This window comes from Populus alba, chromosome 5 (genome assembly GCF_005239225.2).
Source record: "Populus alba chromosome 5, ASM523922v2, whole genome shotgun sequence".
Taxonomy (NCBI): Eukaryota; Viridiplantae; Streptophyta; class Magnoliopsida; order Malpighiales; family Salicaceae; genus Populus; species Populus alba.
The window spans coordinates 11,572,746-11,644,834 of NC_133288.1; the positions used below are offsets into that span (position 1 = coordinate 11,572,746).

The window sequence follows — 72,089 nt, forward strand, 5'->3', positions numbered from 1 at the left end:
CAAACTCCAAAACATAAATATTAGAAAGACTTGCAACATATTAAACATAATATTATCACTAATAATTTAATATAAATGAATATTTAGTGACAAGAAATATTAAATATATTATTATAGAATTTTGTAACAAAAGTAGAAAATATTTACATTAATTACTTGCCCATTAGAAAGCCCAAAACAACCTAAAAAAGCCCAAAAAAGCAATAATACAGGTTTTTCGGTTTTTCTGTTAAAAAAACCGAACCGAACCGAACCAAAACCGATCGGTTTGAACCGGTTCCAGTTTGAATTTTCAAGTTTTTCAAATTTTGATTTTGATTAGTTTTTTAGAGAAAAACCAAACCGAACCGAAAATGCTCACCCCTAGTTTTTGTCATGTTACTAAATCTATCTGTAGAAGCTGACCAGCGTGAATAGTCACATAATTTGTTTTAATTAAATTCAGATTTTGAGGAGTGGCTTCGTAGTTCGTTCACATGCCATGAGGTTGTTTGCTTAAATAATTAATTAGGTCCATTATTAATCATTAATTAAATTGCTGACTGCGTAATGAGGTGGGGCCTTCTTTCTTTCTTTCTTTCCACGGAAAATACATAATTGAGTATGTGGTTAGCTGCAAGTTGGTCAAATTTATTAAAATTAATTTCTTAACTTGCGCGCTTGGAGCACGCTTGCCGGGTCATCAATGAATAGTATAGAGAGATTTTCTCTCTCTTTTTTTCTATATATATATATATATATATATATATATATATATATATATATATATATATATATAACTTGGAATCGGGTTCAGGTGGATCATCGTCCATAGAAGGACTAATTCCTATATATTTTTTTTTTTTAAAAAAAAGAGAAACACCACGCAACCTGGAATTTAGTATGAAATTTATCCTCTGGGATATTTTTAAATTCAAGAGATTATTTGTTGAGCAAGGCTAAGAAACCAAGACTTTCAAAGGTAATGATTTTACTTTAAAAAAATACGATTTTTTTTTTCAAAAATAGAAATGATGTGATAGTGGCTGACCTAGGCCTATATTTCTGTGACAGCACCACATATATTTAGTTCTTAATCATGTACGGAAGACATCATCATTCCTGGACGAATCTAGTCTTCTTTGCCTTCTAAAATCGAAAGTCCAAACTATTATTTTTATATTTAAAAAATATTTTTGAAAAAATTAATTTTTAATTTTTTTAAATTATTTTAATATGATATTAAAAATAATTTTTTAAAAATAAAAAATATTATTTTAATATATTTTCATGTAAAAATTAAAAAAAATAACATTTACTACACTCTCAAATACTTCCTAAACATGAAAATTAAAACATTTAGATTATGTTTCAATATTGTGCTAGTAATAATTTTTTTAAAATATTTTTTATTTATAAATATATTAAAATAATATAATTTTTATTTTTTAAAATTTAATTTTGACATTATCATATTAGAACGATATAAAAATATTAAAAAATATATTAATTTAAAATAAAAAAATTCAAGTTTTTATACGATCATTTTCCAACAATAAAATCAACAGTATAATGCACATGAAATTCTCTAAACTCAAGCACTAATAATCGGAGTAGCTAGGCGGCAGACCCCATGAGTTGAAGAGGTAGATAGTAGGAATATACATTGCCACGAAAAGCCCCCTTTCATCATCTAGGTCATCGTGGAAGTTTAATATAATCAAGAAATTCATGTATATATATAAGCATAGTGATCATGCAGGGGCCTTATTTGCTAGTTCAAATAATTAAGGTAAACATAATTTTTGTGCTTCTCTCCAATTGGTCTATGCCAATTGGTGTCTTAGTGATTAATATGATATTGTGGCTTATGAAAATAAAGAAAAAAAAATAGAGATAAAGAATTATAATTGATAATTATTTGAAAGATATATGGCTTTTCTAAAGTCCAACAATAATATTTATATCTCATTTTGTAATGTTGAGTGTTAAGGATGTATCTAGAAATTTACTAAACTTAATTTGCATGTATCATGTTGATGTGTTAGGTGCACTCTTACAATTATTCAAAAAAAAAAAAATTAATTGACGTTTTGATTTGAGAATACCATTTACAATCAAATTACAAAAAATAAAAAAAAATAACTATCTAATAGGTGGTTCAGTAATACAAATTTGAAACCATGAGGTTTGTTTTCCCTGTAATCTTATATTCGAGCCTGTGATTGTTAATATGATAGCTATTAGAGACTTACATGGTCGTTAACTTTAGGACCCGTGGAATTAGTCAAGATGTGCATAAACTGACCTAGACACCCAAGTTAATAATAAAAAAAGATGTTTCATCTTACAAATTATCATAAAAAATGCAATTCTAAACTAGAAATACATGTAAAATAATAAGATATATTAAGAAGGTAGTATAACATATGATGAGATTGCAAATAATATTGTCGAGAGTCATTTTATTTGTTATTATCTCAAGCATGATGCTATTCTTTTGTTTTTTTTTTTTTGTAAATTACATATTCCCTTACCAAGTTACATTTTATTTTTTTGTTTTTGTTTTTCTAGTTGACAAACTATTTTGATATCTGTTGCTGCCGCATTGTGAGTTTGAAAGGGAATATTAAGAAATTTAGGGTTATTTTGTTTTATTTATTAAGGGTGTGTGTGTGTGTGTATATATATATATATATTTTAGTTTAACATAAATATAATCTCTTTGTATATACATTAAATCTATTTTTATAGATTATTGTAATCATATTATGCACTATCAATAAAATCCTATGTTTTTTTAATTGTTTAATAAATTCCATTGTTTTACTGTCATCAAATGGAAAAGTGATGCATGAAGTGCTCGTCCAGTATCCGGTGTTCATGTATCTCACATGTAATTCTTTAGAAAGTCAAGCACTAGTGATAGCCGGCAAAACGTTACTGGCTGGAGCGAGCAGTGGAATACATTATTTCTTGCAATTATTCATAATATGTTTCCCCTTTTTTAGCTCCCCAGCAAGACTTTACATCATCTTATCATCTTGATATCCATAATTCCTTGTTTCTCAACATGGAAAGATTCATAAGTTGCTTGCAGGCTTCTTCTGTAACCTATTCCACAATATGTCAGGCACTAGCGATCCTGCTTGCTGGATTAGAGCTTAATTTCCCTTGAAAGTTCAAGATCATAGCTGTTTTTGTATTTGGTAAAGAATGCTGCCAGCCACATCCAAATTCCTCTAACCATTAGCACCGACTAAATGGAAGTCATCCCCTCCAACGCCTTCTCAGTAGGCGAAAACCTGCAACAAACAATGCAATGGTAGAAGTTCCATATGTAATTATGAACAAATTTGAGAAGGGCCCTGGCCCTATACTTCGGATTCCGGTGGCGTCAGATGTTGAGGTTGAACATTTTGGAAATGATAACATTTGTTCCTCTTATTTTTGCAGTTCTCCACTTTGTTCTAAGCATATGATTGCCTTTGAAATGTTCAGTGCCAAAGGGGAACTTCTCGGAAACACCTGAAAGATACAGGAAAAACAACAACAGAGGATGGAAACGAAAATGGTTTTGTTGAACATACCAGTAAAGAAAAGAAAAGATGATAGATGATTACAAAGCCAAAACCACCAACGTTGTGCTGTGTGTTGGCCCTGTCATGGTGAAGCCTTTGCAATACTTTCCTTGGAAAAGTTTTTTGCATGAGGGATAAGCAACAAAGCTGCTCTGATACGTCCTACTTGATGGAGATTTTACGAAGTCATCAATTGCAGCAATGGTTTTGATGTTCTCTGCCTTGAAACTCAGAGACTTTTTCAAAACACCAGCGAGAGAAGGAATTTCTTGACGCCACCTCCAGCTAAAGAAGGAATAGATGAAGCAAAGATTTCGATGTTCTCTGCCTCGAAACTCTGAAGTTCTTCTAAACACGGGTAAGTGAAGGAATTTCCTAATGCAACATGTGCACAAACCCTAAAATTACAACTAAAAGAAAATTATGATTAAATAAACTAATGTCAATAATTGTTAAATATTGTGAAAATAACATGCACGACTTCTTAAATAATAGCTCAACTAGCCTAATTAATAAAACCCGAATAAAATAAAACTTTAAAACTTAAGTAAAAAAGGAATTAAATATAACTATTTACTCAAGAGAAGCACCCAACTTTAATATTCCAGTTCCAATCTAGCATAACAATTGTTAGGGAATCAGACCGGTGATGTTATGATTGTTGCCCATTGTAAGCTAAGTATACTAACACAATATTTAATATGGTTCGACAAATCACCTATATCCATGGGAGATGTTCATAATATTAGAGATAGAGAAAGGGTTATAATATACATGGAGAATGATGATCACTTCACTCAAACTCAACTCCCATTGCTCTCTCACACTACTGTACATGGCAACAAGGCTGCCCTTGGCACTCACTCCTCTTTCTCTTTTCTCTTCACTCCCTCTCTCTTTCTGTGCTGCTCTCTTGGTGATGTTATGATTGTTGCCCGTTGTAAGCTAAGTATACTGACATAATATTTAATGTGGTCCAACAAATCACCTATATCCACGAGAGAAATTCATAATATTAGAGATAGAGAATGAGTTACAACATACATAGAGAAATATGATCACTTCACTCAAACTCAACTCCCATTGCTCTCTCACACTGCTGCATATGGCAACAAGACTGTCCTTGGCACTCACTCCTCTTTCTCTTTTCTCTTCACTCTCTCTCACTTTTTGTGCTTTTTGTGCTGCTCTTTTGGTATCTATTTATAGGCAAGAATGGTGCCACCAACTCCAGCTCATCTTCAATAATGCCAGCAGCATATGGGTGCACCATTTTATTAATGGTTGGAGCAACTTGTTTGACAATAACTCACTTATTATTGTAGCCTTTTGACAATGACAACTCTCTTCTATAATAGGGTTGCATATGCTATATAATTGCTACACATTAATAGCAACAATCCTAATAATAAAAGGTATAGAGATCAATCAAGAAAGAGTCTGGAATCTTAAGAAGTTTTAGTGACTTATTTGGTGATGTTGTATGTTGAAATTTTAATAAAATATTATTAATTTCACATTCAAGTTATTCCATTTTGTTTTTTAGTTGAAGATTAAATTGTTAAATGATAAAATTTAAAAAAAAACACACAAAATATTATTTCATTAAAAAAAACATGAAAAATGTTTGTGTGTATTTTAAAGAATAAAATAAAATAAAAAATTAAATTATTGAAAGGTAAATTTTAAAAAAATATTAAATGAATAAAAAAAAACATAAAATATTACTTTTATGAATGGTGTTTTTGCGAGTGATGTTAATTTCAACCGGGCTTATAATTAACTCTTCATATTATCCCCTGCGGATTAACTTCATGAGACCTTTCATTAACATCCCAAAAACCCAACCAACGGTCCAGATCTAACATAAACCCAAGCCAAGCATTACAACAAACATCACAGTGAAAACGAAAAAAAAATCAAAATACACGATAACATCGAATTCATCCTCACCTGTACAACCTCTGAAGCTCTAAAATCAGTGAAATTAGGGTTAGGGTTCGTTTTGGAGTTAAGATTAAGGGATATCCAACTCTTTCAATCTCTGAAAGATGTGGCACGAAGCGAGAAGATCAGAGAGGAAAGTACACGACTTGATGGACGCCGCTCGAAAGAGAGCGCAACGACGAGCCGTTTATTTGGCGAAGAGAAGAGGCGATCCAATGCAATCCATTCAAGTTATCGGCAATCGATCTCGCTTGTATCGTGACGATGGTCTCTATCAGGCCACACAAGACCAGCAAGGCCTGTATGTTGTTGTTGTTCTTATTATTCTTATTATGCTATTATTTATTATTTTTGTTAAATATGTAGTCGTGGTTGTGCGATTATGCGATTGACATAATTTTTATTTGTTCGTAAGTTTGAATTCTATGGTAGCAATAATGAGTTGTTGTCTATTCATAATATTTTTGTGAATTTTTTTTGCATTATGTTGTGTTTGAATGATTAAAAATTGAGCTTCATGGAATGCTTCTAAATAGGTGAGAATTCAATAGTAGGATAGTTGCGTAGCTCGGTTAAAGCCTTAGTTTGACTTGGGACATGGAAAGTCATCCTAATTTACTGAAAAAGCAACTTGGACTATTGGATTTCGGTGATGGGTTGCTACTTAAATGCTCTTCATGACAATGGTTGCTTGAACTTTAACGTGTAAACTAGCATTTCTTACTTAGTTGTTGCTGTTTCTATCTCATTCTTGCATTCATTGACATTGTTTGTTTTGGACTAATCTTTTAAATTCTCAGGATACCTTGGAATGGAAAACAGGATGTTCTAATTGACAGGTGAGCCATCTATCTGTTTTTAGGTCTTACATTTTTTTTTTTGTTATCTGGCTTTAGATTCATGGTCTGTCATCACATTTGTGATTGAGGAATCTATGGCTTTTCATTATTGGACAGATTTGATGGTCGTGCTTTACTTGATTTTATTCGGGAGTTTGGGACCCGACGGGCCCCACAGAAATCAGAAGAAGAAGAAGAACTAGAAGAGTTTGTTAATTTTCAGCGTTATCGGGATTTAATTAAGCATCGACGTAGAGGATGTCGGTACTTTTTTTGTTTTTTTTTTAATGATTACATGTTCAATTATTGTTTCTCACTTTTTTCATTTGTTGCCACTTATGGAAACACAATAAAAGAATAAGGTTATCCACCTTTATGCTGTTGATTAGAGAGCTAGGTCCATGTTTCAATATCAGTTTTAGTACCTTAGATTTGCATGCTGACAATTACTAATGGAGAGAGTTTGCAATTGCATGTTAACAGTTACTGATGAAGAGGGTTTGCAACATGTACATCTAGAGCTTGAGGCAAAGCTTACTGCCTCATTTGCTTCAAACAGGTTCAACTTCTTCCTCTCCATCAGTTAGTACACTAATTGTTGCAGGTTTTTTGGTGAATTAAGTTCTCTTTCCCACCTCTTCTGGCTATAACTGAAGACTGATCTTAACAAACATGCTTGGCATATCTTGTTTAAACAAATGCTCACGAGAGCAAGCTTTAATCCCTGCATTGTTTTGATGTGTTGGACCGACTTCTTTTTCATGTGATTAATTTCAAATGAATGTGTATATTGACAATTTGACCTTCATTTATAGGACCTTCATTTCATGTGCATGTCCATTGAATCTTTTGGAAGCTAATTTCCTATAATGGCAAACTTTCATTTTTTTCATCAACCATTTTCATCCCCTTCAGCATTTTTCTTTTGCAAAACTGGTGAAATTACTATTTTTTCATGACTGGGGCCCTATGGGCCAAGGAAACAAAAGTTGGTTTTGATTTGTCAGTGATATACTGAGCATGTTAAGACCTCTTAGTTTTCTTTTTATATATATATGTTTGAAATTACTAAATTTTTGAGAAATATGTTTTTATGTCAATGGAGGCCATGAGCAGCTTCCAAAATGGTTTTGTTGATCATATTTCAGAGGTGGCTCTCGTCATTTTTATTTGTCAGGGTATATGTTATGAAAAACTCAAGTTGATATGATTTTCTACAAGAAATGTGAGTTTCTTTGTTAGCCCAGAAATTTTGTATCTTTACTGTTATGCCTCATTTGTTTTGCTTTGATATGTGGGTTGGATCTGATCTACCATGGTTTACTTTGTTCCACCCTGAGGCAATTTGTTAACATTTTATGTTAGTGATGATGTGGCTTTGTCCTACTTCTTTTTGTGTCTTTAATGCATAACTTTGTCGTTTGTGTTCTTCTCTAATTAAATTTCTCTGATACATAAATGCAGTAATTCTCAGCCACAACAACCCCCCGCTAGCAAAGGTCCTTATTCACAAGTTGGCTTTTCTTATGATGGGGATGGAAAAGAGGAATTCCATTTTTCAGATGGTGATCACAGTGAAAGTGAAGATGACGATGATGACGACGAGGATTTTAATAGCGATGACAGCAATGATGAAGGAATGGAGAGAATAGCAAAAGAATTTGGAGTGAAAAGGTATGGTTGGCTTGTTTACATGGATAAAAAAGCAAAAGAAGAAGAGAAAAGACAGAAGGAAGTGATCAAAGGTGATCCTGCAATTGTAAGTTATGTTAGACTGTCATTTGGGATTTCCTCTTGTTTCCTTGTATCAAATAATTCAATTACTACATGTTCCCTTGCTTAAACTATTAATTTCAGAGGAAATTGAGTCGCAAGGAAAGAAGGAAAGCTTCTCAGATAGAAAGGGAAAGAGAGAGAGAGGCTGCTAGGATAACAGGAACAAGAGTGCTCCATCATGATCCCTACCGGTAGAAAACACTATTTCTTCTTACTCAAAATTATAAGAGATCATTCTATCTGAGAACAATACAACACATTTGCTATTATGTTATGATACTGATGCTTTATTTTTCTGTACAGTGAACCTAGACGAAGTCCAACTTATGAAGCTTATTCTCGCTCCAGAAAGTATGTCTGGTCTTTCAGAGTCTTTTGTTTTTATGTTTCCTATAGATCTGGGATAGATTCTTCTCATTGCTGTCATGTATTTACAGAGTGAGATCAAGATCACGCTCATTTTCACCATCACACTCAAGGCGTTATACTCGTGGAGGGCATCCTGATCAAGTTCACCGTGGTAAACCAAGGACTCCTAAGATAGAATACATCACAGAATTTGGGGCCCCTGGTGACAGGGATGAGCCAAAGCGGGAAGGATATTCTCCACCGTCATCTCCTCTATCACAGGCTGATTTGTTAAACCGGTCGGAGCACTCAACCTTTAATTCTTGCAAAGATAGATTGGACAGTCTTTACTGTGCTGCAGCTTACCCATTTTGTTACCTGAAGCAAACATTTGTGGTTTAAAATAGATCACAATAGGGTTATCTTCTTAACTGACAAGATGGAGAGGAAAGGAGGCTTCCTTTCCCAAGCTCAAATTTTCACTGGAACGGACATAATCTAATTGCTTCTAAGTTGCACCCAACTATTGGAATGGTATGTCTAATGCTTGTGATTTTCTGCAGGCCATCATCATGTCACATACTTGAAGCACTGCATATTGATCCTGCATCTGGTGTGTCCCTTGATAATGATAAGAGCACAAAAGCATCAAAATCAGCAGTAAGGTAGTGTGTGTGAAATGATGATATTCATGATGCTTGCCAATTTAGTTATATGGAACTTAATGGACATAATGTCTAGGAGGTCTTTGACTTTAAGTTCCTGTTTCCTTTCCTTTTACTTTGTTACATGAATTTTGTAACTTTGTTCTGTTATTTCCGCTTATTTCTGATTCAATTATCATATGTTCTCCTTTGAACAGCACACCATCAGGATTAGCAAAATTAACCAAGGCAAGTACTTCTGGGGGACCTTTGAAGCAGCAACAAGGAGAGAAAAAAGAAACTCCTCAGGAGAGACTCAAAAGGATCATGAGCAAACAGCTAAACAAACAAAGTATGACCTAAATTATATGTATCTACATTTATGTTGTTCAACAATTAACCAATATTCATCAGTGGTTTTGACAATGAAGGGCTTGTGTTTATGAAACTTTAAATTTTTATTATCCACTTTGTTTCACTTGGCCTGGGGTTTTTTTATTTTAGGAGGGGGAAGGGGGTTCTTTGCACTTTCTGCATCTGGTTATGGGTCCATCTTTTGTCTTTGCTCTTCTGCAGTTAAAAAAGATACCGCTGCTGAATCGGCCAAGAAACGAGAACAGGATCGCCAGAGGCAGGCAAAACTTGCAGAAACAAATCAACTGAGTCGATATAGACGTCGCAGCCGTAGCCGGAGCTACAGTAATTCTCCACCAAGGTATTTACCATACTCTATTGCTAGGAATGACATGCTGAGTAACATCTTTGACATGTTCATCTTCATACTTGTTTGGGATATTGAGTGAGAATGATGCTTGTTTTTATCTTTATAAAAGGAAAGCTGTTATCTCAATGCAGGAAAATATCTTTTAAATCCATGAGTTGTATTTGATTTTTATTTTCCAATTCATATTTCACTTTTGACATGGTTTTAGAACTCAGGCCTCTAATTGTTGTGTCAAGTATTCCAATTCATCCATTGTTTGCAACATTCGTACCTTATTTTTTGACTTGCATATTTGTGTTCTGTTCTTCAAGGCTAATCATACTAGTCTAATGAAATTTTTGACAAGTCTATGTAAAAGTCTGTCATAGAAGGTGTTTTTAGACTCCAAAATTGATGTTTGTTAGAAGTGATGAAGATAGTTTTGTGTCAATTTATGACAAGGTGAAATCAGCCATATTAAAATATGATTAAATGTTTTCCCTTTTGATGTTTTGCTCTGGATCACAATATTGTTTTTAAGTGAACTTGTATTTGTCTCCCTAGCCAACAATATGCATTTCTGTAGAAGATACAGGTCCAGTAGAAGTCGAAGCCGGAGTCGAAGTAGGAGTTCTCGAAGATATCATTCCCGCTCCCGCTCCAGATCCCGCTCCCGCTCCCGCTCCCGCTCCCGAACACACACCCAGTCCCGCTCTCCTTGTTCCCGCTCACCAAGGTAATAATAATATCAAGTGTCTCATTCTTTTGTTTGATATAAATCATCCAGAGACTAATTGGAGGTGTAACATCACAAGGGTAAGAAGCCGATCGAGATACTGATACATATTCTGCAAAGCTGGCCACTGGCATCAAGATTATGTATGTCTATGTTTTTGGTGCCATGTTCTCTTATGAAGTCCCAGCTTCACTCCAGTTTTGTAATCTGCGGGTGATGTTTTAAGGCAAAGATGAGTATGAGCCTCTTTTTGTAATCAGTTGCGTTTGCGATTTTCTTTTCCTTGATTGCAATATGATAATGTAAGTGGCTGTTGGCATGTGTGTAATCCTTTCATGATAGTATGTGATGGTCTTTTGTGCAAAAGCGGATCAAGCCTCACGAACTATGGTGTTGATTCAAGGCTACTACTAAAAGCTGAAAACTTCTAGCCCATTTGTAGTTGAATCTTAGCCGGATGGAATTCCATCAATTGTACTTAAACGAGGGTAGGCTGACTTCTCCTAGACAGAAGAAGATGTTATTCTTGGCTTTCGAAGCTTCTAAGTATCTTGCTTGGGATTTTGAGTCGATAGAAGTATAACTGAACAGGAGTTGAGGTTTCGAAGCTATTTCTCATTTATGTTATCTATGTGGTCAAGTTGTGAGCTTAACATCGAAATGTGTTCCTCTTGGCTTGTTGGAAGTAATTATGGACAACTACTTTTATTTGATGTTTGTGTGGGAATGCGTTGAAATTGTGTTTTGGAGCGGTAAGTGTTGTTTTGTAAAGTGTTGTTTATTTTAAAATATATTAAAACAATATATATATATATATATATATATATATATATATATATATATATATATATATTTTTAAATTATTTTAAATATTAGTATATTAAAATGCTTTGGAAACATAAAAAAATATAAATTTAAAATAAAAAAAAATATTTTTTTAAAATTACTTTTAAATTTCAAATACACCTGCAACTGAAGTGGCCAAATGAAAGAGTTGTTGTAAACACTTTTCTGTCGGAGTTGGGTTTTCTATAAATATCAACTTGATTGTATAGCTATAAGATATGACCTAGGTGGATCTATGACATGTAGGTTTTCCGGTAGTGGCGGCGGCCTTGGCGGTTAGATGGCTTCAAATATATACCATAAGAGGGTGGAGCGTCCTGGATTAGACGTGCTAAAATCAGGTTTAAATCAAGTTTGCTTGAAGTCGGTGGAAACTTCATGTCAATCTTAATGATATGCTTTCTCATGTCTTTTTACTAAAGTACATTATAATAATTGGAAAATATTTAAAAACTAATTATATATTTTTCGAAACAAAAAGGTTTGGATACTTTAACTCAACAAAGCAGGATGGACTCATTTTTCATCATAAGATATTTGGAAGGTGTTTTTGTGGCCTTGATATTTTTGGAGTGCGGGTGAGGTGACAATTCTATCAACTCCGTAATGAAGTTTCTCCTCAAGTGCCATTTGTAGGATTGCAGTTTAACCATTTGTAGGATTGCACGCATAGTTACTGTTTATGCCTGGTGTATTAATTCAAGGAAAAAAAAAAAGTTTTCATACACTCGGGGAAAAAGGTTGTGATTCTATTTGAAGGCACTTGGGTTTCACTTGACAAAATATGGAATGTGATGATTTTGGGTTTAAAAAAAGGTCACTTATTTCATTTAAAAAGTAAAAATAATGTTAGAAAATCTTAATAATCAAAATCAATAGTACAATATAAATCTTAATTAGATTATGCAATATTTCAAAAGAACATGTGAAGTATTAAATTTCCTTTTTTTTTTTCTTACCCGTGATATTTAAGAAATTTCATGAAAAATCTATTAGATAGTTTTGATTATATAATATTTCTATTCACTTAAAAAAAATCTATGAGATTTTTTACTTCTTATTTCTTTATTCTATTACAATAATCTAGGTGCACAATAATTTTACTAGGATATTTAGTTTTTTTTTCCCTGTTAATGTTTAATTTTTACATAACAGTAAAACGCAATAATCACACACCAAGGTGCAGTAGTCACAGTATGGGGCTGGCTTGGCTATGAGGTCGAGTCACAACTTGATTAAAAGCATAAAAAAGATCTACAGGTTGCTCTCCAAATACAAAGTGCAGTTAACCAGACAAACATGAAAATCTACAAGCAATATTTGAATGTTTCGTCAGAATCATGTGGTTGGACGAGCAATTACATGACTGGATATTTTAAATTTGAGGTAGCAGCACAGCCCGTTAAACCGAACAGTTCCAGTTCCAGCGAAAAGCAAACACGAAACACGACTACTCCAGTTCCAGGTTCGCAACTTCGCCTTTTGTCAGTGGAGCTCTCTTCAACTTTCCACTCTTTTTGTTTTTTTGGTTGCAATCCGTGGACAACAAGGGACATGTTCTATCTGCAGCTGGTATGAGTGTCTTCCAAAAAGCAAGTAAAAGGCCATAAAACAAAACTTCTAAAACCTCACTTTATTCCTTCCTCATCACACGCATGCTTTCTCATGGCACTGATCATGAAAGAGATGCCTTATTGCCTAGCTCATAGCTCTCTCTCATGTATCCTTAGCCACAACTTTACCTGTCTATATCCATCCATTCAAACTCATAGCTAGAATCATCATCTCAGAATACAAAATCTGACCACCACACGAGGGGACACGCACATATATACTTAAATATACCAGCTTTCTACTCCACTTTTAATCCTTGAAGGAATCATACAATCACAATTCACGTTCATGACATACAACATCAAGGATCTGGGCAGTGGCCACTTGGGCTCCACAGTCAAGGTTTTGATGGTGAACATACATGTCAAAGGAGACCTCTCTTAACATGAACATTTCTCCAACCGAAAGTGCTCTTCACTTTTATGGGTGTGTACTTGCAAGGAATCACCATCTAATATTGCTCCATTCTCACTAGCTACTGATCATGGGGCAGAAATAATTAATATTCTCTAATCTAACCTTTATACAAAGAACCCCATCGACAACTCTCTCTGATCTTCATCAATCCCTTTCAAATGCTTAAAAAAGTTAATTATTAGGGTTTATGGGTATCAATTAAGGTAAGCAATGAAGCAAAGAACCTAATTCATCATCACTTTATAAACCAGGCCCCTTGAAGTAGGCTTTTGCCCACTCGTGAATCCTAGGAGAACTAGCTAAGCACTCTTCTTTTATTATCAGTCACTCAAAAAAAAATATACAATAAGATTGATGGAGCACATGTGATGGTGTATCTCGCTTTGATTTATTAAGGGTGCTATATCTAGATTCAATCTATAATCCAAGCGTGTATATAAAAAAAAGAAAAAGAAAGAGGAAGTAAGCTAAGTCTTTGCCCTACAAAAATGATTTTATTCTTCTAGCTAGCTAGCATGCATTCACATTTTACAATTATAAAATCAATATTTTATTAAGAAGCACTCTTATCATTGCAAATCCCGTTCCTCCCTTTTGTCCCTATCAAGATTGAAGGCTAGATCTTCATTTAAAATAGGAAATCATAGCTGGATATATTCCTCCATCTCTCAAACATCACCATGACGTTTCTATTCAATTTTGTAGTATATATTGTGCATGCATGGGCTTGTTATTTCAAATATATGGGGAATGAAGGCAGCGAGAGCAGTACAAAAGCTACGCATAAGAAATGAAATCTCCTGCTTAAGAAATTGTGTTTTGTAAATATTATCATTAGTATCTTAATATAATATATAAGGGGTTGTTTCACAAATATATCTTTAGGTATATTTTACTAGTTTTGTGTTGAATACAAATGATTTTTTACCAAACAAGCCACAAATAAATTCCTAAAAATTCTAAAACAAAAAATTCTAGTATTAATTTAAAATTATTTATGGGTTCCTTGTACTTTTTTCTAGCAATTCTATTTAATAACAGAGCTATAAACTTATATTGTAAGATGCTAACCTGATATTAAAATACATGTTTTTTTAATCAAAATCTCAAAAATTTCCACAATTTTTGAAAATAATTCTCATTTTAAAAATACAAAAATATGTTTTATTTGGTGTGCATTTGTCCAAGTCTCTCAAAAGATAAAAATCATATTTTGCTTAATACACACACGTGGTATAATTTAGCATTTTTTTTATATATACACAAAAATTCAAAAAAATATCCTGGTATGTATTTCTGGATTTAATAATTAGTTTATTGAATTCATGAAAACTTGACCAATATTTCAATAAACCTTAAAAAGTTTGGACCTACAAGTAGGCCGACATTTAAATACTAGAAGTTGACTTAAAAATTTTCAAAATTATTTTGGGTATTCACTAATTTTATTTGAAAGTATTTTTTATCACAACATATGAGTTATGAATAACTTTTTTGCCTTCCAAGATAGGTGCACCTCGTCAGGGCACCTGTATAAGTTTTACCCACAAGAATTTATTTGGGCATATGACCCCATAATGAATTCAAAATGCTAGATTTATTCATGAGAATCAATCTTTATTCTAAGCCATAAATAGACCATCGGTTAGGAACCCATCAATACATTCAAGCCACATCTAGAGCACACAATGCAGTATATGTCATGTAAGTGTTAATACTTTCCCTAACTACAACTAGTTTTTTACCCTAGAATTTCATATATGACCAGTCAACTTGAGTCTCCTAATAATCTTAAACCAAACAACTAGGTGACAACTTTTTGATCCCGACTTCCCGTCATGTCGCGTGCTCATGTGCGACGCAATACATTTAATTTTACATATCAATGTGTTTTTATGCATGATGAATAATTATGGACATTACAAAGACCAATGTGATTGTGTTTTTTTTTTTTCCATGGTTGAATGATTATAATATTAATGAGGTTTATATATCTTGTCTTTTCACTATTTTTTTATGGGATATAAAAAAATTTCTCATCTAATTCCTCTCAAATGTATCAATCCCGCACGCCTAGCCTCCTTTTCTTTTATTTGTTTGGTTTTTTCATTAATTTAAATTTACAAAATTTTAAATTAAGTAATTTAAAATACTATTAAAATATTATTTTATTCAGCTTAGACTAATTAAGAATTTATTTTAGATGTTATTTTATTTAATTTTTACTTTAATTTTGAATAAAAATATAAAAGTTTTTTTAGAATATAAGCAAATTTCAAATGGCTCTCCATGAATGAATACATCGATGAGAAGTTAGTTTGTTAAGTTCAATGATTTTTTTTTTTGTTATAGGTAAACATATAAAAAATAATATTTCTTGAAAAATAGAGGAAAAACCACTTTTTTATTCGTTAAATGAGATCTATATATCGATATTGCTTTTCATGATTTTTTATGAACTATATGCATCAAATGATTTTATCGAGAGATATAACTTTTTCAACTTTAAAATATTGATAATGATATTTTTGAATCAACTTATCGGTTTTATGATATATCTCAAAACAAAAGGTGACATCAAATATTTGTATTTTTTTATCAGCTCTCCTAGAATATTGGTAATATCTGGAATAACTATTTATGATGCTATACATGTGACCAAATGTACAAATATTATATAATTTTGCAAAAACAAATTACTTATTTTTTTTTATTTTTTAATTGTTTTTTTTCATTTTTTAAAATAGTAATTATATTTTAATTATTTTATATTTTAATAATATTTCAAAGATATTATTTTAATTTATATTTATATTTTTTCTTTATATTTTATATGATTAAATTGTATTTATATGATGTATTTAAAAAATAATAATAATTTTTTCTTGATGAAAAAAAACCTGTTAAGATAAAAAAAAAAAGCATAATTTGTTTTTTAAAATAGGTGTTAAATACTTGCCTACTCGTTTAAAAAGCATCAACTACTTTTAAGTTTATATAAGTAGCGTCTTTGTATTTTTCAATTAAAACAAATATAATATATCAAAACACATCTCTTCTATGTTAAAAACTAATTTAAAACCCTACCAGCAAGGTTCTTTACTGGAACAATTTCCTCCCCGAAAGCTTTCTCCACCATTTGTGTACATGCAAAGTGGCCTTCTGCTCTACTTTGCAAAGTAAAATTCTCCATTATGAACCTAATTTGTAGCAAGAAACCCCACCATGCATTCATTCAGCTTTTCTGATATGAGTAAATTAACAAAGAGGCAATGGATCCCATTTTCATTCCTTAATTGCGAACGATTAAACTAATAATTGATTTAGGCTTTACTGACATGATTAATAATTCCTATAATTGAGGACAAAAACAAGTTCAAATTAGTTTGACTCGGTTTTTTTCTAGTTTTTAGGTTCGGTTTGGTTTGATTTTTTTCGGTTTCAGGCTTATAAAATCGGAACCAAACCGAACCAGTTAGTTTTTTTAAAATTTTAATCGGTTTAATCGGTTTTTTTAACTGTTTGGTTTTTTTGGTTATTTATTTTTCAATTTTTTTTGTTTAATCAATTTTTTAATTTTTTTATTCACTCCTAATAATAGCTTTAATAGTAGGGTTGTTCGTTACCCAGCAAATAGATTTTAATACAAAGTTAGGAGTAGGTTCAAATTTTAGCTGTAAGAATTCAAGAAATGACAAGTTAATGTCGTTACTATAATATTTTAATTTTTTAGGAGATGCTTGGGAGTAGGGTAATAATTATTTTTTTAAAATTTTTTTATTTAAAAATATATCAAAGTAATACATATATTTTTAAATACAATTCTATATAACAGTGCAGTGCCAGTAGAGTTTTGTTTTTCTTGCTATTTATTGTACCAAATTAACTCTCCCAGCATCGATATGGCTACGAGTTTGTTCCACTATTAGCTACTACCATAGCCATTACTGCAAGAATTATGGACACTAGACTACTTACAAAAGGAAGAGGAAATAAAAGAGAGAAGCTATATTTCCTTCGCATAAATTAATCAATCATTCTTTTCCTTTGTCTTTCCAAAATCTAAAATATTATAGATTTGAATATGACGTGTGAGTAAACTGAATGGAGCATTTGTGAGTATGTTTAAGAATCCTTTTTTTTTTTTTTTTTTTTTTTTTTTTGTGATTCAAAAGTTCCTCCACCAATCCAAATCAGATCACACGTGTGTTTGTGCTTTATTCAACTTGAAAAGCTATATATTAATGGTGAAAACTTGCATATCATAACCAATCTCGCATCTGTCATACCTAAAACCATGAATTGCCAAGACTATTATTCAGTGCTTGGAGGAGCATAATTTTGGAGGATGGAGGAAGACAAGTGAGCGGTGTTGCCCACTTTGTCGACGAGGACCATATCAGTTAGTCGATTTCCTAGGTCCACCATGGATTCCCATCTTGCCCTTTCAATCTTGCATTGCTTCCAAAAGCCGTAGTATGTGAACGGAAACTATTGTTATTTAAATATTTTCATATAAAATAATTTTTTTTTAATAAAAAATGGATGTAATAAAAAAGAATCTGATCATCTGCTTCGTATGCGAAATGAATGGATTAGATCCACCAGTGTGCGTGGTAATTGAATCATGAATCTTCTTGTTTTGGCTCTCTATACCGGACTATGACTACCGTACAAAATGCTCGGACATCACGTGGTGAATATAATCTATCTATATAGCCTCCAAGACATACAGTGGTCTGAATCCCTTCAAACCACCACATCTCCCTTGCCTAGAATAACTCTTTCTTTAGCATAATTTTTTGCTTTTTATTGCGTCTTATACAAAAAATTATGCAACCTATATAGTACAAATGAATTATCGGTTAGGATAATAAAAAATAAAACTTTAACATTTAGATTAAAAAAAAATAATATTTTAAATTCAATCTTACCTAGTTACACTGTGATTCCCTCAAACTCTATTGGCAACAACAATATTAGCAATATCCTAGTAAAAATTTTCCTTGCATGTAAAATTTGTAAAAGAATTAGTTCAAGAAAATTAAAAACCTATACGAATTGACATAATACATTTTTTTTTTTGTAAAGAATTAGTTCATGAAAAATTATACTAACTTTGAACTTTCCGAACCATGCATCAATCATAGGTTTCCTTTCAAGATTTTTGAAAACCTAACTCCATCGAAACAACAACATTTCCATCGATGATTTTGTCTCTAATTTAATCGTAGAGCAACCTCCAAATTTCTAAACCTGAAATTCCATTCGTTAATTGAAAATATTTTTCTAAAAAATTATTAACTCCTACTTAAAATGAACCCCCACTACAAGACGACATTGCACTCAACGAGCTTATATCGAGAGATGGTTTCTATGTTTCAGGTGCCTATTCATGGTCAACACCTAGTGACTCATGATCATCAAAAGAGCTGCTAGAAGAACTAGCAACAATCATGTCTATATGACGCACTACTGACTTTCTCATTGGCATCTACATAAATGAAAGGATTAAAAAATATATATAATAAGACATTTAAGAAAAAATTGGAAAAACTCACCTATATGAGAGACTACCCTAAATTTCATTATTTGCAAATATGCATCAATAATATATAGCCACAAATGAATTGATTTTATTTACGACAAGCCCTTGTTCCTACCGGTTTCTAAATAAATAATAATAAAAAGAACCCCAAAAAAATGTGAGGAATCAACAAAGGTATTATTGTTGCTAAAATTTTAGCTAATTTCTCAAATTTAATAGTAAAAGTTTCTCGTTTTTTATTTTCTCTAAATCTATCCCATTTAATTCATTATTTCGAACACCTTTAGTCTAAAATTCTCATTGGTTCTATTCCTTCTTTACACACCCAAATCCCTAACATTTACATATACTCAATATAAACTAAAATAAAAAAACAATATTGCAACATTTCATAATTTCATAATTCCACATTTCAACATATAACATTATTGACTAACTTTTCATAATTCCACATTTCAACATTCATGCACAAATCATACATTTCAAAACACTATTGAAAGCATCAAAAATCAATCTAATTTGGCATATAAATCAAAATTTTTATAAACACAGACTCTTAAGTTATTGGTAGACAAGTAATTGTGTATTATTGTCTAAAGCAAAGCTAGCTTTGAGTTTTGCGACATGTGACCCATCATAAATCAAATTAATATTTTTATGGTGACAACAAAAATATATCCATTCTTTTCAGCCTTAATGTTGTCATTTGTTTTTCCTTTCACGTCCATTATCGTATTAAAAATATTTTCAAATATGTTCTTTTCTATATGTATGAAATAAAGATAAGGGCAGAGGAGTCAATAAATAAGCTACTAAAAAATACTTTGTTATACTCAATTGTGGGTCACACCAAAACCAGAAAACTTTTTCTTATCGAATTGAAAATCAAACACAATATCATTGTACTACAATACCACATCATACAATTCTTCACCCAACAATACCGACAGTATAACATCCCTTTCAACTCTACCAATAAAGAAATAATTTTTATTGTTTTTGTACTTATTATTGATTGGCAGGAACTGCAAGTGGCAATAAAAAAAATGCTTTACCAGTATTTGTTAAGCTGAAGGCCTTATTATTTTTCATACAGTATGGACATTCTAATTTTTCATGAATGCTCCAACTAGAAACTATCTCACATGCAGTGAAAATTTTGTTTCCTTAAGACATCATAAATCAAAGTCTTAGATGACCACAACTACTTCAACCCATTAATCAACAATCAACGACAAATATCTATATTTCTACACAAACTATTAGGACCAAGTATAATTATAGATAAAAACATGAACTTTATCCTCATACACATCCTCGATGGCAAGTTGTAAACCTTGAGTATCACTGGCCAACAAAAATAAAGAGTAGCAAATCACTAGAATGGATTGAATCTGTTTGTACATAACCCAAGATGTACATTATGTGATTCCATTGATAAATGAGGATGCACCATATTAAAATGTTTCCATGCTTAGCCATTAGAAGGGTACACTATGACTTCATCCACCACATCATATGAATGATGCCATATCATGTGTTCAACAATCTTTGGAGACATGAATAACCTTTGTAATATATGAGTGATTTAGAAGTATTAAAGTTTTTTATGTGTGACAAGAGTCCTTCCCCTGCTAGTTCTGGATTTATACCGAGCATTCTCACATGTTATGCACTCAGTCAAATCTGCATTAGAAGTAGCACAATATGCAGAAGTTGGTAAGCAGGACCATTTTTTAATATCCTAGTCCAAGAAGTTTCATCATGGATTTAGCAGCATAAAAGTTCTCTTTCAGCCTAATCCCTTATAATAAAATGCTTTTCGCTCATTTGACGATTCTATTATAACTAATTTCACTTAGCCTATGATCTGACCTGATGGTGAACATATGTATAATGACCGATAATTTATTGTGATTTGTGCACCTATCCCATAATGATTAATTGAATTCTTTCAAAAGATCAAAAAAATTAGCCGCGTTTGTATTTATTTCTTCATCTACAATAGAGCATTCACTTGTATAACCCTCATTCATTCTCATCGTATCTATAACCATACTCCTATAAGGATTACTATTATCATCTACAACCTCATGCACGTTGCTAGAACTAAAGGTTGACCTAATCATCCTTTCTATCATGGTCTCGTAAGTACTATGTGGTTCTTTGTGTGCAAACCAATATAAGTATTTCTCTATGAACTCTTTTTTAAGAAGATGCATTATAACAAAATCTAGATCAAGAAACTTTTTATTTTTACATCTCTTATATAGACTTCTAATATCATCTCTACTAATAATTCTCGGATTAGATAATGTGTAATTAATAAAACTCTCAACCCCATTACAATAATCCATCTTGCGCAACCCTTCGAGTGAAAATTATATTCATCCAAGAATAATCATCCGTTACTTATATCAAACCTATATGGAATATTGATGTCAACAAGTATTAAATAGCTATGTGAACTAAATAAACTAGTTAACATTAGTTTAACTCAAACTTATTCAATCTATTTTAATATTACCCTTAAATCATTATTAATTTTCTACAAAAAATTAAATTCCTCCACATTTACTAAAATTTTTAATTTAACAATAAAATTACAAAAATATGAAACATAACCATTAAATAAGTCATTATTTATTTCATTACAAAACATCCAATTCACAAAATCAAAATCCATTTCATCAAATTACAAACAAATATAATCTTTTAAAATCTTAAACAAACTCTAACATGTACAAATCTTACATTCATACATCAAATTTCCATGGAAAAAAATTTATAAAACAAGTAAACACACAAACAAACTACATATGCTACATCAAAATGCCAAAAAAATTAACATTTTAAAATGAGTGGTGAATCCTAAAAAAAAAAAAACTGAACCAAAATAGATATGCTGACAAACTGAGAGTTGGGGTGGCCAGATTTATGATGATGAGAGTTTGATTTGTGATAAAATGAATGGTTGCTATTATTTGCAGAGAAGAAAAAGAAATGAAGGAGGGGAAAGGGGGTCACTTGTCAGGTCATAACTTTAATCTTACCGACATCTTTACCGATGACTATTAGCAACATATTTATTTTATTGGTAATATCGTCTATAAAATGACACGCCACTTTTTCTTTGTTTTTTTTTTATTCTTTTTTTTCCTACTGTAATTCACTCAATATACACCAACGAACAATTTCCTTCAGTATATATCAAGAGACATAGCGAGAGCATATTTCGTCAATAAATATCACCATGATATACTGATAAAATTGTTTCTTTTCTGCTTCCGAGTGTTTTTTAGAAATCAATTAACAAAATTCAGATTTATATGTGTGCTTAATTAATTTATGCATGCCAACATTAATACCAGTTACTGGTATCAAAATAACGACACTACAACCTTGTCGATTGAAGTGATTTTCCAAGAATCACTCACTTGCTAGGAAAAATGATAAACTGATTGAATGAATAGTTTTTTCTTTTTGTTATCGCTGGTGACATTAGTAGAATTTGTTTGTAGGAATGTGCCTCTAGTAATATTCAAACAAGAAAAATAACGTAGGTAATAAATAAATTTTGTTAATTACTTTTGATCTCGGACAACATTGATTAAAAGCTAACAGGTTGAGGTAATGCAACTTAGTTTTATACTTTGAGGACTTAATTGAAAATTACACTATAATTGGGGGGCATTCTTCAATATTGGGTTATTGTCACTTTGACAATCTTCTCCTTTGACCCATGTTCTGTATACTGTGTTGTGTTATATTTTGAGATTAAACATATCAAACTAACTATTGTGTTTTGCTATGAAATTAAACACATCAAACTATTTAATAAAATTATTTAAATTAAAGATATAACTTAACTTAAAAAATTTCTTTAAGAAATTAATTTTTTTTTAAGAAACTAAATGGATTACTTAAGAAATGAATTCTTTCTTTAAAAAGCATACAAATTAGTATCATAAAACAATAAGTAAAAACAATAATCTAACATTACATAGTTTTTTTATATAGTAAATAGAATTACTTAATAATTTAGTTCAATCCATACAAGTTAGAGTTAATATACTTCAAATAATTGAGGTTAGTTAATTTTAAAATATTTAAGGTTATTAAATATGTAGTTAAATGTTAGTTAATTACTATATATAAAATAAAAATGATTTGTAGTTAGTTTTAAAGTATTTAAGTTTATTTTATTTTTTAAAATAAAATAAATGGTTCTTCTTAAAAAAAAAAAAAAACATTATTTTCATTTTTCTTGAAGTAGAACGTAATATATTTTTAAATTATTTTATAAAAATCATCTTTTATTTTTAAAATCATAATCAAACACTTTTTTCTAAAGTAGTGAAAGATGAAACGGGCTCTCAATCAACGGATAACTGTTGTTTCTGATTTTTTTTGCTTTTAATTAGCACATAAATTTAAAAGTTTTGACAGAATGATATCATTTGAAAAAGATTTGGTAACTTAACATGCTTTCATCTTGTCACGTTTTAAAAATACAACATCTACTACATGTTGCAATTCTTACATGTAATAAGATAATTATCGAGTTTCAGAAGTACAACATTAACATAACATAATGATGTATCTGCAATCTCCTAGACTATACCTCTAGTTCTATCTATCTAGCTACACAGCTAGTATCAAAGTGGTTAGGGTAAAGATTTCAAAAGCCATGTATGTGTTGGGGAAGTAAATGTCTATGCCTGTGGCCCATTCACACCTAGAAATGTCCGAATTAATTAAGTTATATAGACTTTCATACCAGAAGCATGACTTATGAGTAGTTTACAAGCCACTAGCGTACTTTCATTCTAAGGTGTTGCAAGTGGAAATGCATCAACTTGATCAGGTTACTGGGGAGTGTACGTACGATTGATGCTGCAACTTGCATGGGGTTTATATAAGTAATCTGCTAAAAATGTCTCCTGGGCTAATAAAAAAGTCACACTGAAAATCAAACAGTTGACCTTTTCCATCTTTTCCGACCTTATGATGAAGAATCTAACTCAGACTATCATTTTTCCTTGATCGGAGAACGAAAATCGAGGCAAACGCACATGTCTGGCTTCCTTTTTTATGGAGCCCGAGTTGAAGTCAAAATGAAGGGAGGTCTCTCTCTCTGTGTGCGTGGGTGTAAGGTTTCTCTCCTGGAATTCTCAGTGAAATTAAAGTTGCTATTTGTTGTTTGGAGGAACATTAATTAGTGCTTCGACCATGTGATTAGGATCTGAGAAAATACCCGTTAATTTTCAGAGCCACTTGTTCAATATTTATGATAAACAATTCGATCGATCGCTAAGAAACATGAACAACTGACCACCAGTATTTTGAAATTTGTAGTTTTCGTTTTGGTAAGAGAAAAATAGCACCGACTGTTAAGATAAAAAGAAAAGAAAATGCATTCATGTAATTTAGTTTCTTTTATTATTATTATTATTGTTGTTGTTGTTGTTATTGTGGGTGTTTGGGGCAGATTATACATATCTTAACTAATTTTATGGGCCCTGAAATTAACGATTCCAATTATTATTATATTAGTAACCACAAGACTTGAATTTAAAATTATAAAGGAAGCAAACCTTTTAATTTCAAGTTTTTAATATTGGACTACATACTAGATGATTTTTTTATATATGTTATTTTATATATAATAGTGGGATCAGCCATTGGGTTAAGTGAAGATTATAGAAAAATAAAATAGGAATTTAAGATAACAAGATTATGCTAGTGAACAAGGCGATTTTAACAACTATTTGGACGTGCAATGCCTTATTGTTAAAAGAAAATTAAAATACTTTTAAAAAAAAATACAAATTGCTTCTTAATCTCAAAACAAAACAATCAACAAATAAAAATTTGCTTCTTAAACAAGGGTTATTTTTGTGCTGGTAAACCATCTGTATATGTAAGTTTTACTTAACTGTGTCTACTTAATTATTATATCATCTACTTTACGTAATCAAATTAATTGGACAAGACTAGTTATTTGTCTTGAGGAAGCTCTGGAGGCAGTACGGGACTTTTTATTTTATTTTTTTGAAGGGAGAGAGAGAGGGAGGGAGACAGGAGAGGCTAGTTAGAGCCAGACACATAGGTTACGAGCGAGTTTCCAGAAGGATGCCAAACTGAGAATCCATGTAGACGTTGCGATCTAACTACTTGTCGTTGCCTGCTTTTTGGTTCCATATGACATGGGAATTTACCACACCACCAAATAGTAATTCCAGTTTTTGTCCCCATCCAAAAAAACAAATGTACATGGTGATATTTCACATATTTTTTTTATACCTTGGAAGTCTTTTTATGCCTAAACTTGTTAAGCAAATCAGCATTTACATTTGAGCTATGATTTGTAAAATCCAACAGCAAAGGCCAACTTTTTTTCCCCTCTTCTTTCCTATAAACAATCAAATTTTTGGATTAGCTTTTCGAAGGAATTAGATCTTTTCCATATTATATCTTAAATAAATATTTTTAATTACTTGTCCTTCTTCCTAATTGATGAATGCCATTATTTTCTACATAATTCTTGGATGGTATAAACCCCATTTAAATGATGGCCTAGACCCTAAAAGATCTTAAAAAAAAATATTTTGGATGTATGAGCATACACGGGTGCTTTAGGCTCAAACATAATTGTTTTGAGCCCAAGCTTACACCTAGCACTCATGGACTCAAGTACCACACCTAAGCACCTGGCGCTTATGGACTCATGCAGCGAACGCCAAGCATTTGCATGGTGTTCTAGGAGTCAAGCACCATGCCTGAGCCTAGAAGTCAGGCACACACTCGGTGTCCATGGGCCGAGGCCCTACTCCTGAACCGAGGGGTTAGGCATGCCTTTCTTACTTGTGGGTTTGGGTCTAGGTGTAATACATATCCAAGTGCTCCTAGGCTTTGCTTTATGGCCTAAATCCAACACCTGGTCCTTGGAATTTTTTTTTATCTACACCCCTAGGTGTGCAAGAGTCTCTCATAGTCTACCATATTCTCATCTTTTTTATACATATGTAAAGAATATTTGACTCACATTAATGTTTATGTTAAGGATATTTGTTTCTTATTAATGTTTATGTAAGAGATATTTCTCCTTATTAATGAATGTGTAAGGGATACTTATCTTTGGTTAATACTACAAGGTTGGAATGACTCTCCGCCCCTCTTTTTCAAGAAAGAAAACAAGGTTCAAAGAGTATAAATACCCCATGAATCACTCATGTAAGAGGTTTATAATTTTCATTCTAAAAATACACATACCATTTCCTTATAGAGTAGATATTCCATACCAAAACAAGAACAAACAACCTTGTTCTTAAATGTTTATGTTCTTTTACATATTTTAATATATTTTTTCTCTACAAATATATCAACTTAAGCATTTAGGGGTCTTAAATCCACTCAAATGAGAGATTTTTTAGGTATCATGATTCTTACATCAAGAGATCATCTTTTTTTGTTATTAAGTGTGGATTTAATTGAATCAACACTTGATTAACCCATAGTCCAACCACCAAAATTTTTTAATTTCTAAGCATTTGGATTTTGGAACATCATCGCCTATCTCACAATTTGGATGGATTATAATTTATAAATAAGTAATTTTGGTGTTTGGACACTTAAAAGTGAATGTCTCGTGAATAGGAAACAACTTTTCTAAAAGCATATGAGATTTTACCATTCTTAATTATGTTTCAATTTCTTGAAAATACTCTTGTTTTTGTGCCATGAATTAAAAAGATAGGTGTAGTTATAAGTAGTAACTTTTCAACCATATTCATATGAGGAAAATTTGATGTGAAACTTGATTAGTTCGTAAGTGTATGTATTAAGCTTAGCTAATGTAGAGAATGAATTTGTTTTTATTTGGAGGTGGTTATAATTTGGATCCTAAAGGTTCTTTTTTTATTTTTTTTTATTCATGTTTTGGTGCTTTAAGAAACATTGAGGAGTTATTAAGCCTAAATGTCATTAGCAGAGGTGCATCAACATAATGAAATGCATTGTATTACCAAAAGCATGCTAATGAAACAGGAAAATCCATTTGCTTATATGCCTCATGTTATAATTGGTAAGCATGATTTATACATTTATGAAATATATAGGTAAGCACGAAATTGATTTCAGATTAACTTGTTAACCATGAATTCATCTAGGAGTGAAGCCATCTTTTAGAGTTGTTTGGTATTATGGTTGTAGTTGTGTTTTGCCAACCCACAATACCAAAACCTGTTTGGTAACTTTCTGAAATGTGATTTAGCAATGGGCTCCATCATAAAAATTGAGTTCAAAATTATATTTTTTTCCTGAGTTTCAAAAGCAGCAAATTGTAGATTTTTCATATACAAGAAATATGCTTCTCATTACCATTATAACCCACTAAGAAATTTGAAAACAAATACCTTATCTCCCCTAAATCAGTATCAACAACAATCCCCAAATCACAGAACACATTTGTAACTGCTAATATTGTAGTTTACCAATGAGATATATAGTAAAAGAAGAAATATACTAAAAGTCATCCAGTTGTTAAAGAACAAAAAATGTTCATGTAGCTCACAATCATAAAATCTAATAAAAAGTATTGCTCCACCTAAGCTATAATCTTTTGCATGACTGCTACTAAAGATTTTCACCCCTTTTAAAGAGTGTTGCTCACAAGAATAATTTTCATTTTAGACTTTAGTCTCTAGTACTAAAGATTCTTACCCAACTTACATACTTGGTGAAGGTGGACTTGGAACTGTATACAAGGTCATTATTTATCTCTAATTACATGTAGCAGTGAATCCCAAATTTTATTGGTCACTTTGAAAAAAAGCTGAAAACAAGTGGAAGAGGTTTTATAATCTTGTTAGTTTTGGTTTCAAGGATTGACGATTCCCCCTTTTTGAGATGAAGAACTAATGGTTACTTGTATCATTTTGTCATTGTGTGTGTGTTTATAAATATTATTTGCAATTGCTTTTTTGGATTCTTAACTCATTCATTTATGCCATTAGTATCTTAGGAACAAATAACAAAATAACACGTGTATTAAGTTCTAGTCTTGAATATGTAATCAACCTAAAAATACAATTGTATGAAACAAGTGTAAACAAATATCTGGGTAGTAAGTTTTTATGTTATTTTTAGCCAAATAAGATAATTGAGGCTTCTTCCAACTCTAAAATATTTTAAATATAAGAAGATGGATAATAGGAGAGAGATTGCAATGAAGAGATTGTCTTATAACTAAAATCAAAGGAAAAAGGAATTCATGAATGAGGTCATGCTAAACTATTGGCATGTTTTCGATAATAAAATAGGAATCCACTTTACCTCATGGTTTTATTTGTCATATATTTACTTTTAAAAGCATTATAAGTACAAATGAACATCATATGAGAATTCGAGAATTCTGTTTGATTCACAACTTAATTCTAATGAATGTTTTTTCTTATTATAGAAAATATAGAGATTGCAATTAAAACAACTAAGAAATCATTTTCTTTTTAATGAAGCATAAGATAGTCATTTGTTATTAATTTTTTTTTATTGTAAATATACCAATACATCTATCTATATTAGCCATTGAACTTTCATACTTGTTTAGGTTCCAACTCCTTTGTATCTTTGTTTATGTGCAATATCAAAAAAAGGAATAACAATTGACAAAATTATTGCAATCTTAATGGTTTGAATTGTTTTTCTTTTTGCCATAAACTCCAATAATCACATAAATATTTTTCTAGAATGCTAACAATTCTTAGAATAACAATTATCTTCTTTTTATATACATTATAATTGGAAAATTATTTGATTAGAGTTTACCTTATTAGAACAAGGATTTGAGCCGATCAAGCGGTAATGAAGCCATTAATTATATTTTTAAGGCATTTTTCTCCTTCCTCTAAAAAAAAAAAATAGTAGTTAGAAATGAAAATGTGATGGCTATACTTTAATTTATCTTTATGAAGTGGTGTTGAGCACCAAAATATTAAGTAGTTCTATCTTCATTGAACTTATTGTGTGGATAGCCAATGATTAGATTTATAAGAAAAAATAGTCTATCTTTTTTTAAGGATCTTTTTAGAAGTATGGTAGAAATTATTTTTCAAAATATTTTTCACTTGAAAATGCATCAAAATAATATTTTTTATTTTAAAAATTTATTTCTGATAACTGTACATCAAAACAATCCAAAAACAAAAAAATGATTAATTTGAAGTTAAGAAAATCTCAAAAATTTTCAAAAGCATATTTGGATCGTAATGTCTAACATGACCTAAACAAATGAGAAATAAAACAAAGTTAGTGTTAGCATACAACAAGGTGCCATTATGATTATGTGCTTAGTTTGTCTTGGTTGTCAATAGATGCATGATTTCTTATGGGTTATATAATGTTCATACTAAAAGCAAAAGCAGATAAATAAACTTAAACAATGGTAAATAATAGTGCTAGTATGTGTGTGTTTATATATATATATATAACAAAAAGAAAAGGATAAAAAGGATTGTCAATTGAATTGATTAGACTAAATGAACTTTTTCCAAGAAGCAAAGAGTTTAAAATAAGATTTAATAAATCACTCCAATTTTATTAGTATTATTAACTTCTCCTAAGCTAAATTCTCATTAAAAATGACAATATGACATCCCAACATAATCACCTCCTAATTACAACATTTTGTCAGTTTTCACTTTGAGGAGCTTCTCTCTCTCTCTTATTTTTACCCTTGATTATAGTTTATATGGAGAAACTTTGTTCTCTAGTAATGTAGCTCAATAATTTTTGGATGCTAAAAAGTTCATATCTAGCCTAAATAAACTATTGAACTCCTGTTTTTCATTTAACTCGACTATACTAGTCATGTTTATTTTTTTTTCCTCCAAAACTTCTTTTTTCTCTTGTTTTATCTATGAATGTATTTTCAAATTTATTTTCACTTTCTTATAAATTATTTTTTTCGATTGAAACTATAAATGATACCAACAGAGCTTATCAATAAAACTATACATGTGTTTAAAAACTTTGTTTAACGAATTACATTGTTTTCGTTTTCTTTTTCTATAAAAGAAAAGGTATATTTCATATTTTATGAACCCTTTATTATCTAATAATAGCTCAAAATTTTGTAGCTACATATAATTATAAAATTATGCCAGTTGAAAAGAATTAGGGACTTGTTGGTTAATTACATTCTTATCAAACTTTCATAACTTTTACGTATGAAGATTGTATCCTTCTTTGATCATGTTCAAGAAATGGTATGAGAAACTTTTCTCTTTTCTCTCTCTTTTTTTTTCCTTAAATCTTTTGAAAAGCAAATCTAAAATTATAATACAAAAACAAAATTCAATTACTAACCATAAAAAAAGATTAATGAAAATAGCATGTCATGTTTTTTTCATAATAAAAAATTATCATTACTTAATGTAAAGATAGACATAACATATCAGATGGTTGTGCATCTATAACTTCTTTCAATAAAGAAAATTAAAGTCTCCATCATTATATATATATATATATATATATATATATATATATATATATATATAAAGAGAATAAAAGTAGAAAGTTGCATATAATATTTTTTTTTATTGGATTTTGCTATTCTAAATAGTGACAAGTTATAAAAATTGTGTTTCTAAACTGTGACATGTATATACTATACTATTTCACTAATTATGTTTTCAACTTTGCTATTCTGCCAATATTTTTAATTAACTGTGCTATTTTTTAAAAACAAATCTTTAATTAAAGTGTGCAGCCTGCTTGTTTCTAATATTGATTTACTCATGGGTTTTTTCTTTAGATTTCCTTGATAATAGGACAATACGTATTTCTTCTAATCTAATTTATATTTGAAAAAAAAATAAAGATAGATAAACTACTTATGTTAATGTTGTGTTATATTGCGAGTACTTAGTTTAACTATTTTTTTAGAAAAGAAAAATCCAATTAAAAAAAATATTAAATAGGCAATGAGAGGAGAAAGGAGAGAGAAAAAGAAAAAGAAAAGAAAAGAAAAGGATCTTAGAGACACACTGAAGCTCTAATTATGATAAATCTAACACCATAAAAAATATTTCAACGATACAAATCCAATGACACTAAGGAAGGTCATCAATGGTGACATGAGTTGACCACACTTGTTGCTCAAAGATAGAGGGTGACTCACTTGCCTTTGGTGGAAAATATAACCCATTTCGGTCATTGTTGGTAACCTTTCTTAGTGTCGTTGGATTCATCTTGTCGAGATCTTTTGAATGGTACCAGTGGTATTATAATTGGAGTTTCAGTGTGTCTCTAGTGTAACATCCCCAAATTTTATCCTGTATATTTGGTAATTTAATCATTAGTTTATTCATTACAAGTAAAAAACCAACAATTGTTTTTCAATTGTCCTTTAGTCTTACATTCCATACCTAGTAACCCTTCCTAATAATTCAAAATCAAAATTAATTTCTCTTAATCTAATATTTTTGAGATCTTTAAAAAAATTTAGTAGAGTTTCCTCTTTATGTATCACTAAATATTTTTTCTTTCCTAAGGCCACACAACTAGCATGTTACCATTCAAACAATTTAGAATAACATATATTTAGAATTTAGACTTATAAACATAACTAACAAATAAATACTTAATTTATACTTACATGTATTTCAAAATAAAATTATTTTCATTACACGCCATAAAATTCAAATTTAGTTCTATACAATCCTAAAATATATATATATGATACGATGTTATTATACATAATCATTTTCTAAGTTGTAGAAGATATTGCATTAATAATTTGCTACTCCCTTTTGGTTTGTGATGAACCTGAAATTAATTAAAAAGCATTATAAGAATCTAAATACTATTACAAATATTAGAACTTAAACAGCATCACCATAATGATTGCTATCCAAAATCAGTTATCATTATTTGGCCTAATGTAATCTTAGGCATCTCACATAAATATCAAAATTTCCAGGACATCCCTTATGGATGATCATGACTCTAGCTAAACCCTTATGGTTTTTTCTTACCTCTGGCAAACCCTTATGCTTGCCAATGAACTCTAGCAAACTCTTCTGCTTGCAATTAACTTTAAATCTTTCAATATTTTTCTTATCTTTTTATTTTTATGATCAAACAACCAACATTTCAATCTCTTACATTTAAGTAATTTGCATTAACATGATTTTAAGAATTTAATGAAAATAAGGCGACAAACACCTACCTGCTCCTCTTGTAGGTCTAACTCCTCTTGCATGTGGTCTTACTCCTGAAACCTTGCTTGTATCAATAAGATGCATTTCATTAATAAGTCATTCCATTCATTGACCTAAGAAACTCTCACTTTAATTCCTTTTTTAACCTTTTAACCTAATAGCATTCTTTGTCATCATTCTTTTAAGCTTAGACACCATATATACATGTCACAAAATACATTTAAATCACAATTTTATATTTTGCAAACACACATTTATTTTTAACACATTAAAGATTAAAATCACTATATACATATTCAGTACATGCGCATGTTCACAATTATGCATATTAATATTTTCCACCCATACGAATCATCATCCCTCATTATTTATTTAATTTAAATCTATTTTATTCTTAAAAGTATACTAACAATTTCTCAATTCCTACTAACAGGTTCAAAAATCATTCCCACATATTATTTCCTCCCTTTACATGCTAACACATTCACTTCATGCAAATCTCTAATCAATCAACCAAAACTCCCTTAAAGTTCTTAGTCCAAGTCATTAGAAACTCAACTGCAATTAAACAAAATAAATAAATTCGTTTCAAATAAATAAGCATTTATCTGGTTCTCATCCTTTGCCATCTTTCTTTTAATGTGGTTGGCCATTATATTCAACAAAAGACCAAGTTTTCTTTGTCAAATGTACATCATTTAGAATCATTTACATCATATTTCATCCCAATAACATCACACTATCATAATTTCACATTTCTCCCTAATTTATCATATAAGAACCCTTATTAAAATTGAAGAATGTTGCCTAAAATTTGTTAATCTTCACTTAACTTGTACAAATGAGTTCATAGCTTTTTACCCAATAATTTTATGAACTTTAAATGCTAACCAATCAAATTTTTTTGCCCCTCTTTTTCTTCTTCTTATGTTGTGAGCTTTCTCTCTCTATTCTCTTTCTCTCATTTAATTCTTCTCTTAAATCTTTGTGCTAGATGTGTTTAAACACTTATTCCTTTATCTATCTTACCCTAATTATTGGTTTCTCTCAAGGATTTTTAATGGTGGAAGCTCAATTTTTTTTTTCTTCCTCCCTTATTTTCCAGCTCTAGTCAATAGTTTAAAGGAGGAGAAGAAGCTAAAATTTCCAACTTATCCAACTTATTTACATAAATGTCATTAATAAGCCCGCATGTTATTTTTTTTTGTTAGACTTTTGACATTCTTGTATGGTTTTTCTTAACTTAGATTGCCTTAAGATTTTAATATAAGATAAAAAGATATTAGGAGACTCCTTATAAAGTCTAAGCTTGATCTGAAAGTTCAGATTATAAATCATGTTTGATAGCATAAAACTAGTTGGTAGGTGATTTTATATCAAAGTTTGAATTTTCTTGTGTCATTATTGCATGAATCTAATAAGTTATTTCATTAAATTCTGGAGATTATTTTCTTATTTTAAAATTTATTTATTTATTTTTTCATCATTTAATTTATTTATGGACTTATTTATTATTTTACAGTAACATTATGAATTTTTAATTAGGGTTTACACCAACTCTTTTTCATGATATTTTCTTTACTAACTATGATCACATATTTAAACTCATTATAATTTTTATTTACTTATTTCTTTTTATTTTATTTTAGATTTCTAGAGGTTTGCATATGGGATTTTCTTTCTTTTCTTTTTATTTTTTCTTGATCATTTAATATTTTTTTTTTATTAAATATCTTTTTCTAAATATAAAAAATATAAAAATTGCATTTTTAATTACGATAGGTAAATCTGTGGTATTCTGTTAATTTTTTTAATTATTTATTATTTCATCAATATTTTTTTAAGAATATGCAAAAAAAAAAAAAAAAAAAAAAAAGCGGAAATTTAAAGAAAGAACCCACGCCAAAATCGGAAACAAGCAGGCAGCACACTTTAACAGCTATAAATAGCCGACCTTTCTTAAAACAACGAAGCTCCTCCTCCGTCTATCTCTCTCTCTCTCACCCCCCCGCGCCATCCACCGGAAGTTCCTTCACTTTTTCTCCATTTCCCCTTCACATACGAATAAAATACACTCACTCAATCACTCTGTAGTCCTTTCAGCTTCTCTAGACTCCGATCCCATTAACAATACATAAAAAGAATTCCAAACAAAACACCAACCTCCTTTCCCTTTCCCCTTTTTTCTTTATCAAAACCAACCCATTTCTACCCTTTATCCCAAACTATACAACAATGGTAGACGTGGACCGGAGAATGACCGGCCTTAACCCGGCCCATATTGCTGGTTTACGACGTCTCTCTGCTCGAGCCGCTGCCCCATCAACTACAACAACACTCCCAGCTCGCAACAGCCTCCTTTCTTTCTCTTCATTAGCTGATAAAGTAATAACCCATTTGCGCAATTCTGGTATCCAAGTCCAGCCCGGTCTTACCGATTCTGAATTCGCTCGATCCGAAGCCGAGTTCGGCTTCGCTTTCCCACCTGACCTCCACGCCGTCCTCTCTGCTGGCCTCCCTGTTGGCGCAGGATTCCCCGACTGGCGCTCTGCCGGTGCACGCCTCCACCTACGCGCCTCTCTAGACCTTCCCATCGCTGCTATTTGCTTCCAAATTGCACGAAACACTTTATGGTCGAAATCTTGGGGCCCGAGACCTTCCGACCCGGAAAAAGCCTTACGGATCGCTAGAAATTCGCTTAAAAGAGCCCCTCTTTTGATTCCCATTTTTAACCATTGTTACATTCCTTGTCAGCCATCATTAGCGGGTAACCCGATTTTCTTTGTCGATGAAAATCGGATCTTTTGTTGCGGGTTGGACCTATCAGACTTTTTTGACCGTGAATATCTTTTCCGGAGCTCGAAATCTGACCCGATTATTATAAAAAAGCAAAAGTCTGTTAGTGAGAAATCTACTGGTTTATAATAATCTCTCGCGGAAGAGTTTGGATACGGGTCTGGTAAACGGGTCGAGGACACCCAGATGGGTAGAGTTTTGGAGTGACGCGGTGGTGGACAGGAGAAGGAGGAATTCAGCATCGTCTTCGTCGGGATCTTTGTCGCCGGAACGGTTTTTTGAGATGCCAAGATCCGAAATACCGAGATGGGTGGGGGATTATATACAGCAAATCGGGTCGGTTTTGAGAGAAGGCGGGTGGAGGGAGTCCGACATCGATGAAATGGTTCAAGTATCAGCTTCGGGTTTCTTTGAGGGTGAAATGGTAATTTTAGATAATCAAGCAATCCTAGATGCTTTGCTTTTGAAAGTGGATCGGTTTTCGGACTCGCTCCGCAAAGCTGGGTGGAGCTCCGAGGAAGTATCGGATGCTTTGGGGTTTGATTTTAGAGCAGAGAAGGAGAGGAAACCGGTGAAAACATTGTCGCCTGAACTTGTTGAGAAAATTGGGAAATTGGCTGAGTCGGTTTCCCGGTGATGATTAAAGTGACATCACAAATATATGTGTGTGTTTTTTATGTTTTATTTTTTTCAAGGGTTTCTCGGGGTTGGGTTTTTTTTTTTTTTTTTTTCAGATAGAAATGGGAAACTTGAGAAATTTATGTATATGGGGAAACGAGTTGTACTATGAATCGAAGCGAATGTAAGACTTGAAAGGGAGAAAAGAAAAGGAGAAGTTCAAATTTCTATATGATCCATGTTGTATAAATAATTAAATGAATATATATATAGCTGTTTTTTTGTTTTTCAATCTATGTTCTTTTCTTTGCTGCTATGGAGTAATATATTCAACTATTTTGGTGAGAGTAGAAATTATTTTTTAAAATATTAAAATAATATATTTTTTAAAATTATTTTTAATATTAATACATTAAAATGATTTAAATATATATTAAAAAAATCATATTTTTTAAAAATACATTTTTAAAAAAAACAATTAAGCTATAAGCTTTGCTAATTTGTCAAATGGATTATGAAAACAAGTGATGTTTATTGCGGGTGCTCATGTATAGAATTTGTTTGGTATTGTAATAATCATATTTTAAAGTATTTTTTATTTAAAATATATATATATATATATATATATCAAAAAAATTATTTTAATATATGTACTCAAAAAGATTTGAAAAAAAATAATTTTAAATTTTAAATTTTTTTAAATAAAATAAAAAAATAGATATGATATTATTAAAAATAGAGATATTGAATAAAGAGCTTGTGCTATATAATGGAGCTTAACTGGCTCAACTCTCTTAATCGGCAACAAGTGCACGTGTGCTCTTTATTTTATTTTTTTTAGAAAGAGAGACGTTACTGGGACCCATCCCTCTGTATCTATATATATATATATATATATATATATATATATGCAGTATGTGTTTGGGAGGTGTGAGTGGGAACAAGCAGGCCTGCAATGGGAAAATGTTAGCCGTTGCCTGCTTGCCTGGTGCCTTATAAAGAAAGACCTACTATTAGAACTTATCATATAAAGGCAAACCCAGGTGTCATACTCCGGCGTCGTTTAGCCACACAAAATTGCCGTTTTTGTTTTTGTTTCTGTCTGTGTCTGTGTGGTTTACTGTTAGCTTTTGCTTTCATATTTTTCTTTTCCAGGTTAGGAATTTCTTGGGAAAGAAAAAATAAAAAGAGAAAAAGGTGGAGAGTGGCATACAAAAATCTTGCTTGATTTTGATACAAACCAGCAAAGGCTACCCACGCGAGTGGTAAATTAGAGTAGTTTCCACTTCTTTTAAGAACGATACAAATTTTGAGTTTTGACAGGGAAAAATTGGATGCTAGTGGTCGCATTATTTTTGCTTCTCTTGGAATTTGCGATAAAGATATTGGGTTTTCAGAGGAATTGTTTTTGCATTTTAAAAAAGATATTGGGTTTTAAAAAACAATAATTGTTTTTTATATTTTTAGTTGGTTTTGACAGGTTATTATTAAAAATGAATTTTTAAAAGTAAAAAAATATATTTTAAAAAACAACTTCTACAGTAAACTCCCCACCAGTTAGCTTCCGAGGGGCACAGAAACGACAGGGATTGTTTTTACTGTCCGTGTGTGTGTTTTTTATGGGTGGAAAATTGGGATGTGAAAGAAATTGGCAGCCTGTTTTGGAAGGTAGCAGCCAGTAAAGAAATATCTAGAGTGGGGGCCACACGATGCGTGTGGGGTCCTCAAGAAGGCCCTGAGATGGGATAGTTAAGGAGGAAGCCAAAGGTGGTCTTGCACAGTTCTCACACCCCCTTGTTTTTTTATTTATTTATTTATTTTGCTTTTGGGGAAGGAGATGAGAGTGGTACCATAACGTGTTGTTTTCTTTTTGTCAATGATCAATTTGTAAACACCCGGGGAAGCATCTAATCCAGGGCGGTTGTGGGTCCACATGTGGAGGAGCGTCAAGACTGGTACGGTCTCCGGCAGAGTTTTGGATTTTTAGGTCATATAATTTTGAAACTTGAGGTCGGGCAACGGGAATAGTGGCTTCAACTTTTAAGCCCTTTTTCTGTACCAAGTTGGGCCACAGTGCTCCTGCTAGAGGTTTCTAACTTTCATGCTATGTTTGCGTTGTTGTGTTTAATGGCTTCCCTTTTGAGGTGAAAGTAAATTTCATTGCAATCACGAATCATTGAGCTCAAAAGTCGGTTTTGTTGTGTGAATTTATGGCATATTTTCTACTAGCCTTTTCAATACTAATAATATGGTTTAGTAACTTGGTCAAATTTCCATCCAAAATTATTGGGAATGCTTTCTACTTTCGTTTACTACTCTTGTGGCTTAGTTGTGTAGCATCCAATGATAGTGGAGAGGGCCATCTCTTCTTGGACTTCTAACTCCCAAATTGTTTCCATGGGATGCTGTGTTTGTGCGTTTCATGACCCTAATCTCAACCGATTTTGTGTTTATTGTCATTAGGTGATGCTAATCATATGATTATTGGTACTACCAAAATTGAGAATTGATAAGAAATATACTAAAGACAAACCATGGCCTCCCATTATTAAGCTTAGAGTGGCTGTTATCTCCAATGATGTGCCAAATGAAATGAACACGCAAAACACTTGTGGGTATTTGTTGGATTTTTCAAAACACACATATGAAAAGCTAATGATAAATTTAAAATCTTTTAAGAGTTTCAAAGATTTCGATAAACATATCTAGAGTTGTTTAGAGTTTATATAAAAATTATATGTTCTTTTTTACTTTGAATAATTACTTCAGCACTGGATTGTCACAAACCATAAGTCGTTAAAGTATCAAGCTTCTAACAATAATCCATACGAACTACCAATAAAAATCTCCTAAACCCTTTTACAAGAGAGAGATTAATATACATTAGAGTGCTAGTTTTTTTTTTTTTTTTATGTGTTTCTGTATTGTAACTCTACTTAGCTTAGATTTTTTTTTAATTAGTTTTTTCTTTCAATTTCATCTTTTAATATCGATTTGATTGAGAATTAAAATTTATAATTTGTTTTATTTACTTTTCATTAGAATTATCGTAATCTCATGGAGGGATTTTACTATACCCCTTCTCCCAAAACACTATTAATTAAAATAGTGCTTTGCTTTGTTTTTTTTTTCTTTTCAATTAATCTTTTTTTTTTGTTTAATTTCATTCTTTACTATTAATTTTTTTCTATTTAGTTATCACATTTTCATGACACAACTTTGCAGCCAGATTCACATCCAAGGTTTTTAGCTTGGCATTGCAGTCAAACTCACTTAAACTTGGATTATGTAAATTTAATAATAATAATATTATTATTAAAAATATTATTATTTTTTATTATAATGAATATTGCTAATATAATAATTAATAAATTTTAAAAAAAAAACATTATTAATATTGAAAAACAACCATAGATTTGATTTGAAGGATAAAATTAAAAACTATAAGATCTTGAGTCAGATATGTTTAATATTATTATTAATATTATTATTGTCATTATTATTAATATTATTAATAAATTTGAAAAAAAAAATATTATTACTATTGAAAAAAAACCATAGATTTGATTTGAAGAGTAAAATTAAAAATTATTGTTGTTGTTGTTGTCGTCGTTGTTGTTATTTATTTATTTATTATTATTATGATTATTAGTGTTATTCTTATTCTTAATATTTTTAATATTATTAAATTTTTTAAAAAAATATTATTACTATTAAAGAAAAACTATAAGAACTTGGATCAGACAAATTTAATATTATTACTAATATTATAAATATTTTTATTTTATTATTATTAGGAAACTAGATCCCAGAAACTTAGGTCAATCATTAGGGGCGCCAAACCCTAGTTTATAATCATTAGTATTATTTTTATTATTGTTATTGTTATTGTATCATTAATAAAAAAATTTAAAAATATTATTACTATCAAAGAAAAATCATAAATTTGATTTCAAGGGATAAAAAACTATAAGAACTTGGGTTAGATAAATTTAATATTATTATTAATATTATAAATATTTTTATTTTTATTATTATTATGGAACCGGACCCTAAAAACTTGGTCAATCATTAGGGACACCAGACCCAAGTTTATAATCATTAGTATTATTCTTATTATTCTTATTGTTATTATTATTGTATCATTATCATTATCATTATCATTAATAAGTTTTTTTTAAAAATATTATTACTATAAAAAAAATCATAAATTTGATTTCAAGGGATAAAACACTATAAGAACTTGGGTTAGACAAGTTTAATATTATTATTAATATTTATAAATATTACTATTTGTATTATAATTAATATTATAAATATTACTCTTGAGTTAGGTGTTGCAACCATACCCAAGGCTCTTGAGTCTAGTTTTGTAGATAAACCTAACGCTCTTGAATCTTAGCTTTTTTTATATATTTTTATGCCAAACTCTCTGTTTATGTTTATTAGAAACAAAACAAAATTTTTTTAATAAACTTAAGAAACTTATTGTCTATAAGTGTAAGGTTTTTCTGTATCCTAAAAATATATTGCTTAAACCCTGTAACAAATATAGTGAGGGCAATTAATGATCTTCACATTATGATCTTCATGCCTCAAAGCCTATTTGCTATAACCATTGACATTACACTTCGAGTCCGTTTTCTTCTCTTTACTTTTACATTTTAGCATAATAAAAGTGTTATAGAATAATATAAATTATATTTTAAAATTTTATTTAAAATCCTAATTGAAATGATTTTTTAACATGATATCAAAACTTTAATGAACCATATAGATTATGAGTTCGAATCTCGTCACTCTCATTTTCTTTTCTAATTAATAGCATAAAACAAATTTATATAAATTTCAAGCTTAAAGAACTTATATATAAAAAAATGATATAAATCATATCTTGATATTTATCTAAAAAATAATATAACATGCATGGATTTCCCAAATCTTGTATAAAGCTCTATACTGTAAATAAAAGAAGCAGAGTTCACTGCTCGCTGCTCCAAATAATGGCTATACAAATTACAAACTCCTGTGCTGTGCAAATAAAAATCGACCATGTTCAGAATCTTATACCGACCGAAGAACTTGGCTTTCTTCCTTCTTTTCTGAAATCTTCGGAGGAGACCTCATAACCTTAACACGAAATGTTGCCTGCACATGGAAGCTCACTATGTTTTGTCACATAGAATTTATTTGGAAACACATTCTATTGCAGGAGACGTGCTAGGACCAGCATATGTTGGTTCTGGTTCCTAGATTGCATCTGGAATATGGATTTAATCTGATTTCAGAAGAAAAGCTATGAACAGGGCAGGGATTAGTTGTCACCTTCTTGTCCGAGCCAAACTCAATCATATCTGATGGATGGAATCGAGCAGGAAAGTTCGGAGTTGCCCTACACCGTCTCCCCTCATTACTGCACATGTACAAGATTTCAATCTTACAGCACAACTCCATGATAATATATGAAATACAGGAAGATGTATCTTGATTTTCTCATCTTACTCTGTGATAAAGGTGCCATGCTCACTCCGCAAATCAATTAGGTAAAATGCACCATTTTTACAAGAGATACGAGCATGCATTTCTGAAACCTGACATTAAAAATTACAGAAAGGAACAGTTTTTTTTTTTTTTTTTCAACTTCAATGGAAAAGAACCTTACAGCTACACTTTTCCTATTCATATCGAAATAAGTTTTCCAAGGTAATCTAAGAACTCTGCAGGCATTTCAGGCCTGTGTTACCTCAGGTGCGGGTATCACTATGGACATTCCCGGAAAATCGTCATGTGACACACTCCTGCAACCACAACACAGCATCAAAAGAAGTGTCGTGTTCTGATGATCGCGGACTGCTGATGAAGCCATCCACAGAGTTGAAATTGGTCTTTTGTGATTAAATTAAATTGAAATGCATACCCAACCACACAGGGTTTGTTCTCATCCTTACTTAAACCAATAGGCTGTGAAGCAACAGCCTCTTTTCCACATGGTAAAAGAAACCACCTACAGAACAAGGAAGATTGATAATGAAAAAGCAGTTGCATCATTAGATTATCAGCCAAGAAGAAGATTCAAGGCGTTATGTTCCAAGAAGGTTGACAAGGCGCATAATCCGTACTCTCCATTAAGAGCACGCTCTAGAGCATCATCATCTTCAAACCATCTTTGCAACTGGTCGCTGGCCTATCAAAATGAATAATCATACATTAGATTCCATCACATATCAGAATCTTCCAATTTCAAGAATAAGATACAATGAGCAACAATTGAAAATAGATTTCATGCTGCTAAGGCAACATACCTTGTCTGAGAGGCGGCAGCTTAGAGACCTGCCTTCAAGTTTGGAACTGCGAAAGAAAATCAGATTTCCAGTTGAGTTAAAAGAGAGTAACATAAGAAAAGATACAATAAATGAGAAGATTATTCTTACAGAAGGAAAGAATTCTTCATTTTTTCTCAATTCTAACCACCATATGGATTTATTTTTAACACTAGTTTTTCTAGAATCCCTTATCTGTGTGATACTTCTTTCTCACTCCCAATGCTTAAAGATATCTTTTAGGATCATGAACATCCCATTAGCCCATAGCTCTAAAACGCTCACCACATAAATGCTTTAAATTTTCAGAGTCCAAAACAGAGTAAAAGAGCATGCTAAATCTCTTCATTGTGAAAACCGAATTACAGATGAGATATAGCATATGACCTCTAATATGCTATAAGCTTCTACAATCTCAAGAAAATCATGTGAACCAATAATTTATCATCTAATTGGGTTTTCAATAGATTAAGTTTTCTGTAACAAATGTATATAATAAATATCTGAGAACAAAATTGACTAGGTAGAAAAGACTTGAGTTTTCATGTTTGAACCTATTTCCACCCAAGACCCAATTGAGCATCACAGGCATTGCTATGTCAACGAAAAATCTGCCACCAACTCTTCCTGGGTGAGGTATCCGAAACTTTGTCAAGAACTGAAAACCAGGTCAAAAGGCATCATGGTTATGGACGAAAAATTCAGACTGCTTTTTTAGTTTTTTAACATGTAATCAACAAAGACACCTACCGACAGCGGACCAAGCCCTACACCCAAATACGCCTTGTATGTTGAAGCCATAATCGCCGCCATTCTTGCCATTCCATGGATAATGGCCACTCGGAGTCTTCTAGCATTCTCATAGCTGTGGAAAGAAGAAAGTGTGAGTCAACTAAATAAAGCCATTGGTTAAAAAAACACCCATCATATATATTTATACACACAAAACACCGTGTCAGTCAGAATCTGAATGTAGATCAATCCATGCTAACCAGTGTCCTAAATTCTAATGTACTAAATAGCATGCAACATCCTGCAAACTATTCAAATTAGAGGATCTTCCATGGTGAGTGGCAACACCATAATCTAAGAAAGAGAGACGCAAAAAATGGCAGGGAAAATAGTTTATAAATGCCTAGTTTTTATCAGTTAACATTGTTTACCCATGATACATCATAGTCTGTTCACACAAAGCTTTGCATACTTTTACACCGAAGATACTTTACAGAAAACTAGAATGGGAATTTCATGAAGATTAAGATTCAAATATAATTGGATGATTTCTTTGAGATGAATCCATTTCAAGGATCAGCAAATTGTTCCCTAGATAATTATTTTTTAAGTGGGTTTTTCCATGGTCACTACTTAAGGGCAACAAAACTCAAGACTATTTTGAACAAAGCCTTAAGCTCAAAATTCCTGAGATGCCTTCCAAATGTCCACAGGAATGATTTCCACTTCATCTCCGATTATTCTCCTATCAGGACATTATAACAGCCTTGAAATTTAAGCATTTCCAAATTATTTTAAAAATAACTAACATGTTACCTCCTTAGTGATGAAATAACGTCAACAGAGGTTCCTGATTCAACACTTTGTTTCCATGCTTTATCAAGCTCCAATGCAAGTTGGTAGCTATCCTGCCATATTGAAATATGGAGTTCATTTAGGTGTATTTTTGAGATTGTTCATTTGACTCATTTATTTATGTGAGAAAAGAAAATTGTGATGTCTAGAGGATGTAGAGAGATAAATGTTTTTCAGCAAAGAAGACACATACCAAAATTCTGGAAGCATTAGAGAATTACACAGGAGGCCAACGTTAATATGTGATACATTCCTTGGCAATGTTTACATATTTGAAGGTAAAAACTACAAGAGAAAGCTTCGGTCCAGATTCACAGTTAGGATCAAACAAAGAGAAATTAAGGTATACCTCAATGGCCATGCATCCCCCTTGACCCATATTCGGTTGCATGGCATGGACAGAATCCCCAAGCAAGGTCACACAACCCCTTCCCCAAGTAAGAATGGGTTCCCTGTCATATATATCACGTCGAAGAATGGCATCTTCATCTGTGGCCAGTATCAAATCTATCACATTATCACACCAACCCTCAAATATTTTCAACAGCCGATCCTTTTTACCTGCCGAAATATCAATCAGTATTAGAAACTGGCATTAGAAAATGATAAAAAACTTTCACCACAGTGACCAGTAAAAGGACAAATACTTGAAATATAACCTAATCCTTATCACTCACTCACGAGATGAATTCATCAAAATTGGCTTAATTTAAAGTGCGCTTTGTTAGTTCAAACGAAGAGGTGTCACTTCCCTCCACCACAGTGATCAGTAAAAGGACAAATACTTGAAATATAACTTGAGCAACATACAGCAAAAATATTATTTATTTCCCAAAACCCTCTTTTCTAAAAGGAAGGCCTTCCTGTTGTAAATTTACCAAGCAGTTAGCTTCTTCATAACAGACTACATTCCACAATCATTTTTGCTAACAACACAAGTTGCTATAGTATGACAAGCACATCTTAGCCTTGTTACTTTCAGTTTATGACTTCTCAGTTGAATGCATAGACTTTTGTCAGATGCAACCATTTGTGTTTTTTAAAAAGGAGTTATGTGAATTTGAATGATCGATTGTGTTGTCATGCCAAACAAAAATATGTTGCATGAAATTAATTTTATTTCTACTGAACACTAAAAGCTGATGTTTCAACTGTATAAATTTGTCAATAAAATTTCCTGTTCAGAGCATGCTTATAATGAATCTAGAGCATCGGAAAAGTATCTACCACGGGGGCCATCCATGCCACCAGGTTGTTCCTTGTGAAATGCATACCACTGCATCTTTCCAGCACCCACATCTGAAGACACGAAGTATTGTTTGTGACCCAAAAATACACGATACCTTCAGGGAAAAACTCAAAGTAAGCATCCAGACCAAACACAATTCAACTAATACAAAATGTACACTCCACTAAATCCTAACTAGGTAAACTGTGACAGAAAAAAAGCGGCGTATGGTGGAAAGTTGGTATGCAATGAATGAAACATACCCAACAGTCTCGATATCGACAGGCACAAAATCTGCTATACCAGTATAACATGTATAGCCTGAGTACACTGCTTCCTTTGGTCCAAATAAGTTCTTCCTCACCTGTGCACAAGACAAACATAAGATATTCAAAATCACACTGAAGTGCATAGCTCCAGAACACTAGAGACTGCACGTGTAACGGAACTTTCATACACTCTACTTCAATTGTGGCAGTTGGCTGGTAGCATTGGTTGAGATCATTCAAAAGAGAATTGTTATCTTTTATAAAATCTGGTTTCAAAGGGATAATGAAAGTACTTGACATAGTATTACCTTTGACCATATTCCATCAGCACCCACTAGGAGATCACCTTCAAATTGTTGTCCATTCTCGAGCACCACAGTGATCTAAACTTGTAAAATTTAAAAGAACAATTAAATGAATGTGAAAACTCAAGAAGCATACAAGATGCTTTTAAGTAACAAACCAGCAAGTCAAATGAATATTTGGTTGAGCAAGAAACGAAAACCAGAAAGAACTCTCATTGAGGGAAGATTTTGCCGAAAGGACAATCTTCAACAAATCAGCAGTTCATACTACCTTATTCCCATCATCCTGAAAACTAACAACATTACTATCATTAAGAATCACATCATCTCCAACTGCACGAGCTAGGATTTGTTGCAAAGTCATTCGGCTAATAACTCTTGTGACAGGAAGCCCTCTTTCTGCTGCTGGAGTGAAGGTATCAAACTTGACATACCTGGTACCATTCTTCATTCAATGTCAATTGAAACTAACACTTGCATCAGACAGGGTATCCAAAAACAATAATTTCTGAAACGGTAATTTTTGTTAATAACACAAGACTTTTCTTCTATTCTATAAACTGCAAGTGGTCCATGTCTACCAATAATCATTTTTTAATAGTACAAGACTTTGCTTAGAAATTCACATCGTCAGTTGACGCCAAAATATGATGATCACATAAGTATTATTGGCAAACTTCCCTAGCGTACCAAAGAAAGAAAAAGAAGTTTCATTTTCAGAAGCATTAAGCTGGAAATAAAACAAAGGTTGGATTTTTTTTTTTTTTTAAGCTAACTATCCAATTCTAGTTGATTAAAAGGAAATTCATAACACCAAAACAAATACAAACAGAACAAGCTCGGGATATAGCCAAATGAATCTCAATACAAATGCAAAATTTATCCTCATATATCAGTTTCACATTTTTGAAGTGTTCAAAACTTAACTTGCCAATCGCCATGCCCATAAACTTCAACTGCTACTGTAAAAACAAATGCCAGCAGCAAGAAAAACAAACCAAGTAATTTCATCAAATTCGATCACCATGGATGCAGCAAACCACAACTACCAAGGTTCAGTTTCTTTAAACATAACCAAAAGGGCCATAAACGTAAGATTGAGAGGGCCAACCGCAAAGCTATAAACTAAAAATGAAAACAAATACCAAATGAAGGGAAAACAAGCAAGGACATGCATATAGGATTAAAGGTTGGAAACAACATACCAAGTACCAGAAACCCCATCAACAAGTCCATTAATCCTATCACCAGTGATACAGCCAGCTCTCATAACCTCTTCAGCAACCTCTAAATCAATAGCTTCCAAAGCAGCTAATGCATTGCTCTGTATCTGAATTGGACCTCTATATTGTCCTTCTCCTCTTACCGCACTCAAATCCTTCTCAAAAACCATCACCTCAAACCCTTTCCTTTTTGCTGCCAACGCAAAAACCAGCCCTCCAATTCCACCACCAGCAACAAGAACCTTTAACTTCCTTTGTTCTGACTGTTTCCCTCTTGATTCACTCACAGCATGTGCCTCGGTCACTACAGCATTCACTTGTGTCAATTTCTTAGCACTACTTGTCTTGGTTTTGAAGTTGTAGTTACAGTGCATGGAAGACGAGGATTCTACGGATGAGCTGCTAAAGATTGGAACTGGAAAGTGGGTTCTTGAGAAAACAGCCGTTGGAGTGTTGCAAAACAAAGTTGAAGATGCCATTTTTCTTGAGTCTTTCTTGTTCTGTATTCACCGGGAATGTTCAAAACAAAGATTAAAATGTGTACGGACACTAATCTTTGCAAGGAAAATGGATGTCATGCTGTTACTCTTTTTTATGCCAGTAGCTTGCCTTTGAGAAGGGAAGTGCTGTTTTTTTATAAAAAAAAAAAAATTAAAAAAATTGGTGGGGTTCGAGAGATTTTGAGCCACTCCATGATGTTTGAAGCAACAAATATGGAACACCAATCCCATAGATTGTGAAGCCATGTGTCAAACTATGCGTAAACTTTATACACGAAAACTATATATATATATATATATATGCTCTTCTAACCTTTACTATATTTTTAAACCCAAACACGCTCAGATATGGTGGCCGTTTCCGTTAACTAATATTATTAATAATATATTATTATTAAACAACTCTTTTTGAAAAAAATTCTATTTATGCTTCTTTCTTTTCTTTTCTTTTCTTTTTTTCAAAAAAATTGAGATCTTCTACTATGTTGTGATTTGAAGCATGGAAGAGTCCAATTGGATAATTACATTATATATTGTAGCCTATTATTAATCAATATACCACAACTAAAAAGAATCCATGACTAATGAGCTGGAGCTCCTGCAACTTGTGTTGTTTTTTCTTTAAAAAAAAAAAAAATTGTTTTGAGTACAGATTTTTTTACTATATATATATATATATATATATAAACAGTATCAATGTAATAAATGATTCAATATATTTGGCATGTAAAAAACGTATTTAGGAGTAGCAGTACAAATTTGGTTATGTTTTTATTATGAGGACTATTGATTGGACTAAATTATTCATGACAACTCAACTGGTATTGTATTTGATATGCATTGAACTGGACTGCACTGGATAATTTTTTTTATTTTATGTTTTTCAGAAGAAACACTCAACCCGGGATTTAGATCATTTTGAATTTAAAAAATAAAAAAATAATAATTTGACCCGCTAAATAAAAAATTTGAATCAACTTGCATCCAATTAATCCAAGATAAACCCGAGTTGACTTTCTTGGTTGACGACCCAAGTCTACCCATAGGTTAATTCTCAAAATGAGTTTTAAAATAATAATAATCATTATTTTTATCCTTATATTGACCTAGGTCAATAACCAACTTGAACAGTGACCCGAGTCTTGCTCTAAGATGACTCTCGAGTCAGGTTTTAAAACTATAATAATAATTATTTATATCCTTAAGTTTACATGGATCAATAATCAACTAGACCTATGACATAGGCTTTACTCTAGATCAATTTTTAATTTAGATTTTAAAAATTATAATAATATTATTTTAATTTTTATACTAACATGAATCAACCAGGTTAATCCTTGTGAAGAGAAGTGGTCAAGCTTGTCCTACCTCTTTTTATGGAACAAAAAATTCCTTACTAGAATATCCTTGGACAAGCCACAATAGATTTTTATATTATTCAAAGATGCACCAAACAAGTTCATAAAAAAATTATCATATCTAATTTATCTTTGTCCAACATACCAAATATTACCCAAGAGAATGTTTTTTAGGTAGTATCTGGTTGCTAGCAAGGATAAAAGATATAAAAACAATGTAGATATAAATGTGTTTAGTTAAAGAATCAGAGATAATAAATAAAAATAAATATGTCTGTAAAATAATTTTAAAATAAATTTTTATATTTTTAAAACAAGAGATATAAAAAAGACATGTCTCTAAAGATAATATTTATTTATTTTTTATCTATAAAATATCATTTTAAAATATCTTAATCCAAAAAATTTATTCAACTAAAGCATGTAAACATAAAAAATAATTATTAGTATAGTTTTTAAACCTGACCTAGGGTAAGGCCTAGGTCATGGAGTTAAGAGGGTCAATTTAAGTTGATCCATTTTTTAAATGATCAAAATGACATTATTTTGAACAAATTTTTTTTTTTAAAAAAAAATCAACAAGTTTTTGATTTGAGATTTGACCTAGGTCAACTATGTAATGGGTTGTCTTGGGTTTTTGAGCCGGTCACGCCGAGTCAAATTTTTTTTTTTTTTTCTTAAACTCGAATTGATCGAAGCCCTGGATCAGATTTTATAACTATAATTATTATATTATTATTAATTTCAATACTCAATATGAATTAAAATAAAATAAATTATATGTAATTATTTTTTTTAAAAAAATATAAGTTTAATGGTAATATATATTAAGAATAAATATTTTTTAATTATTTTTTTTATCATTGAATAAATATCTAGAGATAATTATTTTTTTAAAAAAATCACTACAAAACAATTTTATTTTGATTTTGATTTTTTCTTATCTTGAAATATTAAAGCCATGAAAAATGAATAATATGTTAACGTGCTGCATTTGGTCACTTGAAAGAAATATCAACAAAAAGAATTAATTAAGCATAACAATATACAATGTTTTATAATTATTATTTTTATTAACATGAGTGTCCAGATCAGCTTGCTTATATTTCAATTAATTTTATAAGTCCTGAAATTAATAAATATGTAAATCTTTAACAATTATTATATTAACAACCACATGACTCGAACATGAAATTATAAAAATAAACCTTTTAATTTTAAGATCTTACAATTAGATGACCTACTATATGATTATTATTAATAATATGAAAGTGTGATCTTTTCGTGAATAAAATAATCGGACATGAGGAGTCAATTAAGTCTAGTTGGTTGACCGAACGAGCAAAAAGGCCTGAACTAACCAATTAGACTTAGACCTATCTTATTTGAGGTAGAAACCAGTGATTGCATTCACAAAATGATAGTGGGCGGCAGTGCACATAAAATATTTTAGGGTATTGTAGCTGTTTTTTTTAAAAATATTTTATTTAAAAAATATATTAAAATAATATTTTTTTATTTTGTTAAAAATTATTTTTAATATCAATAAATTAATTTTTTTTTCCTCATCTCTGTTTAAAATAAAACACGCGGGCAATTAAGTAAGCAAATGTTAGAGTGTTCAAAAAAACCGATTAACCAAAAAAACCAAGAAAACTGATAAAAAATTAACCGAAAACTGAACCAAGATAGAAAACCGATTGTTAAAACAATAAAATCTTGCCGGTTCGGTTCGGTTCTAGTTTGACCACTTAAACCGGTGAACCGAACCAGTAATATAAATACCACACACAAACACAATCACTCAGTAACCCTAATTAACATTTTGAACTGAAGCCACCGCCCACACCAAAGACTCAAAGAGCAAAGAGCCAAAGACGATTTATCGTCTTCTCCCTTTTGCTGTTCTGCATCTATCTTGCCCTTCACCTTTAAATTTCATCCTTCCTCTTCTCCCTTTCACACCTGTCTTTTCCATCAATTTGCATCCTTCCTCTGTCTTCCCTTCTGCATCTGTCTTGCCCCCTGCTTCTCTCTTCACTTGCAGTAGAACGATAGGGCTCCTCCATTGGTAAGTTTATCTTTGTGTGCTTAACTACTTATAAGTTCAACTTTTAGTTTCAAACTTTGATGCTTCTCTGACCTCTGCTTCTCTTTTTTTTATCCTCAGGTTCCCCCCCTTTCCATTTAATCAACAGCTAGGGTTTTTGCATCTTTCTTCAAGTTCGCCCCTTTTTCCCCGCCCATCTCCTTTCTGTTAATTTATGTTGGTATTGAAATATGCTTGTTATAGTTTTTCTGTTTGATTATCAATTAGTCAATTAGTCAAATGTGTTTGTCATCTGTTACAACATTTTTTTTCATGTTTATCGCCTGTCGGGTGAATGAGTGAATCTGTTTTATCATGATTATCGGGAATTGGGTTTTTTCTAAACCAAAAAGAATTGAGTTTTTTCATGACTGTTCCTTCATTTTTGGTTCCCATAGCACAATCTCGTTATCAACACTCTGAGTTGTGCAAAACAATTTACAAGGATAAGCATGAATGTCACTGCAAATTCCCAGCTAGGGAAAATGCATAGATCAAGGGTGTCAGATTAGTATTCATTTTAAAAAAGAATTATGATTCTTAGATCGATTTAAGTCCAATTTTCCGGTTCACACAATTTTCTCACAACTGCCACTGTCAGCTTCTCAAATGAAGTTATTGATGGTTATTTTGAGGATTCAGGTATATCATCTGCTTGAAGTATTTTAATCTAGGATCCCAAACTATTCACATCTTTCTAGGGGATGGTAAATGAGAGTTGGCATTATACATAATACTAAACTCCTCCAATGCTACAGTACAACCAAAAGAAGTAGAATTTGTTGCAGCAGTGATAAATTTTAAATTCTACACAAAATTTTAAAGAGACTAAAAAACAAAACTAGTTCATTAATTGCTGCACAGGCAAATATACAAGGCATCTTTTTCAATTGATTTTTTTAGATCACAAAACACACTTTTAGTTTTAGTTCCAGTTCAATTAATAGCTGCAAATAATATTTTTTTTATTATTTTATAATCTGCTTTAATTTCAGATGGATAATCGGAAAGATCGTACACCAATTGAATCAAATCCTTTAAGTTCAGACCCCAATTCTTTTCCTATTCCAGTTCTAGTTCTAGTTGCTACTTATAGTACAAATAGCAACACTAAAAGTGAAGGTAATCCAGCTTCTAGATCTAATAAAAGAAAAAAAATCTTAGATTTGGGATCACTTTAAAAAATTAGATAGTAATGTTAAGGCTCCTAGGGCTGCATGTATGTATTGTGGAAAAGACTATGCATGCCATACTATACTTAATGGGACTAGTAACATGTGGAGTCATCTATATTTATGCAAAAAGTTTTCTTTTGTAATTGATCAAAAACAAAAAACTTTAGTCTTACAACCTAGGCCTATAATAAAAAAGGGGTAATAATGGAGAGAAAAATCTAGTGACTATTAAGGCGGTGGGTTATAGTTATGAAGAGTTTATGAAAGCTCTAGGAAAAATGATTATACTTTGATGAGCTACCTTTTAACTTTGTTGAAAACTAAGGATTTAAATCATTTTGTCAAGTAATGCAACCTAGATTTGATGTTCCTTCTCGTTTGACGATTTAGAGAGATTGTTTAAAAATTTATGTAATTGAGAAGGAAAAATTAAAAAAAGCTCTTAAAGATCAACGTGTATGTTTAACAACCGATACTTGGACATCAATCCAAAATATTAATTATATGTGTTTGACTGCCCATTGGATTGATGAAGGTTGGAACTTGAATAAAAGAATTCTAAACTTTTTGTCAAGTTTCTAATCATAAAGGTGAAACAATTGGCCAAACAATTGAGAGTTGTTTGTTGGAATGGGGAATTGATAACATTTTAACAGTTACAGTTGACAATACAAGTTCAAATAATTTGACAATAAAATATTTGAAGAGAGTAATAAGTAATTGGACAACTAATATATTGTCAAATGACTTCATGCATGTTAGATGATGTTGTGCACATATTGTTAATTTTATTGTATGTGCGGGATTGAAAGATATTGATGATTCAGTTGTTAAGGAGAATGTAGTGAGGTTTGTTAGATCTTCTCCTTCTAGACAACTTGTTTTTAACCAATGTGCAAAGAGGTTGAAAATTAGGAGTAAAAAATCTGTTTGCTTGGATGTTGCAACTAGATGAAACTCTACATATATGATGCTAGATGCAGCTGATAAATTTGATGTGGTTTTTATGAGGTTAGAAAAAACCAATCCTAGGTATTTGAGTTACTTTGAGGTTGATTCAAAAGGAAAACAAAAAAACTTAGGTCCTCCTTTTTTAGAAGATTGGAAAAAGGCTAGATCTTTTGTCAAGTTCTTGAAACTATTTTACATGGTTACATTGAAATTTTCTGGCTCATTGTATGTGACATCTAATTCTTTCTTTCATGAATTGATTTCCATGCATACAAGCATATCTCAACTTTGTAGAAGTGAAGATGTTTATGTACGTAAAATGACCAAAAATATGATGGCAAAGTATAAAAAATATTGGGGGGATCAAGATACACAAAAATTTTTGTTGTTTGTGGCTGTTGTGTTAGATCCACGTTTCAAATTGAAGTATGTGAGATTTTGTTTTGGAAAATTGTATGATGTTAAAGAGGCTGAAAATTTTACAATTAAGGTTAAAAACACTTTGCTAAGGTTGTTTGAGCATTATATGAATGTTGATGAGAATGTTGAGGTTGTTCATGGTGTTGGAACTAGTATAAATGAAAATGTTAATGTTGATTTAATGGTGGTAAATGATGATATGTTGGATGACTTAACTTCTCAATTCAAAAAACATTTAGAGGAAGAAGGCGGTATACAAAAAAAAAAAAAAAAAAGAGGTTGAGAGGTATTTGAGTGATGATTGTGAGGATCCTAATGATTTTAAATTAGATATTTTGGGTTGATGGAGGTGTAATGCTACAAAATACAAGATTCTTTCTAAGGTGGCACAACACGTGTTAGCTATTCCGGTATCTTACAATTGTTTCTGAAGCAGCTTTCAGTACTGGTGGTCGTATTTTAGATCCATTTTAAAGCTCTTTATCTCCATCAACAGTGCAAGCACTGGTTTGTTGTCAGAATTGGTTGAGTTTAGCATCAATTCCAATCAACATCAGCAACTACATGGATTATATTGAAAATTCTGAGATGATTGAGTTAGGTAATTTCTTTTACAAATTTAAATGTAGTTATTTTATAATATCATTTATTTACATATGTTTAATCTAACTTTTTAATTTATGTTTTTGTAAAATTTGGTGAAAGTTTAAAAATCTTAACTGATTGTTTGTAAGCAGTATTGGTGACTTGGTGCAATTTTGGAATATAATTGTTCTGGGTAATTAATTTACTTTACCTTGTTAATTCCCTTTAACATTTTGCATACTTAATTTAATTCTTTCAATAGTTGAACGCTAATATGTTGCTAATTTGCTAGTGTGTGTGTGTGTGTGTGTGTGTGTGTGTATTATCCTTACTGGAATTTTTGGATGCCCATGTTGTTGTTGCTGGAATTTTTGGATGCTGGAGTTGTGTTTTTTTCTTCAATTTATGCCGGATGTTTATGATAATTTATTGTTGGTTGCTAATGTATTCGCTTGTTAATGTTAACTTTTCTAGTGCAAACAAACTTTTAATTTAAGGTGTTCAAATTTGATCATGCATCTTGCATATTGAAATTGATTTATTGCATTGTATCTGTCAAATTGAATTCATGTCTAAATTCATGTGAAGAATTAAATGGTTTACATTCCTTGGATATATGATTTTCTCAGCATAGCTCACTGCCTGTAAAGTGTAAACCATTTGAACAACTTCAGGTTTATAAACCAGGAAACAAAACATGAAAAATAAATTTATTTGTCATTAGTCTTGTGATGCCCCTTGAATTTGAAGCTGTCTACATATGCATTAACCTGAAAGGAGAAGAAAAGTTCGGAGTGACTAGGAGAAGAAAGGTTTGCAGATAGCACTTCCACATTACATGCATATTGAAAGATAAGTGTTCAGTAGGGAATTCCCGTTTATGGCAGTTAGCCAAGTTGTGAATTAATTCAGGTTTCTATAAATTTTAAAACTCAATTTACTATAAGGCTAAGCGAAATTAAAAAAAAAAAAAAACAAAAAAAAAACCCATAAATGAAGGGATTTTGGTTTCCTAGTTTTTTTTATAAAAAAAAAAACTGATTTAATGAAGGGATTAGGTTTCTCGGTTTTTTCCAAAAAAACCTGATTCAACTGAACTAGACCGGCTCGGTTTGAACCGGTTTCCGGTCTTGTTCGGTTAATATTTCTCCAAAATATTGAAATTCAGTTTGGTTGATTTTTTTAGTATAAACCGAACTGAACCAAACCATAAACACTCTTAATGCTACTGGTCCTTCTACGGCGGTGGAAACCTGTGACCAAGAGCCTGCAATGGCCCACCCTCCCCACCTCATTGCAATATCAAGAGTTTTTTTTTTTTTTTTAATTAGATTTCGGTGAAGATAAGTAGGTGCGATATTATTTGTAAAATAATATCCCTACCATAGAATAATCGGACATGACAGAATCAATTAAGTATAGTTGGGCTGACCGAATGAACAAAAAGACCTAAACTAACCAATTAGATTTGGACTTTTTTTTGTTTTTTCGTTGAAACCAGTAATAGCATTCACAAAATGATAGTGGGCGGCGGTGACCATCGATTTTTTTATTTTTTTTTCTAGCTTATCTTGTCTTTTTGTTATGTTTTTATTTTTAATCACAGGCTCTAAGTATTAAATATTATACTATAATTCTTTTTATTTATACAGGTAAACCTGATCTATTAACTAGATCTATGATCCTTGCATGTAAGCTATGCTTAATACACTATTCATTTTCAATATTTCAGACGAGTATGTTTTCTTTAGGATTCTAAATTTGATAACTTTATTTATAAAGATTCGGAGTGTCATGTTGCCTTCAACAATAAATGTTTCCTTTCCTTTGAATTCTCTCCAAATGTTTTATTTTGTTTATTAACTCTAATTGTTAATGTTCTTATGCTTGTAAAATTTATATTATAATTTTATAATGTTTTCAATAACCTTTTTTTTAATTATCGATTTTATTTAGTACTCTAATTAACAAATTAATTTACAAGGTTTTTTTTTTTTTTTTTACCCCAGCTAGACCTGCATTATATGTTCACATGTAGATAATTAACGAGGGATATTATATTCCTTGTTGGCTAACACAACTTTATTTTTCAGGATATCTACTTTTTTTTTTTTTTAATATCATCAAATAAGGACTTAATCACACAATTGTATAATTAAAAAAATCAAAATGTAGTTATTCATTTTGTGTATTGCTAATCTATGTTATAAGCATAATTATTAAATTCGGTCTTGCACGATGATCTATCTAGTGATTTACTGATCTGGATTCTAACACTAATCAAGTTTGTTTTTAAAATGTATGAAAAGTTGATTTAGTCAAACTTAAATGATCTGATCAAAACCTGAAAGCTCAGTCAACAATTAATTAATTTTTTTTATTCTAAACAGCATTATTTAAAAAAAAAAAAACTTAATAAACTCAAGTAAATTCACCAATTTAAGGGTATGGGAACACAATCAATAATTTATTTATTTTTATTTAAAACACATTTCTTTTACAAGATAAAAACTCGATTCAAGGGTCACAACCCAAGTGTGAGCCTATTCTTATAACAATTGTTATGAGAATAAGATACGGTCGCTTTTTTTTTTTTTTTTGTTTTTGCAAAATAACTATAACAATCCCCGATTTGAACTATGGTAACAAATCTTTGAAACAGCATGAAAGTTAAAACCCAAAAAAAAAAAAAAAAAGGATTACCGAAACTTTAACTAGACAGCAGTGTCCTTCCATTTGTGTGGGAATTGTCGATCACGTGATCTATGCATTAAAAACGAAACACAACATGTTCAGAAGTTCAGATGATTATGGCGTCAGGTTGGATGTTTTTGGAATGAACCCTAACTCATCCCTCATAACTTCCTAAACTTTGAGGCCCCCATGAGAAGAAACGGATAAATTAGCATACGGTGCATATGCAATAATGCCACTGCCACATTACTATGCCAACCAATAAATAGTGTAGCTCGAGTCAAGTCTTTTTTCTTTTTCTTTTTCTTTTCCTTTGCCCTATGTGTGGATGACGTTGACGTCTAAAATTTAGCAATAATGGATACGAAGAACCACAATAATGGAAAACTTGAAATGGATCTCACTTTCTTTGCACTGCATTCTCAGTGTACAGTGATTTGAGATGCTAAATTACTCTATATTATGAGTGCGTAATTTGCATATCACAAACCAATTTTCACATTGTATATATACTTTGGTGTCACTGCCACTCGTGTATCCTAGGTGAGCCTTTCATACAATGAGACTAGGTACATTTGTTTGTGTCAAGGATATCAAGGATATCAATTAATGTAATCTAAACTCGTAGTGTGTGTGTGTATATATATATATATATATTTACTCATGCTTCGCTGCAGGTCGGACTATTTTTTTTCTAAACTTAAAAAAAAATATCGAGTATGAAGATTTTTTTGATAATATCATTAAATTCAATCAAACAGTTCGATCTTGAAACTTACCAACCCGACTCTTTGCCAAATCAAGTTTCAAATTAAACTGCGTGAGAGTTGATCCAAAGTAAATTATTCAATTTAATAGTTGTCAGACCCAAGTCACTTGGATCTGAAATGATTGCCATACCCAAGCCACTTGGGTCTGGCGCGGTTGTCAAACCCATTCGCTATGAGTTTGGCATTCCCAAGCGTCATGGGTGTGGCATACCTAAGTACCTTGAGTTTGGCGTAGTTGCCAGACTCATGGCTATTGAGTCAGATATGGTTGTCAAATCTAAGACACTTGGTTCTCGTAAGATTGTCAGACTCAATAATCTTGGGTCTAGCACGGTTGTACTCAAGAGCTTGAGTTTGACGTGGTTGTCAGACCCAAGTGGCTTAAGTCAAGGGGGTTGAGTCTAGTGCAATCGCTAGACCCATGATACTTGTGTCTGGTGTGTTTGCGAGATCCAAGTACCTTGGATATGACGTGGTTGCCAAACCCAAGGTGTTTGGGTCTAGCAAACACGCCAGACGCAAGCTATTTTTTTTTCCCTTTTCTTTTCTTAGGATAAAAGTGTTATTTTATTGTACAAGGACATTGAAAAAACCCCAAAATACCCTTTTCCAACAACCTATTCTTTTTTTAATCTTAGAGGCAAAAAAGTATTTTTATTATTACAAATATTGTAAAAAGTCAAAAAAACCCTTAACCAACAGTCCTAATTTTTTACTATTAAGAGTATTGGTTTGTTCATTACCCTTTAATTTGAGAAAAGGAGATTAGGATATAAAGGAAATCAAACATGTACTTCTTGTTTTCTGTTATTATAATATGATCTCAATTTTTAACATAATTCAAAGAAGATACAAAATTCATCAATTTATCAACAATTTAATGGAATGTGTAATCCATTATAATTAAACCACATTGATACTCTATTACATGAACATGTGTGCGTATTTAACTACATTATTAGTCGATTCCAACAATTTATATAAAATCCCTAATTCAAAAACTTGTCATAAGTTAAATGCAACACATAATTAATTGAAATAATTAATTCATAATTAATTTAACTTATTTTCATGTTCAATTATATTAAATAGACCATAATTGATTATATTCATAACTAATTTATCAACCTTAAATTATTTGTTTCAATAAACCATAAATTTAACCTAAATAATTATTTGATTTAAACAAAACCAAATATAAATTAATAGCATTGTAGTATGTTTATCTTGGTTATAGGATTACAATAAGGGCTAAGGCGGCGACAATGGTGGTGACAACAAAGGTAGTAAAGGAAATGGTGGATTTTCAACACAAAAATATCAGAGGATGTTTAAAGACCAGGTTGGGTTTGATTTTTGGTTGTTTTAAGAGCAAAATCTAAGTTATTAATGGGTATTTTAAGAGAGAAGTGAGGGTGTTAGTGGTTTTCTTTTATGAGAGAAAGACAATATCTATGTGTTGTTGGTGTTTAATCTATTAAATTCAATTAATGTCGTGATTATAAAATGTAAAATCTTAATTGTTACTCTTCAAAAGCATGATTTTTAGTTAATGTCATGCTTATGAAGCATGACATGTAGTTATCATATTTTAAAAGTGCAACATTTAATGAATGTCCTTCATCTAAAACGCAATAAGGTCAAACATATTATTTCATTAAATCTTTTTGAAGAGAAAAAAACCAATGATTTAAGCTTCCCTGTGTATAATGCGATGCAAGCATTGTCCTTATGGTTCTACAGCTAATGCCTTATGACGATCAACTACTCCCATAAATCTCATTATACCAGCTATTGACTAGCGTAAAGGCGACATGCAGCTAACTCCGAAACAATGAGATCAAAATAATAGTAGCCACTTATTTTGCACTTTAGCATCCTATGCTCTACAACTGGGCAATTCAAATCTCACAAGTTATATTTTCAATACTCTTTTAGTTTGAAATATACAATTTGTTTTTAATTGCAGCAGAAAGATAAATTAAATTAGTTTTAACTTGTGAAGGATTTTTTTTTAAAAAAAAAAAAAAAAACATAGACAACTTGTTCTTAATATCCCATCATAGGTAACTAAAAAGAAAAAAGAGAAAAAACGATATCCTAATATAAAACGACTGGCTAGCTAATTGTTCATGTATATTTGCCCTTTTATTTTAAGTTTTGAGTTCATATATAATTGTAGACAAGAAGAACAAAAGGAAAGAACTTATAAATTTATAACCCGTGTAAGGTTTAGTACAATGATTAATCCAAAAGGTAAATAATTTTCTATGAACATACTGTAATGGCATGGAAGGTGCAAATGCGATTTAGTTATGATTGAGCCGATCAAATAAATTTATTAAATTACAAAGAAATAATAAATATATATGCCCTTATAATCACTTTTTTATATATAAAAAAAAAACCCGTACGTGTGGCTTATGGTTTGGTGAGTGAGAAAGATTTGACTTATGGAACTAAAAGATAACGCATAAAACGATGAACTGTTGTCAATCTGTTCAACAAAGATTTCGAATCAAATCATCATTCATACAAACTTCGTCCTCATCGTAGCAATTATTCCCAGATCCAACCCCATTGGATGGCACTTCTTGAAAACATATGCCTACTTCTTTAACTTAAGTCTTGTCCCCATTGTTGAAACGGTAAAAGCAAGAACAAAGTACAGCTGTTATGTGGATATCCAAGACAAAATCCTACACAGTAACATCTGCTGTAAATGTAACAGAGCATGTAGCGTCTGTGATTGCGGTGATGACCGGTTTCTGAAGTGTTTTTTTTTTCAGGAATTTATTAAAATATTTTATTTTTATTTTTTAAGATTTAATTTTAATATAAATACATCAAAAATTAACTTAAAATTTTTTAAAAGTACTTTTTTAAAGTAAAAACAAACGCCCTCTGACATTCATCCATGCTTAGGAAACACTTGTAATAACAAGCCACCTAGCCCCTAATTAACAGGCAAACACCCACTTCACAACTGGTGCTTCAACTTAGAAGCATGAAGCAGAATCTATTATCTTCCCAGAGTTTAGGGGCATTTCCTAGTCCGGGAGGTGCCAGATATCAAGAAAATAAAGGATGGAGTTCAGAGAGGATTCCACACCCTTCATCAGGCAGCAGCAGGAGGCATATAAGTGCTCTGACACCGTTTTATAGTGGCAGGGCTTTGCCTTCTAAATGGGAAGATGCAGAGAGGTGGATATGTAGTCCAGTTTTGGGCTATGGTGTTGCTAAAAGTTCTCAGTGCCATCCTTTAAGGCGTGCCAAGTCAAAAAGTGGGCCTATTAATCTGCCTCCTGGGATTGGTTACTATCATAATTGTTCACCGTCAATGGGGGTTCTTGAAGCTGGGATTGGGAGGAATTTCATGGTGAATTCTCCGTTTTCAACTGGAGTCTTGATGCCTAATGGGGCTGGTGCTCATTATAGTGGAGGTGGAGGTGGAGGTGGGCAAGGTCATGTGGAACGCTTGGCTAGTGCTTTTAGCCGGTCTGATTTGGCGAGCGAACCTTCATCTTCCAGCTCTCAAGGTATGGCATTAATTGTGCTTTTGTGCATTCGAAAAGTAGATTTTGACAATTTACAATGATAATCATGAATCCATTGAAGGAATGTCACAAAATTATCTCTACCCCTATCGAACAAGGAACTGAGAAATTAAGAATTTACAATAAGCTAGGTCTTCCAAGACCAGTAGATTCTGGTTCAAGACCCATATTAATGTTGGCGGTACGATCACACATCGACAAATAACTTGCAGCAATGTATAATTACTTCTTTGATGACTCTGGTTAGACCTTGTTGTATTGGTTTTCAAAAGGAAATGTCATGGGCAGCAAACTGCTTCTAGAATATTTGATTTACCTTGTCATCTGAGTTGGCTCTCTATGTTGAAATGAAAATTGGGTTTGGATGAATAATTGCCGTTTTCTAGTTATGACTTACATTTGAGAAGAAAAGTGGAAATGGTTTCTTGTATCTGTTAAGTGCAAAGAGGAAAAAAAAATAAAAAATTGCAGATACGGACAGGCTAAATACTACTGAATAAGAATGCATCTGCCAGATGTCTGGAAATCTATTCAGTTGTCTGTGTATATATCGATATAGCAAACATGTCATTTGAAAAATTCTTGCCATGCATTCTGTCTGAGGAACAGTTATAGGAAAAACCAATGTGCTTGTTCAGAGGCTATCTTGTGCAGAACGTTCTCGTGGTTGCTATATTCATGATTCCTGTGGTGTTGAGATGTTGCATGATTGTCTCCTCACATACTACTTTTCTGATTAAATGTTCAGATGAGAAACCTGAAGGCATTGATGATGTAAACAACACAGTTGATCGTATCATTTCAAGAAGGGATATGGCAACACAAATGAGCCCTGAGGGTAGCACCCACTCATCTTGTAGAGGAAGGTCCTCTTCTCCTCCCTCTACAGATCCTGTACCGGAGCCACAAAGTGACCATCCTGCTAAATTGGAAATCAGGGAAGTCCAGGTAGATAAGAGAGCCACCGTGATTAGGTGGTCCAAAAGGCCTGGTTCTCGCAGAATTAAGAGGGGACAGCCAGATGTCGAGGAATTCAATTCAAATGCTGCTGACGTCTCTTCATCTTGGGATATTTCAGAGGAAGTATCAGACTTTTCAAAGTACGTTCCATTTGCATCATTTTGTTTCGTATATGGGTGGGGAACATAAATCTTGAAATCACACCACTGCTAGCTCATTCTGGTTTCGAAAGCCTTAATCTGACTCCCAACATGTATTTTGTACAAAAACAAGTGATTACAAATTAGATTGGCTGTCGGCTTTGTACTGCCTGGTGAAAATATGTCATGAAATGTATCGGATTGTTGGAGATCAGGTGAAGTTGACCATGGAAGCTGTCTTTTTTAAGATATCTAAAGACTTTTCCAATCAACATATGCACATTTTTGAGCTTTCGATGGCTGTCATTTTCCCTGAAGCTTGCATGTTTTCTTTATCCTATTGTAACTTTTCCAAAAACCAACTGTTCTTGATGCAGGTTGCAAAGAGAGGAAGCCAAGATCACTGCATGGGAGAACTTGCAGAAAGCAAGAGCAGAGGCTGCAATACGAAAACTCGAGGTTATATAATTTGAAGTGGTCAACATAACTTGTCATAAATCATCAAGAATAATTAGGGAACTCTTCAGCACAGATTTTTCATTTAATCTCGTCATATGGTGCTAACTAATTACAACTCGTTCCTTCAGATGAAACTGGAAAAGAAGAGATCATCATCAATGGATAAAATAATGAACAAGCTAAGAATTGCTCAGATGAAAGCTGAAGAAATGAGAAGCTCGATGTCAACCAGGCAGGACCAACAAGTTTCCCAGAAATCCCACAAGATCAAGCTCTTTCATAAGCGTGCTCGTTTGACTTCCTTGGGTAGTTGCTTTACCTGCCAAGCTTTTTAAATTTCTAGCACTGTTTCCAGTAGTGATGCATCCCTTTGTGCCAGGAAGCTCTTCCAGGAGTTTCTCAGTTCAAATTTTGTAAACCTCTTGCTATCTTCCATTTTACAAATGATGAAGAAACTAGAAACTTGCAGACTTTCAAGTTCTTTTATCTGAAATTCCAGAAAGCGGACAGTACCAGAGACCTAATATCCCTGTTGGAGCTGAGGATGGAATAACATTCTTCAACCTATGTTTAATTAGTCACCCCACACCGGCTATTTGATTTCTTTAAAATCCACCATAATTCAGCTCATAAATTGGCTGAAGCAACTTCCGATCATGGGATCTCTATCACACAACTTTGCTTCCTGTACAGAATGAAAATATACAGCCTCACCCTAGCCTTTCCTCGACGATTTTGGAAAGGATTCTCGCGTAGGAACCAATTGGACCTTTGATTTACATTTCAAATTTATAGTCAAACCAGAGAGACATTCAAGGTTTCTTGCAGCAGTTACAACGCAAAAATAAATTACTCAAGTTCTGTTATTATATTTTTAAAAAAAAAAAAAAAAAAACCCATGACCTGATCTAAAATAATAATAATAAAAAAAAACCAATAAAAAAATACTAAAAAACAAAGCACCAACAAAACCAAGTGAGAATGTCAAAATCCACGAGTAGGATCATGTGGACAGGATAATCAAATAGTAGGCAAAAAAAAATTAATTTAAAAAAAAATTGAATTTTAAAGGATCAAATAAAAAAAGAATAAAAAAAAACAGTTTCAAAAGAAACATAGGCCACCCGAATAAATAAAGCTCTTTTTTTTAAACGAACAACTTTAAAATTAGCTCAACCTGACTATTTCACTAAACTGGAAGCATTGTATTTGGAAAGCAACTACTTTAAAACTTGATTCGAGCCAAGGGTTTGACCTATAAATAGGCCGAGTTTCAAAATAAATTGGAGGAGAATTGATAAAGTGTAAGACTATCAAAAACTCAGGTTGACCCATGTTTCGGTTAGCAATAAAAGAAAATCCAGTCAGAACATAGTCAAAACTCATTGACTATTTTTTTTTAAGATTTGGTTGGTTTAGGTTCATTTAAGTGAACCTACTCCACCCGTGACCCAATCATTGTCCATGATTGGGTAGGGTTTATAAACAATAGGAAGAATCTAGGAGATCAAATCTCAATAATTAAAATGTTGAATGATAAAATAAAAAAAAATAAAGGATAAAAAAATAGCAAATAAAAGACTAAGAACCTCACATGAAAAAAAATTGAGAGAATAAACAAAAATCTTAAATTGAAGGGAAATTGTTTTTAAACAATCAAATTAACAAATGAATCCAAAAATAAAAAAACCCAAAGAATATCAATTTCTAATAAACTCAATGATAATGGATAAAATTTTAAAAAAAAATTATGAAAAATAATTGAAACCAACCCAATTCAATTTTTAGAATTTTGTAACACGTATCATGATACCGGATCACAACATAAAAGTCTAACATGAAAAAATAACAATATCAAATTTATAACCAACCAAAATAATTATGGATAAACTTGAAAAAATAAATTAAAAAGGAGAGTGATTTAAAAAATATAGATTTAAAAAGAAAGAGAACCAAATTTGAGACAAAAATAAAATAAAACAAAATCATAAGGGATGAAATTGAAAAATAATTTCAATCTAGAAAAAGAATAAGAACAACTAAAAATAACAATCCAAAAAATGACAATCATATTTCATATAAAAATAAAATGTTAAGAGATGAAATTCAAAGACAAATAAATTCAATAAATAATTCAAGATTAGATACATCACAATTAAAAGAATAAAGACCAAATCTAATATAAAAACCAAGTTCAAATGGATGAATTTGAAAAAAAAAATAACTTGATAAATAATTCAAGATCAGATACATTACAATTAAAAGAATGAAGACCAAATCCGACATAAAAATCAATTGTAAAGGGATGAAATTGAAAAAAAAATTAACTCAATAAATAATCTAAGACCAAATACATTACAATCAAAAAAATAAGAACATGATTTAACTTAAAAAATAAATAACCAGACCTTCTTGTTTTTTTGCAATGGGTATCATGGTTTTCTAGGAGAGAGGGAGGAAAAAACCCCATTCAAAGCTCTTCCGCATGCCACCTAGGTATGCATGCCTTGCCACTGTGCTTGAGTTGGCGAAACGCATCGAATGCCACCCTAGAAGGCGATGTTCGTTATTATTTTAGCACTGCACGTGGCACCCGATTGGCATGGGTGACACCTCACACCAGCTATTTTTAAATATAAATAATAATTTATATAAATTAAAATATCTAAATAACCATTATCCCACTTGACATCAACAACAAAACAATATTATAATGACAAAAACACCTTTACATTACATGCAACCTTATCTTTTCAAAATTCAAGGATAATCTCATAGTTTCACTGTTTTTTTTTTTTTTTTTTAAATAAACAAAACCCCTCAATACATGTATAATTTTTTTCCCTCCCAAAAACATGGGTATAACTTCATTGTTAATTCTTTTTTAAAGACAGAAACACCTCACTCAAAGGTTACAGTTATGTGCCCTAAGAGGCTAATTAGTATACTGTAGTAAAAACCAACGAATCATTCTTTCAGTAACAAATATAACCCATAAAAAAAAACACAATCCTATTTTTTTTAGCAAAGACAATCTTATATTTATGCTATTCTAATCTATAGCAATCAATGTCTTGGTGATCAATAAAATACTGAGCTGATTTAGGTTTTTTTTTTTTTTTTTTTAATGTTAGGAGTTAAAACAATTGTTTTCCAAATGTAAGACCAGCAATAATAATGATGATGATAATGATGATAATAATGACAATAAAGAACAGGATTGTCACAAGGAGAATTCCAATTCTTTACTACACGGCGCACAATCCCGCATCTTGTGGATTCCTTGCTACATCCTATTTAAGTACTTGCCAGCAGAATTAACATATAAAACAGTTCGGCACTTAATTCAAAAGTTCCGGAATCTCAGTAGCAGGAGAAAATGTCAACAATGAACAACTATACTATTATTTGAACAAACTTCAATCCACAAGATACACAACTAGCTGATGGGCAATCCTAGTTTTCCAGGGCCACAATTATGTCTAGTAAGGCCTGTACCTCCAATCTGCTCTTGAAGGTCTTGCACTTCCCATACCATAACCCCACTGCAAAAAGAATGTTTCGTAAATTGATAGCGCTAAAAGAAACTCAGCTATCAAGCATTTTAATTCTTATGGGTATAGAGCACCATAAAAGGATTCAACAATCTTCAGACTTACTTTAGAAGGAACCATATATGCACCCGCATCATCATAATCCAGGGTTCCATACATCCTGCCAAAGTTGCGCATGGGACCACCATAACCCCCAAAAGGTTCAGGAGCGCTCATCATGAAATTTCCACTAGGACCAGCATCATCAATAGGTGTGGCTGAATCTATTGCAACCTGCTCAGGAAATTACAGTCAAAAAGTCATGTTATGCAAGAGTTGAAGCCTCAGCTTTCTCCACAGGGACAAATGTCCTTATTACCGAAGGTTTTACATGCAGGCAAGTGTACATCATATAGTGTCATGCCTAAAGATCAGAATCAAACACCACAACACACATCCATGTATCATTTATTCAAGAATCATGCCCCAAGATGTAATAAGCAAGACTCTTGATGCGTGCTGTTAGTGACAATTTGTTCTTTCAGGTATTAATAACAATAATTGGTTGAATGGTGTACAAAATACAACAGTCGTGAAACCTAGCTTGCAAATTTCTTATTTCTTCAACATTCAAAAACCACTCTTCGTGCTTCTCACAAATCCAAAAATGTCAGTACCACCTCTAACATAGAGAGCATAAAACCCTTCATTTGACTTATTAAGCATCAGAAATGTTTTCCCAATTCACACATCTTCATTAAAAACCCTTCAGAATAAGAGCCCTTTCTGCTTACATCTCTTTTTATTCTGAAAGAAAAATCAATTATTAACAAACACTCTAGGTAAAGGGAATGTTCCAAGTAATACCTGATGTCCACAAATCTCATGAGATCTTCGAGATACACGATCTGCAACACCATCTTCAGCAAAGGTTACAAATCCAAAACCTCTATGGCCAGTTCTCTTAGGATCCTGCATCCAATAAGCATGCAAAGGTGGAATAATTGGATGAAATTCGCTCTGAACTGTGCTACAAAAAATATCCTTATCTTACCTTAGGAACATATACATCTATTATGTGCCCAAATCTACCAAAATACTGGCGCAAATCTTCAGTGCTTGCTTCCTGAGGAAGCCTTCCAACAAAGATCTTTTTGCCCATTCCTCTAGATGATTCCCCTCCTAATCCAGCAGGGAAAAAAATACTGCATGCTGAAAGAGTACTTGCTAATTTGCAAAAAATACTAATTTCCATTGGTACTTACTTCCATAGAATGGTCCAGGATGATCATACAAGGTGGGAGCACCAACAGCTGCATATCTGGTAGCTGCAGAAATATAAGCGTTGTATGCACCATATCCTCCAGGTGCCGTTCTTGCTATAGGCCTAAAGTCATCTTCCTGATAAGACAACATTACACTTTGACATTAACTGCATATCTATTTATTTAAATTTAAAACATTCTTAAAATGCATTGCAAATGAGACATCCTCTGTGAGACTACAGGTGACAGTAATTGCAAGTAAAAAAAAACAAAAAACAAAAAAAATTTCCTTTCCACCCACAAGACAAAATCAAGCCTTGTTTAAAGAGAAAAAAAGATAGCACTGCTGAAACTTGCCTTAGGCGTTGCTCGATCTACAACTACAGTAGAGCCTCCCAATTCATGAGTTTCAGCCATCAAGCTGTCCACAGAATCTGTAGCAACAGACAAGATCCATTTCAGTATTTTGCATTAAAGAAATATTCTTCAACATCCATCACATCTCCAAGAAGTGTTAGGAATCATTAAGGACACATTTGCTAGACAAACCACAAAAGATGAAAATCTCCATTAAGTAAACAAGTTCAATAGTTTGACAGATCACTACACCACATAATCATACAAGTTTCTGGTGTAACATAGTAACAGAATTAAATGCAATGTACAGAGTCTTGATAGTACAAGAAAAAATAATCCTAAGGCACATTAATAGTATGACCTGCACTTGCATATGTGATGAACCCAATTCCCCGATGTGCTTTCGAGCTATGATCCTGCACAACATATTGATTGACAAAAATATAATGTTTCTAACCAGAGGAACAATTGCAAAAATATAATTCTGAAGACACAAAATGGCATGAATCAGAGTGTGGCCATTAGCATACACATATGCACACATGCCGCGACGCATGTAAATATGTTTGCTAAATGCAATAATATATAAAGAGAGCTTACTTTTGGCATGTATAGGTCAATTATCTCCCCATATTTCTCAAAGTGACTGCAAAAGGAAAAACATATCATGGCCTGCGTTCAATTCCATATCAAACTTCAGGAATTGTGTTTGGTGTTGAAAGGAAACAAGTACACTGGCCACCATCACACATATTTACCTTCGAAAAGTAGTTTCTGTCACAGATGGTGGAATCCTGGCCACAAATATCCTTGTGGCTTTTTTTGTTGGTGCTCGCATCTCCTCCTGCCAAAACAAAACACAAGACGTGTTATCATGTGAGAAAATATGTACCGGTAGAGTGTGCCTATATTACAATCATATATATTGTGCAAAACAAAGGGAAATATCTCAAAACTTTTAACTAACAAGCCAAATCATTTGAGATTTTTACAGCCAACCTTTGGAGTAGCCACTTTAATTTCCAGCATTCTTTTACCAAGAAAGTGTTCACCTGATAGTACAGCCTGCAGCAAACAAGATTTCAGCACACAGACAATCTTAAGCGGCACAGAATTGAACAGAAATAAAGTCATATGAAATACCTTAGCATCTTCAGCGGACACAAAAGTCACATATCCAAAACCACGAGATCGACCTGATGACCGCTCCTAAACATGGAAAAGTATAAAAGAACCACTGTCAATAATGAAAATATACTTACCAAATTGTGCACTCTCAGACATTGATAGAAAATAAGCTGGTATGAGAAAAAACACTGCATAATGCACATTGCAGAACAAACTTGAAGAAGTCTCGATGTCCAAATATCATGCTAAGTGTCTATTTTCATCTCTCCCTTTCTCCCATCTACAGCTTCTAATTGTAGCAAACAATTACTAATGGTATTTGATTTTCATTCATGATAAGCTACACCTTAGGAAAACAAGAAGAGCACTAAATACAGGTAAAGAGTAATCTATCCAATCCAAAACAGTAGTTTGACCTCAGATACTGTAGAAAGGTTTTAAAATATGCCCACTGGTCCAATGCGATGCCACAAAGTTTGTATAACTAGATTGAAACTAGAAGCTACCCCACCTTTCCTACAATGTATGAACAAACAAAACTCTCTCTAGGGCTAATGTACATGATCAGATTAGTCCGCACTTCTGTTGTGCATTCTAACACTGTGCCAGCCTTAGCATGTTAGCTTGCTAGTGGTACTGATAGAATAGATTAGGGGCTTCTTGCAAGGCTAGGAAAGCCATGTACGATGAAATCCTAGTCCTCCTAAAAGAAATAGGATTTAGACGAAATATACCCTGTCTTTCCATCTTAGTAGTCCTATGCATAGTCGGTACTAATGCCCCAATCATGGCTACTAATAAAATAAGACTAGGAACCAAAAACCAGAAGAAATAATAGGTATAAAGAGAATTTCCCAATGTTTCCAAATTAGTCCAACTTTGTACATTTCCTACCATAAACTGGATATTTTAGAGAAGCCATCTTTCTATGGGTTGGAATTCACTCATTATCCAAAATGAAATGCATACAGAAAATTGCTAGTATATGAACACAGCAAGGTCACACAGGGCATGTGGCCCATAAAGTGAAAATCAACAGACAAATTTCCACCCATATCTTCCAGCCATCCAAAAAGATAAAGTTTAGCAAACCTTTTAATACTAGTAGGATTGGATAAAATCGAACTTAAATTACAAACCTTTTACTACTAGTATGATTACATAAAATCAGATAAGAGAATGACAAAGCCAGTAATAATTACAGCCCACAAGATAAGATTACCCACGGATTCAGAAGAGAGAAAGGGAAAAAAAAAGAAAAAAAAAAGAGAGAGAGAAGCATAAGCATACAGCTTGTATATTTTTGGATGGGAAAAAAAGGGGCTAACCTTCATAACAATACAATCCTCTAATTCACCAAACTTGCTCATGTATTCTCTCAGACCCTCGGTATCAATTTCCCATGGAATACCCAGAATCTACATCTCCAATCAGACACATAATAATAATAATAATAATAATAATAATAATAATAATAATAATAATAATAATAAGATTCAAACTTCGTAAATTTGCATGACTTAAAACAATTAACTAACCACAAGCTTTTGGCTCATTTCAAACGAGTCGAAAGAAGAATCCCTTGTTGCAGTTTGGTGAAGAAAAGGAAGGAAAAAAGAGAAACCCAAAAATTGAAACTGATAATCTTAGCTCTCTCTCACAGCTCTCTTAGAAGACTCAAAAGAAACAGAAGAAGGAAATCTTAGCTCTCTATCTCTCCTCTCGCAGTCGTGGGTGGTCGCTCCTGCACATAACAAGCACACAATAACCTCTTTCTCACAATTAAACATCACCATTTCCTCTGCTGCTAAAACAACCATAAAAGTTTCCACATAAAAAATGAAAAAGAAAATCAAGAGAATTTACACGCTCACTGACCTGGGTCTTGATTCTCAAAACCCTAATATTTCAGATCTCCTCTCCTCTTCTCTTTCCCTCCCTAAGTGACCCTCCTCTCTTCCTCTCTCTATACTTGGCTCTCTCGCACGCGCCTAAATTCCACAGCTTTCGGATCGAATAATAATAATAATAATAAACCCTTATTCTTTTATTTCTTGATTGGATATTGATTATTCATGGGAGTGGAGGTGGGGGTGAAGCTTCAGTTTAATTGCGTGGACCGAGTTATGGGCTAACTATATTTGCTTACGATAGTGTTTAGTGAGTCCATGAGCGGAAACCCATGACCCGATATGATATGTATAGGCTAAAGAAAAAGAAATAAGCTTCCTTTTTCACATTTTGGCATGACTTTTTAACTATGATTTTTAATAATTTAAAAGTTATTTTTTATAAAAAAATAATTTAAAATAATTTTAATTTACAAGCATATTTGGTTAAAACTAACTTTTTTCTTAAAGAATATATGTAAGTTAGTATTCATAATCAAAAGTTTTAATTTTTGACTAAATCAAAATTTTGCAACAAACTTTTTTATTTCGGTTAAAATTTATTTCCAAATATTTATGAATCAAAACTTAAGAAAAAACTTAAATTAATTTGTAAAATCATACCAAATATAACCTAAATCAATTCAATTGTTTTTTTCTTTAAATTATCATTTGATAGTTAAACAATGAGAAAGAGACATGTTAGGGAATTTGCTAGCTAAGATTTTTTTTTTCTTTTATTTAATTAATTTTAGTGGACACAACATCAGTACAAGGTCTTGGGTGGTGATTATTTTCATTGGATTGCCAAATAACTTGTATAGAGAATTATATGGCATTACATGTGCAAACCGTTGTATAGAAGGACTTTAGCCCAAGATAATATATGCATCTAACTCTAAGTGATTGTTTGGTAATGTTATTGCATGTGAGGTTAAGAGTGAGATACATAAATATGTGTTTAGCTAAGTTAAAACTTGGTTTTGTTTTAATGGGACCTACTATAAATTAAAGCTGCACTTGAGGTTTAACAAAAACAAAAAAGTTGAGCTTTCCAAATAGCAGTTAACCTCAGTTTTTTAATTATCCATCAACAAACTAATTTGCCCACAAAACACATATTTCTGAAGAGAAAAAAAAGTCATTGGAGGAATATCAAACTTCACAAAACCTCAACGATTCCTCTAGAAAGTAGAAGAGAAAGATGAAAGGAAAAGGAGCAGAAACAGAGGAAAAATAAGAAGGAACACCGTCCATTGGCCAAGCAGCTCCCTCAATTCACCACCAATCTCTGTCGTTTCAATCGCCAGCTAGACATTGTCGCCACATAGAGTAGACTACTCTTCCCCTTCCCCTTCCCCTTCCCCTTCCCCTTCTTCAACTGCATTTTTTCTGTCTCCACTATTCTACAAAGTGAACAATAGAGAGCGTCTCCATTATTCAGGAGGCAGACCGAGTTCGGCCCAAACCTAAATGTATTGGACCGAGTCTGACCTAGTTAAAAAAAAAAAAAAAAAAAAGCCAAACAAAATTTCTAAGATATTGTGTTTTATTCGAAAAACTAGTGTTTAACATTATTCTATGGCACTATATAATTATATTAGAATTAAATGACTACGTTAACTTTAACAGCTAAAGAATTAAACCTGACATCCAGAGGCTTTTTCATCTTTTCATCATGGCTTTTTAGTTACTATCAATTTGATTAAGGG

At 31.9% G+C, this 72,089-nt stretch overlaps 4 protein-coding genes and 1 pseudogene across 16 annotated transcripts; 3 read left to right on the plus strand and 2 right to left on the minus strand.

The window, feature by feature from the left end:
- Positions 1-5,413: 5,413 nt before the first annotated feature.
- On the plus strand, positions 5,414-11,264 carry LOC118045762 (uncharacterized). Of its 4 annotated transcripts, none has more exons than XM_035054474.2 (13): positions 5,415-5,808; positions 6,308-6,346; positions 6,464-6,606; positions 6,830-6,905; positions 7,811-8,105; positions 8,204-8,313; positions 8,426-8,473; positions 8,560-8,769; positions 9,034-9,135; positions 9,333-9,466; positions 9,691-9,829; positions 10,407-10,553; positions 10,633-11,264. In XM_035054474.2, exons 1-13 carry the CDS (start codon positions 5,612-5,614, stop codon positions 10,655-10,657), a joined length of 1,665 nt encoding a protein of 554 aa, XP_034910365.1. In that variant the 5' UTR covers positions 5,415-5,611; the 3' UTR covers positions 10,658-11,264. The 4 variants fall into 4 exon arrangements, with proteins under 4 accessions (XP_034910367.1, XP_034910365.1, XP_034910364.1 ...); XM_035054473.2 differs by having other exon boundaries at positions 5,416-5,808; positions 10,404-10,553; XM_035054476.2 differs by lacking the exon at positions 9,691-9,829 and having other exon boundaries at positions 5,414-5,808.
- A 22,892-nt stretch (positions 11,265-34,156) lies between these two features.
- Positions 34,157-35,907, plus strand: LOC118045818 (uncharacterized; annotated as a pseudogene).
- A 4,554-nt stretch (positions 35,908-40,461) lies between these two features.
- Positions 40,462-47,197, minus strand: LOC118045708 (zeaxanthin epoxidase, chloroplastic). Of its 5 annotated transcripts, none has more exons than XM_035054400.2 (16): positions 46,530-47,196; positions 45,596-45,758; positions 45,328-45,402; positions 45,014-45,114; positions 44,750-44,865; positions 43,872-44,086; positions 43,484-43,575; positions 42,686-42,800; positions 42,490-42,593; positions 41,918-41,963; positions 41,735-41,799; positions 41,533-41,619; positions 41,359-41,413; positions 41,118-41,206; positions 40,941-41,025; positions 40,462-40,763 (listed from the first exon to the last, which is right to left on the minus strand). In XM_035054400.2, exons 1-16 carry the CDS (start codon positions 47,024-47,026, stop codon positions 40,680-40,682), a joined length of 1,989 nt encoding a protein of 662 aa, XP_034910291.1. In that variant the 5' UTR covers positions 47,027-47,196; the 3' UTR covers positions 40,462-40,679. The 5 variants fall into 5 exon arrangements, 4 of the variants coding, with proteins under 4 accessions (XP_034910291.1, XP_034910289.1, XP_034910290.1 ...); XM_035054398.2 differs by having other exon boundaries at positions 40,941-41,028; positions 46,530-47,194; XM_035054399.2 differs by having other exon boundaries at positions 40,941-41,028; positions 43,872-44,083; positions 46,530-47,192.
- A 12,772-nt stretch (positions 47,198-59,969) lies between these two features.
- Positions 59,970-62,698, plus strand: LOC118045710 (uncharacterized). The gene is made up of 4 exons (XM_035054401.2): positions 59,970-60,628; positions 61,395-61,746; positions 62,124-62,205; positions 62,334-62,698. Exons 1-4 carry the CDS (start codon positions 60,097-60,099, stop codon positions 62,538-62,540), a joined length of 1,173 nt encoding a protein of 390 aa, XP_034910292.1. The 5' UTR covers positions 59,970-60,096; the 3' UTR covers positions 62,541-62,698.
- Positions 62,699-65,388: 2,690 nt separating this feature from the next.
- LOC118045711 (uncharacterized RNA-binding protein C660.15) lies at positions 65,389-70,570 on the minus strand. 6 transcript variants are annotated; one of them, XM_073409568.1, is made up of 14 exons: positions 70,367-70,569; positions 70,027-70,232; positions 69,817-69,906; positions 68,504-68,569; positions 68,360-68,425; positions 68,119-68,204; positions 67,961-68,006; positions 67,722-67,776; positions 67,357-67,437; positions 67,004-67,135; positions 66,793-66,920; positions 66,606-66,710; positions 65,865-66,032; positions 65,389-65,750 (listed from the first exon to the last, which is right to left on the minus strand). In XM_073409568.1, exons 2-14 carry the CDS (start codon positions 70,042-70,044, stop codon positions 65,688-65,690), a joined length of 1,104 nt encoding a protein of 367 aa, XP_073265669.1. In that variant the 5' UTR covers positions 70,045-70,232; positions 70,367-70,569; the 3' UTR covers positions 65,389-65,687. The 6 variants fall into 6 exon arrangements, with proteins under 6 accessions (XP_073265669.1, XP_034910293.1, XP_034910295.1 ...); XM_035054402.2 differs by having other exon boundaries at positions 67,004-67,139; positions 67,361-67,437; positions 70,367-70,568; XM_035054404.2 differs by having other exon boundaries at positions 67,004-67,139; positions 67,361-67,437; positions 69,817-69,912; positions 70,367-70,568.
- Positions 70,571-72,089: the final 1,519 nt, after the last annotated feature.

What these genes read in the sequence shown, in the direction of transcription:
- LOC118045762 (XM_035054473.2), top strand. Translation starts at nt 5,612, where the DNA reads ATGTGGCACGAAGCGAGAAGATCAGAGAGGAAAGTACACGACTTGATG. An exon ending in TAAGCATCGACGTAGAGGAT is followed by an intron (nt 6,607 to 6,829) that starts GTCGGTACTTTT and finishes GCATGTTAACAG; the next exon opens with TTACTGATGAAGAGGGTTTG. An exon ending in CAAACAGCTAAACAAACAAA is followed by an intron (nt 9,467 to 9,690) that starts GTATGACCTAAA and finishes GCTCTTCTGCAG; the next exon opens with TTAAAAAAGATACCGCTGCT.
- LOC118045711 (XM_073409568.1), bottom strand. An exon ending in TTAAAGTGGCTACTCCAAAG is followed by an intron (nt 68,205 to 68,359) that starts GTTGGCTGTAAA and finishes TTGTTTTGGCAG; the next exon opens with GAGGAGATGCGAGCACCAAC. An exon ending in TCGAGCAACGCCTAAGGCAA is followed by an intron (nt 67,136 to 67,356) that starts GTTTCAGCAGTG and finishes CTTATCAGGAAG; the next exon opens with ATGACTTTAGGCCTATAGCA.
- LOC118045708 (XM_035054398.2), bottom strand. Translation starts at nt 47,026, where the DNA reads ATGGCATCTTCAACTTTGTTTTGCAACACTCCAACGGCTGTTTTCTCA. An exon ending in TGGCATGGATGGCCCCCGTG is followed by an intron (nt 44,087 to 44,749) that starts GTAGATACTTTT and finishes TTGATATTTCGG; the next exon opens with CAGGTAAAAAGGATCGGCTG. An exon ending in GAGCGTGCTCTTAATGGAGA is followed by an intron (nt 41,620 to 41,734) that starts GTACGGATTATG and finishes CTTGTTCTGTAG; the next exon opens with GTGGTTTCTTTTACCATGTG.
- LOC118045710 (XM_035054401.2), top strand. Translation starts at nt 60,097, where the DNA reads ATGAAGCAGAATCTATTATCTTCCCAGAGTTTAGGGGCATTTCCTAGT. An exon ending in TTCATCTTCCAGCTCTCAAG is followed by an intron (nt 60,629 to 61,394) that starts GTATGGCATTAA and finishes TTAAATGTTCAG; the next exon opens with ATGAGAAACCTGAAGGCATT. An exon ending in CTGCAATACGAAAACTCGAG is followed by an intron (nt 62,206 to 62,333) that starts GTTATATAATTT and finishes TCGTTCCTTCAG; the next exon opens with ATGAAACTGGAAAAGAAGAG.